This window comes from Aethalodelphis obliquidens, unplaced genomic scaffold, assembly GCF_003676395.1.
Source record: "Aethalodelphis obliquidens isolate GAN/ISIS:26980383/991018 unplaced genomic scaffold, ASM367639v1 scaffold19, whole genome shotgun sequence".
NCBI lineage: Eukaryota > Metazoa > Chordata > Mammalia > Artiodactyla > Delphinidae > Aethalodelphis > Aethalodelphis obliquidens.
The window spans coordinates 25,342,177-25,414,265 of NW_020837963.1; the positions used below are offsets into that span (position 1 = coordinate 25,342,177).

The 72,089-nt window shown below is 40.7% G+C and overlaps 1 protein-coding gene across 1 annotated transcript; it reads left to right on the plus strand.

The window, feature by feature from the left end:
- Nucleotides 1–10,309: 10,309 nt before the first annotated feature.
- CUNH18orf63 (chromosome unknown C18orf63 homolog) lies at nt 10,310–40,151 on the plus strand. Its single transcript, XM_027118865.1, has 12 exons — nt 10,310–10,443; nt 12,890–12,968; nt 14,968–15,024; nt 16,798–16,909; nt 17,814–17,855; nt 19,313–19,389; nt 26,834–26,943; nt 29,573–29,669; nt 29,781–29,866; nt 31,052–31,235; nt 38,906–39,904; nt 40,095–40,151. Exons 1-12 carry the CDS (start codon nt 10,310–10,312, stop codon nt 40,149–40,151), a joined length of 2,034 nt encoding a protein of 677 aa, XP_026974666.1.
- Nucleotides 40,152–72,089: the final 31,938 nt, after the last annotated feature.

Consider the following 72,089-nt stretch of genomic DNA (forward strand, 5'->3'; position numbering starts at 1 on the left):
CAAATTAGCTACATGGATAATTTGTATTAAATCCATGTCTTTTAAATATGTTAGCATAGGTTAACTTTTCCCTTCTAAAAATATCTGTATCTCTAGTATGTATACCCTATTTAGTTGATTTTCAAACAATTCCCCATCTATTAGCAATAAGATCCAAAATTTTCTAAATTTTTAAAATTTTCATTCATCTTAAATAAAGCATTTATGTCTTGAAGTTTTTTTAATCCATGCATATTTATAACACACCAGAATGTCAGTTGATAATCTCTAATCAGTTGAATAGCAAAGGCAGAAATGAGCAGAAAATAATAGATACCTGATCACAAAGTCAATACAAAGGTCTTAAGTTCATTGCTGAGGTAAGGCAACTTAGTAACTTCAGACAAAGACAAGTTAATTATATGTAGGACATCTTATTGTAAATATGGTCTTAGGCACATTTTCCTTGTATGTCCATCTTTAAGTAGGAGCAGGTAAATAAAAAGATTAGATGTTTGATTGTACATGGTTGCAATATTAAACTTCTTTTTAAAAATCTTTTTGTTTCCAGCACAAGTAAACAGAACAAGAGTAAAATGGTATAGATAAGGAAAGTTCCAGATATCCTATTTAACTCTGTAAAGCCTTCAGGGTTCTAGACAGTTCTATGAAATACAGCTGATAGTGTTATCATCATCAGGTCACCCAAGTCAGAAGCTTGGGAATCATGCAGGTCAGTCTCTCCTCTTTATCCCTACTACCACTGCCCCAGATTTGCCTTTCATGATTACCTGCCTATCTGCTTACAATAACTTCCTAACAGGCTTTTTGCCTCTAGTCTTGAACTCCTCAGACCCATCTTCCATGAGTAATGGATCCATAATTAAAATCTGATCATATCATTATTTGCCTAAGACATTCCAATGTTTCCCAATAACTAAAGTTCAAATTCCTTACCAGAACATCCAAGGTCATTCAAAATCTGTCTCTGTCTCTAGCTTCATCCTTTGTCATTTCCCCCTCAAGCGTTATAGCCTAGCAACAGTGAGCTATTTTTAGATCTCCAACACACTGCATTCTTTCCTCACTTCCATACCCTTGCTCAAGCCCTGTCCTTTGCCTCTTACCTTAAGTTTACCTCTTACTCTCCTTACCTCCTTTCTCCTACTTCCTTTATCCTGGCCAAGGACTCAGGATCCTTTTTGACTCAGCTTAGGAGTCAACTGTGGAGGAAGCATGAGCTGACCACACCCTTCCCCTCCAAGTAGCACCCTCTCTGCTCCTTTATTCCCCAATCATGGCTATCATGCACTCACTACATCATCGGTCAACATGTCTGTCTTTCTCACTGGACCAAGAGTTCCTAAAGGACAGGAATGGTTAGTCACATCTGTATCTTCAGAACCTAGCACAGTGCCTGGCACTCAGCACGTGCTCCATAAATGTTTTTGAATGAATAAGGGTATAAATGTGATATAGGAGATGGCATGTGAGTACTTGGAAAAATCATAATTACACTATAATCATACTGAGAAATGTGGATTCATTTATCTGACACTAGCAAGAGTATTAGCCAAGTTTTTAACTTTTCCCAGGACACCTACTGAAATGGGGGTGGGGTGGGTAATCATCAGTTAGATCCATTATACCTGTAACTTGCCCTTGCTGACCAAGCTTGCTTTAACTGTCTTTACAAAAACTTGCATGTACTCCAAGTGTCACACAGCCCAAATAATAAGAGATGTTTGCCCAAGTTGTTTATTGGGAACTTGGAGTCAGCTGTGTCCAGTTCAAGCTCCAGACAGTTAAGACTGGTTAAGATGGCGAAAATGTCTCACGTCAGGCCAAAAACTCCACCCTCAGAACATGCTAATGCCACCATTTTCTGAGCACGTGTCCCAAGAAGCCTGTAGCTTAGCTGCACAACGATGATTACCTCACCTTTTTCTTGTCTCTAATTACCTTTCCTCACACTCCCCGTGCTCCTGACACCCCAGCTTTATTCCATAAATATCCCAAGTCCCTTGCCTTTGGGGAAGTGGATTTGAGATTAGTTCTCCCATCTCCTCACTTGGTGGCCTTGAGAATAAACCCTTTGTCTGCTGCAAACCTCAGGGTCTCAGCGTTTGGCTTGCATGTCAAACAAACCTGGCTTGGTAACACTACAAAAAGTAAAACTGTTTTATTTCTTCCCCAGTTTAGGAAAGTGGGGAAAAGAAGCTAAATGCAGCAACAGCAGCATGAAAATAGTTTAAAATGAATGAGCGTGTGGACCTAACACCAGTCCAAGGTGCTCAATGCAGCCACGTAAGTGTACAAGTAACATGAATGATGGAGAGGGCAGTGGAGTTCTCGAAAGCTGGGAGTCCCATATCAGAAACACAGCTACCTACCTAAAGAAAAATACCATCTAGGACCTCTAAGGCTGACGCTAGAAGGAAATAAAAGTTTCTTCTTTCTAGGTATGCAACTGCATCCCTCCATATCCTTCCTTCCCTGATTCCCTCACTGATTACTGATACCACTCTCCACCGCCTACCACTACGCTACTCTCCTTGACACTCTAGCACAAGTGTGGATAAAGAGCCCTTTCTTTGCCTTCTTACAGCAGAGCCAGAATATTCAAATGAACTTTGCTAAAGGATAACCTAAAAGAATTTTCCACTATGAGAGCCTGACATAGTTCATTCACCTTTAATAAATGAAGCAGTGATGCCAATTCAAAAAGTCTGTCTGATTGTCAAATCGCAGGTGACTGTGAGGCGCACACCCAGTGAGGACCCTTTGTAGGGGCCCTTCCTTCTAAGTTCCAGTCTCCCTCTGTATGTTTGAGGGCAGATGATTATACTCTACCCATAAATACAATCTCAGACATCCCAGTTCTTCGAATTCCAGTCCAAGGTGCATGCTGAACCCAGCCGTAACGCCCAATCTAGGTCTTGTCATCTTAGTTCCAGTTTCCAGTCTAAAGATCTGACTCTTCCCCAGGTGTTTCTTCTGAGAAATGACCTTCATTTTCATGTGGTACTTGGCTACCCACAAAGTATGGTCTAATCTTTGCATGTCCTAACGGTTTAAACATGATTTAACACAATGCAAGAATCTTAATCTTTATAAAAGATACATACAGGTAACTAGTGGGTGGAATCCTTAAGAGCATTCCTTCCCATTTTGAATGCCTGTGAGTGAGATAAAGGGAAACTTAAGTAACTCATATACTTGGAAAATTGAATAAGCTTGCCCACAAGCTTGTCATCAAAATGTATCCTGTGAGGAAAATTTTTCCCTGGATGAAAATTCTTGCTGGCCCTATAACATTCTGTGGTTTTTTGTTAATTAAAAATTATGATGTAATGTTTTATACATATAAATGGATGTGCATATATATTTTGAAGCATAGTACCATAAATGAACACCAATGAACCCTTCACTTGACTTGGGAACAGTGGGCTCCTCCCATATCCCATTCTTCTGCCTCCCCAAAATCATCATTATCCTGAATTGTGTTCATGATGTCCTTGCCTATTAAAAAAATTAGTTTTGCATATATGGATATATCAACAAACAATTTATTCAGCTTTCCTGGAGAACTATTGAGCTTTATAAAAATAGGATTATACTGTATGTAGTCTTCTGGAACTTTCTTCTCCATTCAAAATTATGTTTCAAAAATTCATCCATATTGAATAGAAGGAAATACAAAACAAAAGAACAAGAATGGTCTTAGCAGCATTCTTCATAATAATTCTAAACTGGAAGCACTCAAATTGTCCTTCAACCTCAGGAAGGATAAATATATACACACAATGGAACTCTATCCAGCAATGAAAATGAATAAAATACTGCTGCCCTCAACAATATGGATGAATCTTATGAATATAAGAGTTTGTGTTGTATGATTCCATTAACTTTTCAAAGCAAGCAAAATTAATGTATGGTATTAGCAGTTGGGACAGTAGTTACCCTAGAGGAAGTGGGTAAGTGGCTGGGAGAGGACATGAGGAGTACTTCCTGGATACAGGTAATGTTCTATCTTTAGATCTGGGTGGTAGGTATATAAAGGTGGTCATTTTCGAAAAAAATTCGAAAAACTGTTTAAGTGTCTACAGTAAATCCCCTACATACAAACCTTCAAGTTGCGAACTTTCAAAGATGCGAACGTGCATTCACGTGTCCAGTCACGTAAGTTAGTTCACGTGTCTGGCGTACATTGTTACGTGTGTGCATCCTCTACAAGTGGTTGTGCTTTTGTGTACTTTACTGTACGGTACTGCTGCTGTGCAACACAAGGAGCTTACTAATGACAACCCGATGGAATTGGAAGCTCAGAGAAAGGACGAAGAGAGACAAGAGGAAGAAGTAACTGAAGAACCGAAGAGATTCACCACGCAGGAAAAGGCAAGGGGATTTTCTTTATTTGAGGAGGCAATGTTAGCTTTTGAGGCACAGGACCCAAACATAGAATGGTAAACGGAGGTTGCAACAGCCATTCAGAATGCAATCCAGTATTACTGTCACCTATGACGAGAAAAAAAGAGCTACTACGCAGACATCACTGGATCATTTTCCAAGAGGGTAGACAGAATTAAATCCAGCAAGGAACCAGAACCTGTGCCATCAACGTCAGGCGTGAGTGAAATGGCAGCTCGCCCTCCGTCTCCTACTGCTGACGATCCTTCAGCTCTACCATCTCCCACCTCCCCTCCTTCCTCCAGTCAGTAACTTGTCTGTTCACTCGATGCCAGCCCCTGTATGCCAGCTGCTGTACTATACTACTGTACATTTCAAGGTACTGTACTGTAAGATTTTAAATGTTTTCTTTATTTTTTGTTTTATGTATTATTTGTGTGAAGAGTATTATAAACCTATTACAGTACAGTACTATATGGCCGACTGTGTTAGTCGGGTACCTAGGCTAACTTTGTTGGACTTACAAACAAATTGGACTTACAAACGTGCTCGTGGAACAGAACTTGTTCCTATGTAGAGGATCTGCTGTACTTATGATATGTTCACGTTTTAATTTTGAAAGTTTTATCCATATTATTGCATATAAACGTAGTTCATTTTTTTCTTTGCTGTATAATATCCAGTTTTGTAAATATAATTCAATTTATCTATCTGTTCCCCTGTCCCTGAACATTTGGGATTTTGTTTTTGCATTTACTTATTTTATTCAACAAACAATGCTGCTACAAACATATTTCTTGGTGCACATATGTAAGAGTCTCTTAAGGGGAAGTGTATATAAGTAATTTCTAAGTCTAGGGGTATGTTAATATTCAACTTCAGAAGATTACATCACATTGTTTTCAAATTTACATTCCTACATTCCAACAGTGTATGGAGATCTTATTCTGCATCCTTACTAACCCTTAAAATTTTGCCAATACTATGGTATTTCGTTGTGGTCTTATTTAGATTTAATAATTAATGAGGTTGAATATCTTTTCATAGGCTTATAAGCCATCCTTTTTCTTCCTTCTGCAAAATACCTGTTCTTGACCTTAGTGCTTTTTTCTATGACTGACTGTCTTACTCTAATTGATTTGTGAGAGTTCTTTATATAATCTGGAAACTAATCACTTGTGGGTTACTTTTATGAAAATATCTTCTCCCAACTTGTGGCCTGTCTCTTCACTTTATTTTACTTTTGAAAAACAAAAGTTTTTAAAAGCTTTTTATTATAGAAATGTTCAAACACACCACAAAAGTGGAGAAGATAGTAAAATACATAAAAGCACAGATAATAATAGGAACCTTCACTCATTTTCAACAATTATCAAAACATGGCCAATTCTGTTACCTCTTTGTCACCACCCTCATCTCCCACGGGATCATTCTAAAGCAAATCCCAGATATGTCATTTCATCCATAAATACTTCTATACGTCTGTGAAATAAGGATCTTATAAGTATTACCTTTAGATGTTATTTTGCCATCTAGAAAATAATTCCTTAGTACAATTAAATATACAGAGTATGCAAATTTATGACTTTCATAAATAGTTTTTATAGTTTATTTAAATCAAGATCCAAATAAAAGCCATACATTTTCACAATACACACGGCTTATCAAGCCTAACTGACCCGCTTTAACCTCCGGCCTCGCGTCCCTACCTCTCCTTCCAGCTCCACTGCAGCCAGCTGGTCACCCTCCCGCCTGAGGCAGGCGTTCTGCTTGTACTCGGGATTCCCTCCCTTACAACGTCCTCCCCCGACCTGTGTGTGGCCGCCCACTCCCATCTCCTTTCTGTCCTACATGTCACCTTCTCCATGAGGCCTTGCGACCTCCGAAAGGGCCTCTCCCGGCACTCCGTCTCCCTGTCCCAGCGCACCTATCAGCATCTTCCAGACCGACATTTTACGCATTTATCGTATTAATCTATCCCCCAACCCTCAAGTAAAATGTAAGCTCCAGGAAGGCAGGGAACGCTCTTAGTTCAATGCTCCATCAGTGACTCCTACAAAAGCTCCGGGCACACAGCAGGCGCTTAATAAATACCTAGGAACTAGCCCTTGCGCCCGGCTTCCGCTCCACGCCACGCCACGCTGCAGGGCCCCCCACTCAGGAAGTTCCACCGCCGGACATTCAGCGGATCCAAGGGCCGCCCTGCGCATGAGGCCGAACAGCCCGTCAGTGCGGCGAGCGCGGGGCTCGGCACCTGTGGCTCCCCAGCGGCCATACCGCGCAGATGCATCCTACCTCTCTCTGCAAGACAGCAAGGGCCTCGAGACGGGCCACAGCAGCGCCAACGCTGGCTCTTCTCTCGGGGAACCACGAGCGTCGGCAGAACAGCGCAGGCAGTCAAAAGCTTTGGCGGGAAAAAGTACGGCGCGCGGGGCATTCTGGGAACGCTCAGGGTTACGCTTGGGGTCGCGGGGGGCGCAGGGCATTCTGGGAGCGGTACCTCAGAGACGCTGGGAGGACGCTGAGGATCGCAGGCCCGCGACCCGGGAGACTGAGGTGAGGAGGCCGTTACCCGGGAGACCAACTTCTTGTCTGAGCCAGAGACTGAGAGGGCGAGCGGGGGAGGTCGCTGCAGGCCGGGCCGCTTCACCGCGAAGCTCGTGCGTTCGCGTCAGGGGGCGACGGCTCTGAGGGCGTTGCTTTGACAGGACGCGCGTGCTGAAGAGCTAGTTCTAGCTTGTGAAAAGTGAAAAGGAAAGGAACAAAGAGTCGTTCTTTCACGAAGGCCCACAGGTTCCAACAGTAGGGCACCTTATTTAATCGGTAACTTATAGAACCGCCTTTTAAATAGGGTGCTTAAGCTAAATAAAGACCTTGGAGATGTTTCCACCAGTTCCATGCTGTGTGTTAAGAAGATGGGGCCCGGCGGGGCGGGGCTGGGGGAGCTGGCCTGTTGACCTTGGGAGCCATCCGTGGGCCCGCAGGAATCCGACCTGCAGGCAGGCTTTTTCCCACCGAGGGCCCCAACAGAGGGCGAAACTGCAGCTCCAGAGGGGCCGAAAGTTGCTTAGACCTCGCCGCCCGGGCGTGCACAGCGAGTCTGGTTCTCCTGGGGTTTTTGAGTCATCACATGGAGAATCTTGTAGGTACCTGTTCCTTACTGGTAGCACTTCACCAGGGCAGAAATGTGGTCAGAATTTTATTTTGGAGTCAGCAAGTTTTCCATTTGTCAGCTTGGACGTGAAAGATGCTAGTCTCCGATCAGTATGTTAATTATCAGTTTATCCATATATGTTATATATAGTATATCCGAGTTTCGAGCCTTAACATTACAGTTCGTATACAATCTAGGGAAAAAACCCAAGCTTTTAATTTGTAAGTTTTGCCAATTATGAACTGAAAAAAAATTGTTTTAATGTAGTTCTAAATAGTAAAGTTAAATAAATTCTCCCCTATTCCTGAACAGGTCGGTGTTGTTTACATACAGTTTTCCGAGCACTCTTGGAAGATTGACAAGAGAAGGGGAGGACCACTCGCAGGAATTTCTTGGTGACTTTGCTGGAAGATATTTAAAGGAAAAGTGAGGCAGAAAGTACTTTTAGTGGGAAATGTGTTTTAGAAATGGAAGTAACAAATCTCTAACTTTCGCCCATGTCTTTGACCTATTTCCATTCAAATATGCACAGTTGTACCTCTGGGCCCAAGCCATAATCAGTTCTTTGTTTTATATTTTACTTTATATGTTACTGATGCCCTTTAGCAAAACGCTTCAGAGGAAGTGAATTTTAGCAGAATTGTGAAGTAGATTGTGTTGGCCTTGGAACTTTGTACTTCATTTTTATTTTATTTATTTATATTTTTGGCTGCACTGGGTCTTCGTTACTGCGCGCGGGCTTTCTCTAGTTGCGGCGAGCAGGGGCTACTCTTCGTTGTGGTGCGTGGGCTTCTCATTGCGGTGGCTTCTCTTGTTGCGGAGCACGGGCTCTAGGCATACGGGCTCAGTAGTTGTGGCTCGTGGGCTCCAGAGCGCAGGCTCAGTAGTTGTGACGCACGGGCTTAGTTGCTCCACGGCCTGTGGGATCTTCCCGGACCAGGGCTCGAACACGTGGCAGGCGGATTCTTAACCACTGTGCCACCAGGGAAGCCCTGTACTTCATATTTTTAAAAAAAATTTCACAACAGTAAGCATTTACATAGGAGAGTAAAAAAGCAGAGAGAAGGAAGGACTGTTTCTATTTTTAATATCAGAAATCATCTTGATTAGGTATTTAACACCTTGTGTGACTTGGTTTGTGTGAATCATTTCCAAGAGTACTTCCACTTTTAGAAGAATCTAAGTGATCTTTAATGATGAAAATTTCAAGCACTGTGGTACTTGAGTGAGAAAGATATGTGGGGAGCAGAAGGGCATTGCCACTGTTCCTCGAATGGCACCACAGAGACATTTGGCTACTGAGATCAGACCTAAGGCTGGTCACACTCCAGGTTCCAAGACTGATATGTTACTAGTTTTCTTCTTAAAGAGAGAAAATATGTAGGTGTTTAAAGGTTTGAAGTACTAGAATACCAGTTACCTTCCCTGGATGTATTTGTGTGCCCTAGAGAAATTGAGCTTAAATTATATGCTTTATTTTTACATTGCAGTTTTCTTTTCTGTCATACATAAGATAGACTCCAAAGGTATGCTCTGTGAATTATCAACTGTAAAATGTGTCCCACATAGAAGTTTGAAAGCCAGATAATTAGTGGAAAAGGAAACTAGATAAAAGTTTAGAGATCTCAGTAAGCATTTTCTTTCGTGTAAAATAATGAAAATATATTCTTCAACTTTGAAGTGCTTTATAGAGGTAACCTAAAACAGCAGAAGATTTGCTATACATTTTTATTTTTTAAAAATTATTCTTGTCGGGCTTCCCTGGTGGCGCAGTGGTTGAGAGTCCGCCTGCCGATGCAGGGGACACGGGTTCGTGCCCCAGTCCGGGAAGATCCCACGTGCCGCGGAGCGACTGGGCCCGTGAGCCATGGCCGCTGAGCCTGCGCGTCCGGAGCCTGTGCTCCGCAATGGGAGAGGCCACAACAGGGAGAGGCCCGCGTACCACCAAAAACAAACAAACAAACAAACAATATAGTAGAAACATATCTAGTACCCAGAACAGAGTAGGCATTTAATACACATTGCTGGGGGGTTTTACATTATTTGTATTCAAATTATTCTATTTGTTGTGTAGAACTGCAGGTTTAAAATTCTAGCTTATATTTTTGGGGTGACAAAAGTGTTCTAAAATGTATCGTGATGGTTGCAACTCTGTGCATATAATAAAAACCATTTAATTGTACACTTTATTTATTTATTTATTTATTTTGCGGTACGCGGGCCTCTCACTGTTGTGGCCTCTCCCGTTGCGGAGCACAGGCTGCGGACGCGCAGGCTCAGCAGCCATGGCTCACGGGCCCAGCCGCTCCACGGCACGTGGGATCTTCCCGGACCGGGGCACGAACCCATGTCCCGGACCGGGGCACGAACCCATGTCCCCTGCATCGGCATGTGGGATCTTCCCGGACCGGGGCACGAACCCGTGTCCCCTGCATCGGCAGGCGGACTCTCAACCACTGCGCCACCAGGGAAGCCCTAATTGTACACTTTAAATAGGTGACTTGTATGTTTATATGAATTACATCCTTATAAAACTTGTCCCCCCCCCAAATTCTAGATTATCGTTAGAAAACCTCAAAGGTAAAATGTGAATGATATTTAACTGCTGATGTTTGCTAACTTGTTTTTATCATCTTATACTAACACAATATCAAATATTCTGTAATGAATTGGTATTGAAACCCTATTGGTAAAATAGTTTGCTACCCTTTTATTGTTGTTTATTTTTAAAGGCCTGATTACTGAGACATTCAGTCAACAAGAAGTATGAATGACTCTAGGCAGCAGTCACTGTTCTTCATCACACTTCCAGATTTACACAAACTCTGTGCTGTCAGGATAATATTGAGTAATGGAGTGGCAGATAATGAGATGAGGAGTACACAGCTGAAGATATGCAGGTAAAAAAACACATCTTATAAATAAGACTTTATAAACTTTTTGAGACCTTTAAGAGCTGTTTTAGTAGTATCTCCTTTAAAGCAAAATACTCATTTACTCAATCTGTTTATATAATTTTGAAATAAAGGAATTCAGTTTTGTTCTAATCAGGTATATTGAATTACATTTAGGGGAGGACTTGAAATACTTGAGATAGACTATCTCACTGTTGAGTTTTTATATTTGTGGCTTCTTGTCTGATATTTTAATTTAAATATTTTATAGACATTGATGAATTAAATCAGGGTCCCAAAACATAGAGATAGTAATAAATATATATGAAGTACCTACTGTTTTTGAAGCACTTTAGGAGATACTGTAAACATTTTAGGTTAATATAATTTTTAAATTTTCAGGTTGATATAAGAGTATTTCTGAAGAGTATTTCTCCAAGAACTATCTTGAAATATGACCCAAAATAGTCTTCGAAAAACAGCTTAGTTGAAGCCTAAAGTATAACACTGTGATTACTGAGGTCCCACCATGTATCAGTCCCTTAAATTCTTTGAGACATTCAAAAAAGAACTCTTAGAATACGTAACAATATTATATCTGTAACTGAATTTCTTGGAGAGGAACAAACACGTATAAGATTGCTAGGGGCCAGAAATAAGACACTCTTGGGGTGTCCTCCATTTTGCTCTTATTTATAAAACTTTTCTCCTGCCCACTGTATATTTTCCCACTCAGGTGCAGCCAGGAGTCTGTACCCTTCCTGCTAAAGTACAATTTGATACTCATTGAGCATTCACTTGTGACCCCTTTGGGAAACAAATAAGTAGAAAACCTTAAGAGAGATTTTTTTGCTGTTCACCCTCATATGGGTCATGCCCAAAGAGAGGGGTGTTTTGACTCATCATTCCAGTCACTGACAAAGAGGCTGGAACAGAGACAGCAGAGACGTGGTTGTGTCAGACAAAGGCAGGCCTTGCAAAAGCACGTACCTGCTGCACCACAGTTCCAACAAAGATGAGGCCACCAGAAACAGATTGACCCATCTCACCTTTTGATGTAATCCCATACACGCACACTCCTGGTTTTTAAAATTTGTTTCCTTGATGATTAATAATTTTGAAAATTTTTACATTTCTACCTCTATTCCCTTTTATGTTTTTCCCATTTTTTCCAACAAAATTATTGATGGTAATTTGAATTGTAATGATTGTTGTTGTAAGTTCATTTGGCTTTTGAATACTGAACTAAAACTGCTACCCCACTTCATTCTGGCTTGGAAAAAAATTCCTTTTTGAAGAAAAAGCATCTAGTCAATAGTTCTCACACTAAAGTAGTTGATAACTTCACTGATGGGTGAATCCTTAGACTCTTTCCTCAAGTGCTTCTGACCACTACTTTTAAAAAAAAAAAGGAAAATGGAAGAAACAGGAATTTAAAAAGCTGGATTCTTCACAGTGGTTAGACTTTTTCAGGTCTATACTTAAGATAAAATTGGAGTTTGTTTTTTTTTTTTGCTGTACGCGGGCCTCTCACCGTCGTGGTCTCTACCCTTGCGGAGCACAGGCTCCGGACGCGCAGGCCCAGCGGCCATGGCTCACGGGCCCAGCCGCTCTGCGGCATGTGGGATCTTCCCGGAGCGGGGCACGAACCCGTGTCCCCTGCATCGGCAGGCGGACTCCCAACCACTGCGCCACCAGGGAAGCCCAAAATTGGAGTTTTAAAAGAGAAATTTTGGGGACTTCCTTGGTGGTCCAGTGGGTAAGACTCTGCACTCCCAATGCAGGGGGCCTGGGTTCGATCCCGGGTGGGGGAACTAGATCCTGCATGCATGCCACACCTAAGAGTTTGCATGCTGCAACTAAGAGTCCGCATGCTGCAACGAAGATCACACGTGCTGCAACTACGACCTGGCACAGCCAAAATAAATAAATAAAATTAAAGAGAAATTTTGGTTCACAGATGAAAGGAGTTAGGAAACAGATGCATGGACAAGTTTTCATATTAATATATCTAAAACTTTATAATTCTTGTAATTCAAATCTTGCCTGATTGCTTACAGTGTTCAAGGTAACATGCTAAGTGTGGGGAGAGATATAGAAATCTATAATACAATCCTTGGCTAGAAGAAACTTAAACTTTTGATTGGAACTAGGCAATTTTTTTTTTTTTTTTTGTGGTACGTGGGCCTCTCACTGTTGTGGCCTCTCTCATTGCGGAGCATAGGCTCCGGATGCACAGGCTCAGCAGCCGTGGCTCACGGGCCTAGCTGCTCCGCGGTATGTGGGATTTTCCCGGACCAGGGCACGAACCCGTGTCCCCTGCGTCAGCAGGCGGACTCTCAACCACTGCGCCACCAGGGAAGCCCGAACTAAGCAATTTTTAAATGTTCTGGTAAAGTAAAAACAGAGAGTGGGCAGTCCACTTTAAAATTAATACATTTCATCTCCACAGGCAATTGCTGTTTTTGCACCAAGATATCCTGACATCACCTGTACCTGAAATATTTACCCAAATTTGGGTGGTGATGGCGGTTAGTATTTTAACATTTTATAAAGTATTGTTACTAATTATTGGGAGCAATAGTGATAAACATTAATTCAGGTATTAATTATAGCTCAAATTGAACATGGTTTATGAAGACAAATTACGTTGTGTTGTAGGTTGATCAAACCATTAACAGACTTTAACTTTGATATACCTGATGTTTAAGATCCATTTTTGTGGATCTAAATTCATATTTAGTTTTCCCTGTCATTAATGTTAAGATAAAGATTATCAATGAATAAAATACGTTACAGCATAATTTCAAGATAGCACAGACTTAATCCTTTTCTTATATTTTATTCTTTAGAATTACATTTAATATAAAAGAAGCACAGACTTAATCCTTTTCTTACATTTTATTCTTTAGAATTACATTTAATATAAAAGAAGAAGTTTCTTGTTCCAGCAGATCTCCAATTGTTTTTAAAGAACTTAGGTCAATAGGTTTTTTTTTTTCTTTTGAATTTTATTTTATTTATTTTTTTATACAGCAGGTTCTTATTAGTTATCCATTTTATACATAGTAGTGTATATATGTCAATCCCAATCTCCCAATTCATCATCCCACCACATGCTGAATAGTTTTTTTTAATTTGGAAATTTCATTAAAATTTTTTCTTAGTAAAATTAGAACAAGAACTATATTTCCAGTGCTGTATATAACTGGGAATGGTAAATGAAGTACCAAGAATCTTTATAAAAATTATATTATCCTGAGATTTTTGTCAAAAATCTTTCTGAAAATCCTCTTATTCTGAGATTTTAATTCCCCAGAATCTAGTGAAATCAATATTTAATAACAATGCTGATAGACCATTCAAAATCTTCTTCAGGTCTTTTATTTCTCTTCTAGGTTTTATGGTTGTATGTCCGTCTTTTATCTTTTCATCCTTAATATAGCTTTTAAGAAAGACAAGCTGTTGGTGAACCAGTAGACAGTAAAGTCTCTTATTTGTGTTCTTTTCTACCTGAAAAAATTATGAAACAAGGAGGACATTGTTTTAGAGTTCTAGTAAATTCTAGTATCCTAATCTTAGCAAGAATAGTAAGAGGAAAATTGCCATCTAGAAATATGTTTTACTTTCTTACAAAGATATTACACGCTGTAAAAATTTTTACAAAAATATTTAAAATAGAAAATGGAATTATTACACATACTATTTTGAAACTTACCTTTTATTTCCCCATTAGCAGCCTGGGTATTGTTCTGTGTCAGTACATATATTTTACTCATTTTTAAGGATTTCATTGTATGGGTGTATAATAATTTAATTATTACCTTCTAATGCTCATCTGAGTTTCTAGTCTTGTGCTATTATAAACAATGCTTCAGAAAGTGGAAATTATATCATTTTTATTTATTTGGTAGTTTCTGTGGGTTAAATTCTTAAATGTTGGATTTCAGTACGTTTTAAACTATAATCTACATGCTGCTAAATTGTGCTCTGAAAAGCTTGTACTAGATTACATTTAATAAATAGTGTATGAGAGAACCTATATTTCGACATCCTCACAAGCACTAAATATTAGCAGTCTTTGCGTATCTGCCAATTTGTTAGGTTAAAAATATCGATAATATCTTCTTTTAATTTCTGTTTCATTGGTTAGTTGGAACACCTTGGCCTTTTGAACTTTCTCTTGATCTTCCATTTGTGTCCGTTTTCCTTATTCATGTTTAATAAATTATTGTTTATTAGGAAAGGTATTTAATGTTTATTATATGAACTTCATTGGCCTTTTCACTTATATGGTTTCTGGATTCGGGTCACTCCCAGAAAGGCTTTCCTCACTTTGGAATGTACCCACGGATTCTATTTCAGGAAGAGAATGATTATTACCCGCTTCTTTGTCCTGGGCATAGAAACTGTTGAGATGATGGTCCTCTGCTTTGCTCTGCTGTATAATGTTTAAATTCTTTATGTAGTGCATTATTTAATAATATATTTATGTTAAGTCCTTCTTATCAATGTGGATTTTTTTAATAGATACCATTTTATAAAGCTGGAAAACTTAATGCCTATATTGAAAAATATGGAGCTAAGGTAAGTTTTAAAAAGTATAATAATTCCAGACATTGTTTATATTGATTTTGTATTCAACTTCTTTTGTGAGTAAACAAAAATTGGAGTATCTTTCTCATAAGTTATTGCTATGCATGTGAAAGAACCCAACATTTTTTTTCCCAGAACAATTATTTTGTGCACATTTAGTAGAGAAAGACGGGAAGAGTCTTAATTTTGTTGGGTACTTTCTTGCAGGCATTTTATGTGGCATAATTTCACTTATCATCTGTATCTTCCAAGAATAAAATATCCCCATTTTTACAGGTGAAGAAAATGAAACCCAGAGAGGTGAAAATATTGTCCACAATCATATAGCTAATAAGTAGGGGAACAAAACAGTATAGATTGTATTTCCTGTGGTGGTGAGTGTCTGGATCTTAGCAAGAAAAAAAAATGAATACGTGGAGTTGAGCACCTGTCATGTCTCAGTTGCTTAGGCCGTGGAGACTTTGCTGGAGCTCCCTTCATGTCTCTGCATTGATCTCTGAGGCACTGTATTCTTGGTTATTCTAGCAGCCCATCCAGGCATCACTGCTGGCCTCTGTTCCTAGACCTAGTGGGGTTAGGGTTAATGAGGTTTTCGGTCATCTCCAAGATGAGATGCTTTCTTTAAGTTCTAGGATGATAAGATCTCAACAATACCCGGAGATTGTTTGCAGTTCCCTGAGAAATGTTTGAATAACCTGAAAGCTGGTTTTAGCCATCATTTACAATCTGTGGGAAGGCAGTATTCTTTCCCACCCTTGTGGAGACTTCATGATTATGCTCAGTTTTTCTTTATATAGATATTTTCTACATGATAATAATCACAGCAGGTATCTATAATATACTGAGCACTTTACTTGTTTCTGGAGATAAAGCTGTGAACCAGATAAACTTCCAGCCTTCAGGAATCTTAAAGTAGGAAATAATTCCCTCCTTTTTACTTATTGGGTGACAATTACTTTGGCTCGCTCACTTTTCTACATGCTAGCGAAGGCAATGGCAGTGTTTTCTTCTGGGCTACATTTGTAAGGACGTTTGTATAGCAAACAGCCCTGAGAAGTTTCCTCATATGCATGTGCTATTCCATATGTAACTGAATACTCAAGGAGGGACTCCGCTGATCTCAGAGTTTCTCTCTATGCAGCTCTCTTCTCTCAATACTTAACCCCCAAACTCTACCTTCTTTGGCCTCCCTGGACTCTCAGTTCTGTCTGCTCAACCCACAGAGCCCACTGCCTCTTCCAGGATTCCTCCTCCCTGCACTGCAGCCTGGAAACCCTCTTTAATCAATATGCTGGGGGTACTCATGAATTTCCCATCTGATCATTAAAAATTCTGTACAAGTAGAGATACTCTGCTGGTTGCATGTGTGCCCATGTAAATATTTAATTGTTTTGTGATATTGAACTAGAGTGAACCATAATGAGAAATATTACAGTGTAGTTCTGGACTTGTTTCCTTTGTGTACAGCAAAATACAAAGTAAAGTTTAAGGTCCTAGCACCGGAGCTCCAAAAATTTAGGCTTATTGAGCCAGGATAAGCAGGTAGAATTTGCCCATTATAGTCGTAGTTTCAAAGTGAATATATTTTAACACTTCTTTAACTTTAGAACCAGATAGGATTAGCTGTAGTGATGACTATAACTTATATCCAGGATATCCCAGTTTGTTAGGTGGTGATCTAAACACACAGACATTTTTCTCTGAGTTTATAGGGACATAACAATTGCTGTGAACTTGCCCATATTTTGTGCTTTAATATTTTAGGTGGAGGCTCCACAACGAGTAATTCCTGTAATTCTTCAAAACTGCCTTTCATATTCACTCACAGCTAGACTTGCTCCAGCCTGGAATAAAGCTGGCCATCTCTTGGTGCAAGGTGACTTTATCTCTTTCAGTCATTGGGGCTTTCTGAACTAGCTTACTGCTATTATGTACATGTGTTTTTAATTTTAAGATATATTATTTTTAGGGAATGGTTTTTAAAGCATAGCCCCAAACAAGGATTCTCAAGCAAGCCCACATCAACATAAGTGTCATCTCCTTACTTTGGGATTATATCTAGAGGGCTCCTAGTGTTTCTTTGAAAAAAAATGTTTTTATTATAGAATACTTGATGTTTAAAGAGGAATAAATATAAGTTATGTAGCATTATAATAAAATGAACACAAATTACCAGCATTGTTGGAACCAAAAGTCTGTTTGAATTTTTTGTTGAGATCTGTTTTCTAAATATTTTATACCAGGAATAAATATTTGAGGGAAGAACTGGGTATTTCTGTCCTTTTAATTGAAGAGATACTTTTTGAATGATTATATTTTTTCTCTGAATTGTCATTAGATATTCATATAAAACTTCATTTTATCTATTTATTCATTTATTTATTTTGGCTGTGTTGGGTCTTCATTGCTCCATGGGCTTTCTCTAGTTGTGGCGAGCGGGGGCTACTCTTCGTTGCAGAGCACGGGCTCTAGGCACACGGGCTTCAGTAGTTGTGGCACGCAGGCTCAGTAGTTGTGGCTCATGGGCTCTAGAGCGCAGGCTCCGTAGTTGTGGCGCATGGACTTAGCTGCTCCACAGCATGTGGGATCTTCCCAGACCAGGGATCGAACCTGTGTCCCCTGCATTGGCAGGTGGATTCTTAACCACTGCACCACCAGGGAAGTCCCTAAAATTGTATTTTAAAGCATTTTTCATAGCTTTGATAATTTTACATAAAAAGGTTATATTAAGCATGATTTATAAGTTTTAATAATATGGCATATCCTATGAATTTTTTAAGGAAGAGAATTTCTTTCTCAGATGGGAAAGCAAAGTGCTGTTGGTAAGTAAAAATACATAAGTTAATAGTTAAAACATTAATATAATAACAGTTTAAAGAATGGTACAGATGGTTAGGTTGTTCAAATCTTGATGATTAGGTTATATCAGAATTTAATCATATATTGTTATAATCACAGTTTTACTCAGGAAGTCACCTCTGGTTCAAAATATACGTTCTACTTACATAAGAAAAAAAATTCACTTCTCTTAATTGGAATAAAATCTATATTTTTAATTTCTCTACTTAAAGAAAACTGTGACCAAAAAGGAGTTTAATTCTGCAGGCATTTATAAAGTATAGTTTCCAGAGCCATATCATAAGATTTCTTTAGTACTGTTGTAAGTAAAAACTTTCTTTGGAGTACATGATTCTTTTTCTTCTTAAAAAAAAATGATTGTCTAAAGAGACACAGATGATCTAAAACACACAGTTTACAATATGGTTTAATCTAATTCTTTCATTGATGTGCATGGTTGTATTGCAGGTAGACATGTTCCTAAATAGTAGTCCAGAGATAGCAGATGGGGGAAATCCTGAGCCAAGTAGACATTATTGTCAGTCATGGTAGCTTTTACCACCATTTGGCCATAGCCTTAAATCTCAGACTAGCACATGTAATCCACAGAGTATTTGCTCTGAGTTGACTTCCAAGCTGAAGCCTATTTGCCCTCATTGCTCTGGTTTTATGTTTAAGTTGGACAGTGGCAGTCACTGTGTATTAGCTCTGGATGAACAGGTTCATTACCTAAATTTAGTTCCATCCCCAAACACTGTCAGGAGACTACAGCTGTCGGAGGTTAAAGATAACAGCTTAGGAGAGCAAAATTCCTCGCTCACGTGTTAGAATTTTTTCTTCTAGTTTTAGTGAATGTAATATTCTATGGCAAAACTGACAAATTGTAGATGTGTAACACTACCAGTACACCAGAAACCCCCTCGTGCTTTATTCCAGGTACCACTATCTGACTTGTATAAGTAATTTTAATCACAAGAAAGCAAGATAGAAGCCTTGGGGCTCTGAAATATCTGGAATATATCTGCCAGTATATTTGAGGACATTTGTTAGTAAGACTAGTGAAGTCAAAAGCATGGCCTGGTACCTCTTCTAATTTAAGAAGAGCCTTCATCTTTCACATATAATAGATGTCAGACTTCTAAAAAGTATTTGTTGAGTTTTCCTCTCAATTGTGGGATGTCTCATTTTTCTTATTGTAACCCTACCCTACACATGCATACCCACATATGCTTTTGTCTTCTTTTAGATGTCTCATCTATAGACCATCAAATATTATATGGTGATTATTTGAATTTTACCATGTGTGAAAAAATCCGTTCTTAACTGAGTTTCCAACTTGAATAAATTGAGTTAAATTAATTTCTTTTGTTACTAAAATACTTAATTTGATAGGATGGAGTAATAATTCCAGAAAGTTCATGGTTAATAATTTTATTTTCAGTATTAGACATCAATGTAACAGAAACTCAAGTTTGTCTAAGCATAGAAGCTTACACAATCAGACTGCCACCACCTCAGGTACCACATATTTTGATTTCTATAATTAACCTTACTATACTTACTGTATAATTAATATATTTATTATTATTACTGATATGCTAGGAGGTTTTAATTTTTAACAAGAAGAGTGATAAAGTTATTATTATTAAAATCCATATTATTAAATGCTTGCTATATTGATATTGTCCTAAATCTGTTTACCAAAGAAAACACGATTCTGTCAGTTTAACACAGATCTAATTATATTACTCCCTTGCTCAAAAATCTTTTTAGGTAGCATTCAAGACTCCACAACCCTGCCCTGCCTCAGCACCCACTTCGTGCCTCTTCTTTCATCTCCAAATATTAAAAATGCTATTTCAGCTCATACTAAATGTAATAACCCCCCATTGGCATTATTAGAGCTTTTTCTTTCTCATCTATTTTTTACACATAACAGTTTTTTCCTTCTTAGTGGAAGGATGTATCTTTTATTTTGCTGATTCTCATAGCACCCAGCATAGAATCTTACACATTAATGGTAACTCAGTAAATGTTATTTTCCTTCTTCTATGACAGTGGTTCTCAACAGAGAAGGATGGAGGGCAAAATTAGTGATTTTGTTCCCCGTGAGACATTTGTAATGTCTGGAGAAAACTTGGCTCTCACAAAGTGGGAGGGGTGTGTTGCTACTGGCATTTAGTGGATAGAGGCCAGGATCCTGCTAAATATTCTATAGTACACAGGACAGCAGCCCCACTCCCATCCCCACAAAGAGTTTTCCAGCCCAAACTGTCAGTAGTGTCCAGATTGAGAAACCCCACTCATAGCACAGATGACTCTTCCTTTGCTTAGAGTGCCCCTCTGAGTGGCTATACATTATGCTTATTCTTTAAGAGCCAGCTCAAATGCTACTTTATTCATTTCTCTATAATTTTTTGATTACCTGTTATGTTGAGGCAATAGACAAGTCAAAAACGAATAGGATCTACTTTCTGGCCTTCAAGAGTTATGTAAGCCAGTAGGAAAGCTGACCTGAATATAAATAATTGGAATCGTTACTGAGTCAAAGCTCGTACTGCCTGCTGCACAACAGTCCAGTAAATTGAAAGATGAGGCGTTTGGGCAAGGAGTAGTCACTTGCCAGCAGACCGAGACTGTGGTGGACTAGTATCCAAGAGACCCATTTTACCTGAGTTAGAGTTCAGGCTTCTTTTATACTAAAAAGGGAGGAGTGTGGCTAGTTGTTGCAAACTTCTCCGTGCCGAATTCTTTGTTCTTGCAGCTGTCCACGTAGGTCAGGTCACTATGTTCCTGTAAACCTCCAACAAGACAAGTGTTATTCTCTGTTCCACAACTTTTTATCTCTATATGAACGAAAAGTGTTATACCTTTAAAGGTCAAACCTGGGAGGCAGAGCCTTGAGAATGGGCCATCGTGTATATTTCAAGTTTGTTCTTCTCTGTTACAGATTGGGCGGCATAACATGAGTATCTGGTACTGATGAGGAACCTTCCCAAGGCTCCAAACCCACTGTGGTCTCTCACCCTCTTTTAAACCTTCACACTACTCTTCACCATGCTCACATACTTATTTGTATTTTTATTTAGTTAGTTACTTTAATATTATTTATTTATTTGGCTGTGCCAGGTCTTAGTTGTGCCACGTGGGATCTTTGTTGGGGCATGTGGAATGTTTAGTTGCGGCATGCAAACTCTTAGTTGCGGCATGTAGGATCTTGTTTCCTGACCAGGGATCGAACCCGGACCCCCTGCATTGGGAGCACGGAGTCTTAGCCACTGGACCACCAGGGAGGTCCCCCTATTTGTATTTTTAGAGTTATACTCATTTCTGTATCTCCAACTTGCCTTATAATTAGCTTCTTAGGGACCAATGTTGTGTTTTACTGCCCTTTGAATTTCCTACAGATGATACTTCTGTTTTATATATCTGAGATTTGAACCAATTAGAGAATGACAAAGAAGAGTATGACATATAGAGATCAGAACACCACCTTTATTACTAGGATGAGAATATAATTTATCATCCAAAATGAACACTTTTGAGAGTGAAAGGGGCACTAGCTAACCTAATGGGATACTGGCCCAATGTGTATGAACTGGGATATGTTAAAAATTAAAATGAGATCAATCAAAATTGTATTTATTAATTTATTGTGCATAAAGCTATAGTTTGTGAACTGGGAGTCTTCAAACCAACAGTGGAATGAAGCTCAGAGGTGTGTTGTTATAGGACGGCTTATATAGCAAAAATGTGGAAGCTGTTTAATCTTTATAATGATTGGTTATAGCAGTGGGGTTTCCAAATGACAGGGGATTGGTTAAAAGTTATTGTAGCATACCACTTTGGAAAACAGTGTGGTTCATTTATGATTTTTGGAGGCATTTACAAGAAATAATCTAAGTTAAATTTTGCTTGGGTTGCAGAATAAGCTAAATTAGGTTTTGCCTTTGTAGCTTAACTGGTATTGTCTGCCTAAGGAATTTTCAAGTTTGGTCTCCATTTTAATTATTTTAACAGATATACGGTCACACTGTTTATTACTGAAAAAGAAAAACAGCTACTGGGGAATGTGACCTGTCTGAACCCTAGAATTAGGTAGATTGACCCACGAACTTATGGCAGTAACAGAAACCCACAGATTCACTTGGGAGATCAGGCACCATTCCCAGTATGACTGAGAGAATACAGAACACTCTTTGCCAGCAGGCCAGCTCCCAAGAGGACGAGGTAGGAGTTGTCCCAATTTTACCAACCAGATAAGCCATCCCATCTGCCCTGGGAGGGGTGAGTGAAGGAGGAGAGTGACATCATGAATATGTGTTAGTACATCGTTCTCGACATGGAAGCAAACACCAGAAATGGGGGCGATACGCTCCTCTCTTCTGTTCAACATTTACACTCAACAGATGCTTGTTCAGTTTATTTAAATTGATTCCCTAAATTATAATTCTTCATCAGTTCCTCTAAATCTCACTTTACTTATACTTTTGATATGTCATTTTTCACCTCCAGACTGCTATAAAAATTAGTTTCATACATGTCTATGTTCCTACTAAGTTGTAATTTCTTTGAGAGTCTGGGTCCTGCCTTATTTACCTTTGTTCCCAATATACTAAAAGATAATTGGATTGAATTTTCATTTTATCAAAATCTAGTATTGGTTATAGGTCTGGAGTGGGGAATAAAGGTGAGGAGGAGGATATTTACCATCTCTCTCCTTTCCAGTTCATCTTCTACACTTTCATTCTCCTTATTAAAAATCTACCATGGCTTCTATTATCAATAAGATAAAATCTCAACTCTTTAGTATAATATACCAGTTGACCCAAATTCATCTCCCCCATCATTGCTCTCCAAGTAGCCAAACTACTAATTGTTTCTCAAAGATAACATGGTCTTTCATACTTGCATGTGTTTGCTCATACTGTTCTCCAAGCTTGTCGTGTCCATTCTCTGGCTTATCTTCTCACTCGTCTTTCAAGGCTTATTTCAGATATCACCCCTCTGTGAAGACTTACACAACTCCCAAGACTCATCTCTCTCTGTGCTCCCCTGGCCATGTGTATCGCATATTCTTGTCCACGTAACTATCTCATTAAACTTAGAAGTCTTAGAAGGAAGGGCCTGTGTCTTGATTGATTTTTCTATCATCAGAGCCTACCATACTACCTGTCACTCCAGTAAATATTTGTGGAATGAGTGGAAGGTTGAGTGGAGTAGAAGACTAATTTATATGTTGAACTAAGTGACATTTGTTTCTGTATCCTATTTAACTCCTGTGGGCTACAAATTAGTAGTTTTCTAAATTCTGATCTTTGATCCTATCTAGGCAAATTTTAAGACAGTTTATCATAATTCATTATGAGAAATGGGATTTTAGCCTTTATCTTTAGAGTTTAAATGGATTCAAGAAGTATTTGAAACAATAATTTACTCATTTATCAAATTTTAGACTATTTTAAACTTTAAAATAATGCATTCCTGACAGTTAAGTGTTTAAAAAGAAGTTTATATGCATAAACTGCCGTTTTACTGGTTGATGCTTTACGATTATAATTGAATCCACAGTTACATGAGGAACATATTCCAGAATAGCATTATGTAATCTTAATGCCTTGATCATTTAATTATACGGAAAATTTGGGAAATGGGCACCTGGAAACAAATTTGTATTTACTCCATAGACAACTATTTATTGGTTGTCATTATGTATATGTGCATGGTGCTGATGGAAGACATCTTTTCCTTCCAGAAGTTTTTATCTTGGTCAGAAGAAAAGGCATGCGCACACAACTTACCAGGAGAAAGGAACATTTCCTCAGCACCGGTTAAATTCACACACTGAAAAAATTCAGTGTAGGCTTAGAACTACATTAAAGTCCCCAGTTCTGCACTTAGTAGCAGTGCCTTTCTGGGCATGTTACTTAATTGCCCTGGATCTCTTGTAAATTGAAGGTAATGATATTTACCTCATACAATGTTAGGAGGTTAATGGGATAAAGTACATTAAGTGTACATAGTAGAGGTTCATAAAGGATGGCTATTGTTATTACTTTATAAGTAAATCGAGACACAGAGTTTAAGTAATTTGCTGTAGGTCATAAAGGTGAATAGATTCAGGATTTAGATTTTGTCCTTCCACTCTCTTCTTTCTACTACACTACATCATACTTCCTTCACCTAGGCTTGGGTTCCTTGGCTCAAATTTTTATGTCCCAAAGAGCCTTACAGAAGTACATACCTAATAAGTATTGAGTAAAAAACACAACAATTGAATAGCAATTTTTTTGGCAATAGAGTATCAAAATAATTGTTATAGGAACTATGTTTCTTTAGGAGTTCGGAGAAAAAGGAGATGTCTGAGGGAATTCATATTTGAAACCTTTGGAACTTTGACAAAATTTTCCTCTCTTCTTGAATCAGCTCCTTTTTTGATTTCTCTGAAACTGTTTTGGTTTTTTTTCCCCAGAATCTCCTCCATCCATTCATGGCTCATCTTTCTCTTATCACAGTGTAAATGTTGCTTATCACACTGTAAATGGAATCCTTGGGTTCCATTTTCAGCCTTCTTTTCTTCTCCTTCACAGGCTCACCCATTCCAGTGTTGAACCTATACAATGATACCTCCCAGACATCCTTGTATAATTTCAGCTTGTCTGTCCTTTCTCTGATACTTTCACATGAATGTACTAATGGTACTCAGACCCAGTTGTGTCTAAAACTGAATTATTTACTTGTCACCCTCCCCAGCCCCAACTCTGCTCCTCCTTTGAATTTACTCTTTTGGTCACTGGCATCAACAGCCAGTAAGTTACCCAGCCAGAGGCTTCAGGGTCATCTTTGGTTCTTGCTTGCTATATCCAGTCGCTCTTCAATAGTCTACCTTTGTCTTTGAAATCTCTTCCTCTCTGTCTTCATTTCCAGTGCTCTAATTTAGACTCCTTTCCTTTCCTTGAACTATTAAAATGGTCTCCATTTTGGCCTTCCTGTTTCCAGCATTTTTCCTTCTTGTTCTCTAATTTTTCCTCACAGTGTCAGCAGAGTTCTCTTTCTAAAACAGATGTCCCCAACCTAAATATCTCTAGTATCTCAATGTTGCCTAGGAAAGATAAAGTCCAAATTCTTTAGGTTGGCATTATAAGGAGGAAGTGATATTTATTGAGTACCTTCTTATGTGGGTTTGCTCACATAAGGACACAAATATTTGTTAAGTAAATAAATGCAAAGAGTTAATAAATGATAGGTAAATCAGAGTCTGTTGGGGTGTATAGTGAAGAGGTGAGTGGTTTGCTGGTCTTCAGAAAACTCTTAAGTTGAGAAAGCCCAATATAAACATAGTGCTAGTATCATGGAGATCCCTGCAGCAATTGCCTTGAGTCCCTGAATAGTGTAGAAAATACTCAGAAGGATATAAACACAAGCTGTGTAAGTAGATGTATGTTAGAACTCATAAACTGCAAACATTTGGAACTGATACCCACCTTCTCTGAATTCAATTTCAGGTTCTCTTTTCCCTTAAATAATTTATTCATCCACCTGCAGCCAGTCTTTTCTAACAGTCATAGCCATTCCTGCACTGACCATCTTTTTCTTAACACACAGCTCAGGCAAATAATCTCAAGCACAGAGTATCACAGCACAAGATTTATTTCCAGTGTACAGCACAATAGGTATCTTTTCATTCTTGGTGTCCTTTCAACATGACCAGCACTTATCATCTTCCTCTTCCTACATCCATGGTTTTTTGCTCTGCCCTGCTCCCCATTTCCGTTAATATAATAAATGCAGTGGAAATTCAGAGAAGGATAAGTCAGTGAATGTGGAGGAGAAGGGTCTAGATTTAGGCCTGTAAGGTTTGTATTGGTAGAACTCAGATAAATCAGAGTGGGGGCAATGCTTTAAGCCAGTGCATTGTTAAAATGCTTATGACTTGTCCAGGCAATAAAAAATTGGCCAGGTTAGCTGGAGTTCATTGAAAAGCAGTAGGCAATAAAGTTAGAATGTTGTTTCCCAAAAGATGGATGATAAGGGCAAATGATTGTGAACCGTTCTCTCTAATCTTAATACAGTGTCCTCTCACCCATTAATACTTTATTTTCCACCTCACTTGAGGTCTCTCTAATCTCTGGCTCACTGTAATAAAATGCCCCACACTTCCCAGGGTGAGAAAACTTTAAGTGGCAAGTTGTTGGCTGCCTACAGGCTTAAATACCCTACAGACAGGGCACCTGAGGACTGCAGAAAAAAGCATTCCAAGACATGGAAAAGGGATACAAAAGGAGAGTGAGAGTATTGGCTCTGTCCTCTCGTCTCCAAAAGACCAGATAGAGCTATAACTCCCTAACACATCCTCCACTTAAAAAATTTTTTTTTTTTTTTTTTTGTGGTACATGGGCCTCTCACTGTTGTGGCCTCTCCCGTTGTGGAGCACAGGCTCCGGATGCGCAGGCTCAGCGGCCATGGCTCACGGGCCCAGCCGCTCCGCGGCATGTGGGATCTTCCCGGACCAGGGCACGAACCTGAATCCCCTGCATCGGCAGGTGGACTCTCAACCACTGCGCCACCAGGGAAGCCCCTAAAAAAATTTTTTTTACTTTAGTTAAGATGCTATTCTGACAAAATGTAAGTACCTTCCTTTGGACAGAGATTCAACTTCTTATAAATTAACATAATTAAAGAAACTGAAAACCAGTTCAAATAAGTACAAAATAGGAGTTTGGGTCTGGAAGATAAGAGGGAAAGCATGAAATATTTGATATACTGTATAGAGGAGAAACAGGATGAGCTGACACACTGATTACATTATGTAAAGTGGTTATGTATGATTCAGTGTAATAGCCTTTGAAACTATATAATGCATAACTGACTGTGTGTAATAAATCTGTGTTGTTTAATGTTTCTTTTTGTTTGCCAAATTCTTTTGAGAACTTATGCATTAAAATCTTATTTCTATTCAAAGCTAAGAGAATTTGATATTTCTCAAAGTATTATAAAGGATTTTGAAACTAACAAGAATGCTGTTATTACGGGACATTCGATTTTGAGCAACTGGTGCTATGTTTTGCCAAGGTGAGATTTAAATTTGTAATATCTAGGGTGGGTTCAAGATAGCAGTTGTCTCTTATTTTGCTTCAACATTGATATGTGCAAAAGTATAAACCATTTTTGTGAATTTTTGAAACTGAATTATCACTTTAAAAAGGTATTGAAACAATATTGTCATACAGAAGCCATCAAATTACTAAAATAATTTTGTTATACATTTACATTTTTTTTTTGCTGAACATATATCCAACAAAGCAGCTTTACTGAGAATACATAATATATTGAATATATAAAGTACTCTTACAATTCAACAATATACAATTCAATTAAAAAATAATTAAAGATTTAAACAAGTAATTCACCAAAAAGATATATGGGTGGCAAGTAAGCACATTGAAAGATGCTCAACATCATTAGCAGTCATTAGGAAAATGCAAATCAAAACCACAATAAGATACTGTTACATACCTACTAGTATAGCCAAAACTAAAAAGACTGATATAATACTGATGAGAATGTGGAGGAACTGGAAAACTTATACATGATTGGGAAGAATGTAAAATGGTATAGCCACTTTGGAAGACAGTTTGGCAGTGTCTTTAAAAGTTAAACATATACTTACCATGCAGTTCAGCCATTCTACTCCTAGGGGTTTACCCAAGAGAAAAGAAAGCATATGTCCATACAAAGATTGACATGTATACACTGATGTGTATAAAATTGATGACTAATAAGAACCTGCTGTATAAAAAAAAAATTAAAATTTATCTAAAAAAAAAAAGACACAAATGTTCATAGCAGCTTTATTTGTAATAGCCAAAAACTGGAAACAACCAAATGCCCATTAAAAAGTGAATAGGTAAACAAACTGTGGTATATCCACACAATGGAATATTATTTGGCAATAAAAAGGAATGAAATATTGATACCACAACATGACTAAAGAATCCCGACCAAAAAATAGTACATATTGTATTATTCCATTTATATAAAAATCTAGAAAATGCAAACTAAGGAAGAATTGGAGGGATTACAAGGAGAGTTTGGAGAGCGCTGAGTATGTCTGCTATTTTGATTGTGGTGATGGTTTCATGGTACATACATAGGTCAAAATGTACCAAGTCGTACAGTTTAAATATATGTAGTTTATTGAGAGTCAATCATACCTCAATAAAACTGTAACCAAAAAACTACCTTATTTCAACTCATTTTTTGTTTTTTTTGAGATTATGAAATGTTCTAAATTTACTGTGGTGGGAGTTCCCTTGTGGCCTAGTGGTTAGGATTCCAGTCTTTGACTGCTTCAGCCCAGATTCAATCCCTGTTCGGGGAACTGAGATTCTGCAAGCCACGTGGCATGGCCAAAAAATTTTTAAATAAACAAAAATAAAATTGACTGTGGTGATGGTTGCACATATCTGCAAATATACTAAAAACCACTGAATTGTATACTTTAAATGGGTTAATTAATTGTATGGTATGTGAGTTACATCTCAATTAAACTGCTTAAAAAGGTCTATTGGGAATTCCCTGGTGGTCCAGTGGTTAGGACTCTGTGCTTCCACTGCAGGGGGCACGGGTTCGATCCCTGGTTGGGGAACTAAGATGCCACATGCCACTGGATGTGGCCAAAAAAATTAAAATATCTATCTACTTTTTTTTTTTTAATTTACGTAAGAGTTTAACAAATTTTTTTTACCTGGAGGAGATACTATAGGCAAGTAGTACATGATTAAAAGTGGGAATGTATATATTAAAAGTGGGAATATATATATAGAATCTGACAATAACAAGTAGAAACAAGAACTCAAACAGCTCCCCATTCTGGGTCAGCAAACAGCTTGAAAAACCTCAAACTGCCATGAAGGGAGAGCATCATTTTACTGTGTATACATAGTACCTGGGACTATACTGATAAGCCAAAAATGCTACTCTATTTGGTAAACTGTGCTAAACAGACCACATAAACACAGTACACTTTAGAGAGAGAATCTTAAAGTGCACGACTCTAAAGGCCTCTGATATACATTTACATTTTTATTAGACCTAGTTTTAAAACAGTAAAATTTCTAGGTATCTCATTACAAAATTACAACTATTATAATAATATCAATAGAATATTATGAACTTGTACATATAATTAATGATTCATTATCATTTGATATGAGCTGTTTTAAGTTTGTACTGTCTTCAGGGGAAAAAATGACTTATTATTAACATAAATATGACTATTGGCATGAAATTTTAACCTGCTTAGGCAAAAGAACTTTCAAGCAGCATATACACAATGCCTTGGTCATTGAAGCCAAGAAAAGGTAGGTAGGGAACAAGATTTGACTCTGATTCATTCAGCTCTTAACAGACTTCTCCCTAAAGTCTAACAATTACCAGGCATACCTTTATGTGGCAACACTGTATTCATTAGTTTGTGTTTATAACTGGCTTATTGTTTGCATCAGTTCAACTTAGTTTTTTCTAACAATTCTAGTTGTTAAGAATTTAGTACAATGTTAATTTAGAACTGGGAGCAAATGAGTAGCTTATTTACTTATGTGTTGATAGTTGCTAAAATTTTTGAATGCTTTCCAAATCACATAGTTAAACTGTATGTAAGCATTGGCTCATAATACTTCACCACCTCTATCTTTTATAGCATGAAAATGGGACAAATAATAAGTATTCTTCACACCATACCCCCTGACTGTCCTTTTCACTCATATGAAGATTTCCAGATGCACTGGGATGACCTGGTAAGGAATAGAAACATATATTACATTAGTAGCTATTTGATTTTACTTCTTGTAATTTAACCTTAAGTTTAGATTTCTCCGGAGAATTTCAACTTTGTTCTTAATTTTTAGTATAGCTATAAGCTTCCAGAAAATTATGGAACTACTAAAATATACTGCAGCATCTACTTCAAAATGATAGGAGGAAGGATCTTCACATATCCTTTACAGATGCTCTCTGCCCGCCTTACGATCCAGGCTTACTCCTGCCCTGATGTCATCATTTTCAACCTTCTCTAAGTTCAAATGAAGCTACTTTCCCTCTACTTCTTTTTATCTGAATAAGTGTTTTTTGTTTTCCTTAGAATTTTGCTATTTTTATTTGAGGATGAGCTTAATAAAAATATTTTTTCCCCTTAAACACTACTGCAACAATTTAGACAGCAGAAGAAACTTTAGACTAGATAGGAAAAATGTTTACATGATTCCTAGTAGAAAGTAAGAAAATAATTGCAGGCTTCTTAGCCAAGGGCTCCCTCCTGTGGCATGCTGGATATTACTGAAAGGGTAGAATTAAAAGAATTAGTCATTTAATGAAATTTTTTTTTCAGAGCATTTGATTTTACGGTCAAAGTTTAGAGGATTTGAGTTGCATTTAATGCACCCCATTGATTCAAGAAAATATTTTTCTTAATGTTATTTTTAAAAATCAACATACAAAAAGCACACAAGTGCTCAGGTGAAACTCTTCCATCTTAATTAGTACTTATTTCACCATTTCTGTCTCTTTATACTCTGACCAGCTGGAGTTTCCAAATGGAAGAGGGAGGAGCCTAATGTTCTCTTTCTGTATTCTGCATTTCCTAACCCAAATCTTAATATAAAACTGAGGTTGACAGGTATCAATTTTTCCCCTTCATTAGATGCTAAGACATTATTCCAAGTCTTCAGAATATTTTTCATCAGAAAAAGTAAATGCTTTTCTCAAAGAACTGCTTTTAGAGCTTGAGTACACTCTATACATGTTGTTTCTCTGTACTGAATTTTTACTGCTCTTGGAGATGCAACCTGTTTATTGTTTACTATAAACACTTATTTTTATAATCTATAAAGGTCATAGTATCATTTTATAAGTCATTTTTTTTTATAAATCTTAGTTTGCCAGTCTGTGTAGAAAGCCATATAGTAAGGGTACTGTGAGTTGTCTTTATTGTGAGTGTTAAAATTTAAGCAGTTAAGATTCCTGTGAGTAAACGTTCTCTATAGCTTTGGATAATATGGAATAAGCAATACATAAAATATTTAGGATTTAGTTGTGTGCCTTTTAAGACCGTTTTACTTCCATTAAAAAATGCTGTCTTCTATCTACAGAAAATTTCCCACTGTTCTTTAACAATGTTCAGATACCCTCTCAGTTGCATCAGAAGTCAGCCCATACAGTTCTTTCCAAGGGTAGATATGGAAAGTGTGTTGAAAAGTTTTCTTTCAGATTTAAAATCTAAGCTGCCCCATATATGTGGATTTCCCATAAAGATGACAACTAAACCGTTGTACTACACACAAGAACTAACTAAACTGTATCTGCAGGTAAGAGATATCATATTCTACCAAGTTCTCTAAGACATGCTATGCACTTTTTGCCTTCAGTGATGGACTACCTATCCACTGTGCTATAAGTCTTTTCTCTCAGTTCAGTGTTTCCCTAATACTATTTGTCATTGTTGTACTTAACCATTTGTTATTGTCATTATTATTATTATTATTGTATTTAACTTGGTATTATGGTAGTAGTTGTTTACTGTGCTATTTCTTCTAATTTAACATGACTTCCTAGAGGGCAAAGAGCATATTCATCTTATTCCAAGTTCCTGATACTTAATAGGTGTTCATTAAATGTTTTTTCAAAGAATAAATGATCGTATAGGATAGTTTGGAAACATTTGCCTCATACAAATCCAAGTTTTCTTTGAAATTCTGCCACTTCAGTCATTTGAGTCTGATTGATTGAAAAAGCCTTTGAATAATTCCATTTATAGAAATTGAATTATGGTAGCATTTTCATTGTAAGATGATATGCTAAGTGAAATCTTATTTATGAAAAAAAGAATAAGTAGCAATTAAGCAATATTGATGAAGAAAATATGATGGCCTATCTTCACACTCAATAGAATAAGATATCTTTGTCAAAAGGAAACAAAATTAAAAGGGAAGTTTTTGAAGAACAAATGGAAATTCAATTTAAATTTTTCAACAATGATCTTTCTTTTAAATGACAAATATGTGTGTTTTCATCAAAAGGAAAGTCGGAGGTTTGAATAATTTGAACAGTTCGGAATGTAATATGAATTATTTGAATATTTCTGTGTCTTCTGAGTCTCCTTTCTTGACTTATAATACTAGCGTCTTGTTTTATTGTAGCTTCCACTGCTCCAGTGATTTAGGCTTTCATGTGGTGTTGACTTGCTACGGCTCAAACACTATGCCTCATGGCGTTTTTTTCAGCTTTTGCTGCCACACTGCTTGCTTCATTCTCTTTATAATCCTCGAGTAAAATTCACCAGAGCCAGTATTTGATAGATCCCTCTTATCTTTTCTAGCCAGGTCACACCATCTGTCACTAGCCAGCCTGTGGATCTGGTATCCTTGGGTTAGGGGCTAACACCTCATATAAATGCTATAAAAACATAACAGCCAAGATATCAAGTGCTATAAGGCAAGGCCATTTCCTTAGAAGGGAGTGTGCGTGGACAAATACCAATTGACAGCTTTATGATCTTTATGAATCTTAAAATTTTGCCCTGACATAACATTTAAAAAGTTTAGTTGTTGGCCAAGTCCAAATCTGAGGAATTTAGAAGATATGTCATTACATCATGCATTTTTATTGAATATATTTATTGAATACCTTATATTTCCAGCCTACATCTCTTTTGAAAATGGTGAGTCCAGACAATATATTTGTGAAAATTTGCTTCTTAAATGTAAAATAACACTTACTTGGAAATTCTGGTCTTTATATTGCTTCTGACAATTGGTACATTGACAATAAGAATTTCTCCTCAGTTTTATGGAGTGCCTTCTCTGTGCCTTCTCACTTAATCATCAAAATAGACTCTTGGGGTAAAAAATTGTTTTCTCAGTTTTGCAGAAGAAGAAACTTGAAGCTCACAGCATTCAAGTAATTTAACCAAAGCCACACAGTTAAATACATTGCAAAATTAAAACTGAAACCCAAAGAATAGATTCTTAGTTCTAGAATTGGAAAACGTTTAGATTTGTGGTTAAGAGCCAGACTCTAGAGACAGGCTGCCTAGGTTTGAACTCCTTACTACTTGTATAATCTTGGGCAAGTTATTTAATCTCCCTGTGCCTCAGTTTCTCCAGTTGTAAAATGGGGCATAGTAGCAGTGGTAGTAATAGCACCTGTCACAAATTGGGCTCTCTAGGAGGCCTACTCTGAAATGGAGTCCAGTACGTGTGATGCTTATCGAGAAGTGCCCTTGGAATCAACACCTACAGACAGCAGGGAAGGAAGAAGAATGGGTAAAGGGAGAAGTCAAAAGCAAAGCAGGTGCCAGATAGCCATGGCCAACCTTCTGAGGAGCACAGGGGCTAAAACGGTCCATCACAGTGGTTCTGCATTGGCCAAAATAGCCAGGCCTTTATACCTCTTCCATCTGTCGTTGGATTTGGGCCACCTGGAGACAGGCAGGTTCTAGGGTGAGGTGGGTCTCCATAACTGAGGCAGTCTCTGCAGGGGCTGACTGCCAAAGGTGGTTTGCTGACAGTACCCTGGCAGCGGGGGAGCAGCCCTTTCTTGAAGGGGATCTGGGCAGCACATCACCGTTTCCTTCCCAGTACTTCATAGGGTTTTTTGTGTTTTGTTTTTGGATTAGATAATCCTATTTGGAACAGTTCCTTGTACTTGAGCTCTCAGTACATGTTAGTTCCCATTATTGTTACAACCTTGTTAGCTCTAAGTACTAAAAAGAATAAATTAAAAAAATGAAAAACAAATTGATCAAACTACTTGATAAAACTCAACTGACTTAAAAAGTAAATTAGTAGGAGTGCTTAGCCAAACTAGCTTTTTTTTTTTAACTTACCGGAATTCTCCAAGATACATAAAAGAAATTACTATAGTATAACGAACTCTTGTATGCCTATCATCTGGCTCCTCCTTGATGGATTTTTGGGGTGGGGGTAAACTGTAGTATTTTAAAACAAATCCAAGATATGCTGTTATTTTAATCTGTAAAGACTTTAGTATGTGTCTTTTTCTGATAAGAGCTTTTTAAAAATATTATGTAATAATAATTGATTAATATCACCTAATACCAGTTCATACTGCAATTCCCTATTTATTTCAAAGATTTATTTTAGAGGTTTCGCTTAAGTCAGAATCCAAGCAAGGTCCACATAATTTGGTTGTTCTATCTCTTAGATCTCTTTTATTGAATAACATTCCAAACTCCCCTCCTTTTTATTTATGCCAGTTATTTGCTGGGAAAACTGGATCATTTACCTGGAAAATGTCCCATATTTTGCATTTGAATGATGGCTTCCTTGTTGTGTCATGTCTTTAAATTTAACACATTCTTCCAAGCGCCATATTTCCTCCAAACCTGTACTTAAATCCTAAGCTTAACTGAATCCTGGTTGGACTTTAATCAAGAAACACTCAGGTGGTACAAGACACAGAACCAAATTTTAATAGAAGAAAACACGTTTGATCCATCATTTTGATCAGTCCTCAAGCTTCATTTAACAATTTCCTTAATTCTAGGCCTCCATTAGATGTCCATTCATATCTAAATATAAGTTAAAGCTTTTGGTTTCCCTATAATTTTCTGTTAATGTACAAAGTTATATAAATTGTATGTAAAGTTCTAGAAATTAAAAGTCAACTAAGCCACACTGACACCTGGCAGAATAATGGTAATAATGTGGTAAAGCATACGTTTTTTTGTTAGGTTATGACCTCACAAAGCTTTGGTTTGTTGACAATTTAAGTATTTTAAGTTCTGTGAATTACTTATGATTTCATCTGCTGTTTACATTGGCCCTTTTTGTAGTCTTTTTAAAATTTTGAATGTAAACCTAGAAGAGGTTTCCCCCTTTGGGCTGTTTACTATATTTTAGAAATTGAAAGAATGAGTAAATAATACATTGACAGGCTAGGGAGCAAAACAAGCTCCTGGAAATTATTTCCACCAGATATATATTCCTGAGAGACAGATGAGGATGAAACTGGGTGTGAATATAAACGTTTCAGATACATATTCTAGATAAGTTTTATATCAAAATACAGATAATCTATTCTTATATGAATCTGCCTAGAATGAGTTTTTCTTTTGGTATCTCAAGTAGTAGGTATATTGTTTAACAGTTACTACGGTTTATGAAAAACAAGGGTCTAAAAACGTTCTTTGATTTTCTACAATTGATTTCAACTTAGTTCTTGACCTGTTTTTCATCAAATGGAAAAAATTCAGTCTAGCCATTTTAAGATGATTCAGCCGCTTATGACAAAACATCTTTTTGAGGTAGAATTTCATTCAAATTTAAGAATTATTCTCCCCGTGATAGCATCTACGTACAGGGGAAAGCCTACATAGGGTGAGGGCATTTGGTGTGTTTGCCTCAAATGGTCCACATCAGGAGAATGAATGCCCTAAGCTCTGTTCCAGACACCTGCAAAGCTGGTGAGTGGACACTTGGGCTTCTGCTAACTCTGCAACTGAAAAACCAAAGGCATTCATAAGTAAACTTTTCAGCAGAAACTACAGAAGTATGGCTTTACCTCACTTCTTTCTTCCAAATATTTTATGAGTGCATCTGACTGGTTGATCCTAAATCACATCCTGAACCCTAGCTGCAAAGGAGAAAATGTTCATTTTAGATTTCCAGGCTCTAGAAGGAATGCTAGAAGGAGGGTGGAATGGGTATTGAACACCAGTCCACCGTATCCGTCACGTCCATCACACAGTCACAGCTGAGTAGTGGAGGGGAGAGAGCAGGCATTAACTTCTTGACTTGCATTAGTCTGATGTTGCTGGTCTCACATGGTATCTTGACAAAGATGGTGTACAAGGTGTTCTTCTAGCTCCCTTGTACAGATGGTCTTCAGAAGAACAGCTGTATCCCCTCTTGAATTTCTCTAGCGCTACATGTCAAACCCTGTTATGGGTAGAATTGTGCACCCCTCCCCCCCACAAAAAAATTGACATGTTGAAGTCCTAACCAGCAGTACCTCAGGACGTGACCTTGTTTGAAATAGGGCTGTTACAGAAATGATGAGATACTGGCATATGTGGGCCCCTAATCCAGTGTGACTGGTGTTCTTATATAAAAGGGAAATTTGGACACAGACTCATTTGCAGGGAGAATGCCATGTGAATATGAAATGGCCATCTCCAAATCGATGGAAGAGGCCTAGATCACATCCTTTTCTCATGGCCCAAATTCTGCCAGCACCTTTATTTTGGACTTCTCACCTCCAGAACTTTGAGGCAATACATTTCTGTTGTTTAAGCCACCCAGTTTGTGGTGGCTTTGTTATAGCAGCCCTATCAAACAATACAAACCCCTTCTTGATGCGTGCTTTTTCACTCAGCCTAGCAATCTCCTGGCATTATAAACCATTCCTCAGTTAGCTTCTGCATCACTTCACTCAGGGTCATGAAAGCTGGCTAGTTCCTCTTCTGTGCCCCTGCAAATTATGAGGAAGTAAAGAGGGGCATCTTCTTGCCTCACTGACATGAATAGGACTCCAGCTTGAGAAATCTACAGACAAAAGTGAACCCAGTCACCTACTTTGAGCATCACCCAAACCTTACCCAGGACTTTATTGGGGACTTCCCACTTCTCCCACGAATAGCCGTGGTGGGAGAAGGAGCGTTATTCTCTGTGGTGACTTTGTATTATGTCAACCTGAGTACGCTGTAGGTATGTGTCCTTGAATTCCTTCCTACATCGTTCTGGCTTAGGGTGGCACGTGATTGGGAAGGTGGAGGCGAAGCAAGAGCTACATTCACACAGAGAAAGTCTGTGTGAGGCCAGTGTTGCAACTCAGTCTCATGGTGATAAGCTATGGCAGCTTGTTGATGTGGAGCAGAAGTTGGGCCATAGCTCCATCTACCCTGACCACATCTCCTCCTTCAGCTCTCTAAATCCTGCGTCGGGTTTGTATGCATCTCCATTGCCAAGTGCACCAGCCCTTTTGTAGGTCACCTGTACTATGATGTCAGAGGCTTGAAGTTGGTAAGAGACCAACTGCTCTCTGACATTCTACTCCATTTTTCAAGGTGGCTACAAGGTCACCCAGCCACATGCCCTTCTGACCAGTGACAACTCTTCTATTGTAGTATGGGGTCTATGTCCCCTCCTTTTGGATCTGGGCAGGCCTGTGATAGAAGTGATGCTACATGACTTCCAAGACTAGGTCATTAAAAGAAAAACAGTTTCTTCCTGTCTCTTGGGACAGTTGCTATGCCACATGTGAGGGATCCCAGTCTACATGAAGAGGCTACCTGTAGGTATTCCAAATGACAACCAGTGTCGATCATCACACATGTGAGGAAGTGATTCCAGCCCCAGAGTCATCTAACCACAACTGCCTGAGAGCCTCTTAGCTAAACCATGTCAAATCCCAGAATCAAAAAATAAATTTTTTTTAAAAAATCCCAGAATCATTAAAGATAAAACATAATTATTTTTGTTTAAAGCCACTAAGTTTTGGTATGATTTGCCTAATAAGTAAGTGGATCACTCACTCACTTTTCCTCTGCCTGTTCACAACTCTTATCTCCTAAAATTCTGTCCTACTGTCCTCCCAACTATATTCAACAACTGAATCTCCAGTAAGGGAGAGAAAAACCAATTGTTCTGGTTTGAATATTGTTCCAGATTGTTTTTTTTAATTTTATTTCAAGGTGTGAATCTGTGTGTTTTTTATGTCAGAGGGTGAGAAAAGAACTCTGTGTTCAGTGTTTCCGATTATTGTCACATGTCTCTCTTTTACAGACACTAAGACTTAATAGGTATGTATTTTAAAAGACCATAAGCACTTCCCAGCAACAGATGAATAGATAAACAAAATGTGGTATATACATACAATGGAATATTATTCAGCCATAAAAATGAATGAAATTCTGACATGTGCTACAACATGGATGAACTTTGAAAAGCTGAATGAAATAAGCCAGACACAAAGAGACAAATATTGTGATTCCACTTACATGGAATACTTAGAGTGGGCAAATTCATAGTGACAGAAAGGAGAATGGTGGTAACCAGAGCTGTGAGGAGAAGGAAACAAGTTATTGCTTAAAGACTATGAAGTTCCTGTTTGGGATAAAGATAAAGTTTTGGAAATAGTGATGATTACACAACAGAAGTACAGTGGGGAATGTACTTAATGCCACTGAATTGTATGCTTAACAATGGATAAAATGGTATATTTCATGCTTTATATTTTTCTACAACAATTTTTTAAGAAGACTATGAACACTTGTTTCTTTTTGATGTATCTGACAAGTCAGTTTGACAAGTACTTGCTGAATTGCTTCCAGATACCAGGCACTCTAGTAGGCAATAAGATTGCAAAATGATTAAGACACAGTCACTGCCCTATACTCAAAATCCTACTTGTTCTGAAAGGCGTAGTGTAGATGCAACCACCTCCTCCATTAATTTAATTTCTGAGTAAATGTTTTGTTAGTAACTGTGTGAAAGATTTAAGCATGTGAAGGATGTAAGAATAAGTAACTCATAGTTCCTACCCTCAAAGAATCTAGTATCTACTTAGGGAGACTGAACATGCACACTAAAAGATAAGAGCATTACCTTGTCCTATTTTTTTGGTGACAAATAGTAACTGATAGAAGATCCTTGGGAAGTTGAGAGGGAAAAAATGGAGAGAAGAGGGAAAGACATTCTGAGAGAGACAGCAGAACGAGCACATTTGGACGACGATGGTAGCAGCTAAGGGTATAGTTTTTATAGTTGATTTATATACAATTTAGAATATAACTTCATCTTAAAATATTACCTTGAAAGGATGGTATCTAAAGAAGGATACAAATCATAAGAAATATACACATGTCCTCACTAAGGCTCATTTGTTTGTTTTTCTTTACCTGTTCTATGTATTGTAGTGTTACTTTTTATCCTTATTTTGATGATATCTTATATCATTTCTTTTCCATTAAGGACATTATTACATTTTCGAAATTTCCTAATCTTTATCCTTTCAGGAAAAGAAAGTCAAGCCGCCTAATCTAACCACTAAACAAAAGTTCAGGTCCTCTCTGGCTCAGGCCCCTGCCACAAGACCTGCCCAGGCTCAAAGTATTCCACTTCATTCAGTAGCCACAGACCACAAGATGGAGCTTTCGGTCAGCCAGCCGAAGCCCTATGTGTCCTCAACTCTGCACCTCCAGCCAGAATCTGTTCAGAGCAGAAAGAAATCCCTGCCTGACAAGGCAGCACAAGTACATCTGGAAGTACCAAAGCTCAACAGAGGAAGTACTCAAGTTCAAGACGCAGATTTTAGCTCCCAACATAATATTGCCCCTAAATTCATACCAGTTTTCAAAAATCGACAATTACAGATGAACAAAAATATCTTAGAACCTGACAACCTGAAAAGAAAACATGTTGTTACAGAATCTAAGTTGCTTTCACTTAAAACTAGTGTGATCCAGGATGATAAACTGAATTTAGATCCAGCTATTAAAAAAAGATCTAATCGCAGCATTCAGATGAAGACTTCTAGATCTCTGCAAGAAAAAAACACTGAGTCCTTTGAAAATATGACAGAAAATCCCCCTTCTAGTGGAAAATTATCGGTCATGAGTTTAAGTGAAATTAAACAACTACCTAATAGTTCAGTATTTCAGATGTCAAGTAACAAGTTAGGTGTAATAAAAAGTGCTGTTGACTTCCAAGTGAATGAAAAAGAAAATTTGACAAGCAAATACATAACACAAATTTTAGGGAAAGGCCACGAGTCACTAAAAGTGAAAAGACCACCACACATTTTTGAATCAGACACAGAAACGGAAGATTCCCAACTGCTGCAGCAACAATCAGTTGATCAAACTAAAGAAGCTGATGTAAGTGACCACCGGTTAATAGTAAGCAGAACAGCCCACAAGTCTAAAAGGAAATTATGTCAGGACTCTTCAGAAACTTCAAAGAAGCCTCACTCCAATACTATCCATTACGGACAATCCAGTTCTTCTAAGAACCAGGTAAAAAACCTAAAAACAATTTTAATCTGGGGATATTGACCATGTGATAGACCTTTAAAACCCCTAAATAAAGATTTAAATGATTTGCCCAAGATCATCTAGAAACACAGTAAGAAGCAGAGTATCTAACACAACTGCAAGTATATACAGTTAATTTATAACAAAATGTGATTCTTCAATCTGGTTACAGATACATAACTTGGACAAATCAAAACATAAGAAATCTCTCATCATTCCTAAAGCTTAGGACATGGATGTGAAAGAAGGAAATATCCACCAGGTAACTTAGGTGATATCTTCTGATTGGTTGATTGATTGATTATTATTTGGCTGCGTTGGGTCTACATTGCGCGCAGGCTTTCTCCAGTTGCGGTGAGCGGGGGCTACTCTTCGTTGTGGTGCGCGGGCTTCTCATTGCGGTGGCTTCTCTTATTGCGGAGCACGGGCTCTAGGCGAGCAGGCTTAAGTAGTTGTTGCGTGCGGGCTCAGTAGTTGTGGCTCGCGGGCTCTAGACCGCAGACTCAGTAGTTGTGGCTCGCGGGCTTAGTTGCTCCGCCGCATGTGGGATCTTCCCAGACAAGGGATCAAACCCTTGTCCCCTGCATTGGCAGGTGTATTCTTAAACAGTGTACCACCAGGGAAGTCCCTGATTTATTTTTTATTACAGTAACAAAATTGGAATTACCAAGTTTATGTACCAAAGGAGCTACTTTTAATTCCTTGAAGCCTTAAAATCAGCAAGGAAATAGTAAATGGTGGGGACAGTACAATCCTTGACTAAGGACTGTACACAGCAACTGTAATGTGTTGTAAAGGCCCCTAAAGAGGGATGAGGTAGAGAGAGGTCCCATCACTGGCTCCCACCCACTCTGTTCTGGGGTCTTTGCAGACTAAGAACAAGGCGCGGCGCAGACTAACTAAAGATACAAGATTTCATAGCCATTAGAGAACACCTACCTTTTGGACTCTTACCCAAGATGATTAACCTTAAATAATGTTTCAAAAATTAATCATTAAGTTCAAGTTAACTCCAAAAAATTTTGCAGTGCTCGCTAAAGTTAAACTTGAGATTTAGCTGATAAGGCTGAGTCCACAGCACTGAAATCACAAAACCATGCATCTGGAAATTGCATTTTATTCCATTCTGCCATCTGTTTAATCTAACAAACATATTACTAAAATACCCACAAATACTTTTTTGCATAGAACTGTTGGAATATTTTCAATTCAAATTTATTATGAACAAACTACAAAGCATTTTCTTATTTTGTTTTCCAAATGCTATTTCTTTCTATAATTAAAAGAGTTTTCAGCCTGATTTGAATTACCAAAAGATACTTAAATCTATTTTCATATATTGTATAATGTTAAGTTTCATGTAGTTTTTGATGGCTTACTATATGCAGTCAGTAGGTGGTTGAGGAAAAAACGTATGTGCTAGCTAGAATGCCTTAAAATTTTTTATTTTCATTTTTAAAAATAAATGAAATCTACTCTAGATCTCATATTGTTTTAGAAGTATAGCACTTTCCCACTTTGAATTACTTAAGACCTAAAACAGTTTTTAACAATTAAAACATCTGTCCATCAGCTAGAAAGAATAACATAATGAGAAAAATCATAGGATATCATAAAAGAAAAGAATTTCCCCAAAATATAAAATTAATATATACCCCTGTAAAATTGTTAAATAATACAAAACAGTTTCAAGAAAAAAGTAAAAAAACAAAAAACCACCTGCAATTCCTTTTTGCAGAGATAACCACTCTGAACAGTGGATGGACACACATGCACTCCTGTGAACATGGAATCAGGCTCCATACGCTGCTGTGGAAACTCTTTTATCACTCAGCAGGTTTCTTCATAGTTGGATAGTGTTCCATTGCAATGTGGATATCCTATATTTAACTATCCCTACTGATTGACATTTAAGTTGTTCGCAACCTTTCACTATAACAACGTCATGTAATTAGTCTAGTACAGATCTTTGCAAAATGCCAGTTATACAGTACTTTTGTTAGTTGGAAATATCTTTATTTTGTCTTTTTATTATTGAAATGTATTTGAATTCATTATTTTTACTGTTGAAATTTTCAAACCACACAATATGCATAGTATAAAAAACCTCTCAGTACCTATCACCCTGCTTCAACAATTATTAATATTTTGCCACTCTGTTTCATCTGTTTCTCACAGATACACTTTTTTTCCAGTATATATGTATACAGATACACTATTTTAAAGCAAATTCAATATGTCATATAGTTTTACCCATAAATACTTTAGTGTATATCTCTTACAGATAAGGTATAGCATATTTTTAAAGAAAAAAAAGAATGTGTATATATACATTAAATTTGGGGGGGTCTACCATATCTTCATTGATTCACTAACTTTCATTTTAGTGTAAATATGCAAACTAACAGGAAGCCCTCAATAAAAATAAAATCTATTTCACAGAAGAACTAGAGCCTTCAATCATATAATCAAAATATTGGAGGGAGATTATTTGTTCAGCCTTATTTATTAAGCCTATGCTATATGCCAGGTAGTATGTTATACACTGGGTTACTGAAATAAGACTGCAATCGGCCATGTGGTCTCTTTTCCAGCAAACCCATTCTGGGTGCCTGGCAAAGACATAGGAGTATAAATGTATTGAAACAAATGTCAACAATGATATTTGGTCCATATTACAAATAAATTATCTAATATATAAAAAGAGGGAAACAGAAATGGAGCTTCTCTCCTAACTAGTATTATTCTGGCTTTCAAACATTTTAGAAATTTAATTTACAAAATACGATATAATTGTTGTGGTAAGATATTTAAAGAAACCAAAATCCTCATTAATATTCCACTGAAATAATCCTTCATTAAAAAAGAGCCAGCAGAGAGTCAAGTATAAGTTGAACTTAGATTTTTTTAGTGTGACTCACTGCTTTGGCTACTTCACTAAACCACTGCAATTAAAGGCAAAAATGAATACAAACTTTACTTCAAAATTGTAAATATAATTCTTGTTCTTGAAATTGTGCCCTATTAATTTACTGTATAGCTTTACTGAAAAAGTTTCTATTTTCCAGAATTATCTCTATTTTATAATTATTTTACCATTTTCGTAGGGAAATACATCTGGTTTAAAGCCTATTTTGAGTGTGCCTTTCTCATTCTAAAACTAGTATGATAGATAACTAGTAGACTGCAGTAAAAAACAGTATGTCACTTTGTGAGGACGTGGTGAAAATATTTGTGAAGGTGCTGTTAATAAGGATATATATTTGGTCACTTGGTCAGTCGACCACAACCTGTACTCATTCTTGAAACCAGTCTTCCTCCTGCTCCGTGGAGCTTTAGGCTGCCTTCCTGCTACTGTCCACTTATCATGTCTCAGGTAATACAAACTTATTTTACTATTAGACTTAGCAAATCCAATGCTTAAGTAGTGTGTAGTATCTTCCAATTCTTTATGTAAATAATCTTGATAGCCCCTCCTCCACTCCATTAGTGTCTAAAATTTAGAATTTATAGGAAAGTACTTCTTTAGATAAATATTAACTTAAATGGCAAAGCCTGCTTATGTTAGAATCAGTCTATTTTCTGGTATAAAGTAGGTTTATTTTTCATCTTACAATATTTATCCTAATGAAAATTTACCAGAAAATATGTATACACATATAACATATAAAGACATATACATATATGTGTGTGTGTATATATGTATATATATATTTAATTTACTGTAAAGATAAATTGATTGATTGATTAATTATTTACTACTCCATATTCAGAGACGAGAGTCCAGACCAAACTGTTGTGCTCAAATTCACTGGAGAAATCAGTGAAGATTTTGGCTCATTATAAAGAAGATTTTGGTTCCTTGTTTTAATTTATATGCATTGTGGAATACCCCTTACCCTGCCCCAAATCATTCTTCACATTCCAATTGTATGTCAGTTTTAGAACCATTACAATTTTAAAACCATAAACAAATGATTTTGTTTGCCTATGTATAGATCAGCCCTGGCATTTAAAAACCGAGTATGCTGAAATTAATGCTAAAAATCACCTTCATAGAAATGTAAAAAAGCTTTTTTTATACCTTTCATATTTTAAATTTCACAGTATTTGTTGCTTACTATGTTACTATTTTAGTGATATTTTATTAGATATTACTATATTATGCATTATATTATTTATATTTTAGTTGTTGCTTACATAGCAAATAAGTAAAAAATACGGGTTAGTCAATGATTCGCTTTTATCTGACGAACCAGTTCTTGCTTTCTTTTTCAAATTGCTCATCATCTGCTGTTATGCTGGAACTGACAATATATTGGGTATTTATTGATAATTAAGAATGGTCAGTATTGATAAATGCTTAAAGATGTCATGGTCATTATCTATTGATGCTTAAAATATTTATGCTGTATCCTACATAGTGTCATAGTGTCTTATTTTTAATTAAAAAAACTATTTCAAATAGATGTATTTTTCTGTGTCAGAGTGACTATATAGGAATGGAAAGGCTTAGATAAATTACATTCTTTTACCTCTGTGGTTCCATTTCTTAACATGCATTTGCTGCTGGACCCACGTAAACTATTTTAGGTTCTCACCACTTTACAGAACCTTTATTCTCGAAGTCTTTCATTCTTTCATACAACAGACATTTATTTAGTATTTGGCATGTGCCAAGAGCTATTGTAGATGCTTGGGATATATCAGCGAACACTGGCAGGGAAAGACAGACAATAAACATAACAAATAAATAAATTATATAATGTATTAGAAAGTGACAAGTGTAGGAACAAAGAAAAATAGAGCAAAGTTAGAGACATGGTTTAGGTAGGCTTCCTTGGGCAAAGACATGCAGGAGGAGAGGGAGTTAGCCACATGGATATCTGAAGGATGAGCTCTCCAGGTCTAAGGAACAGGCTATATGTTCAGGGAGACATCAGGGAGCCCAGAGTGGCTAGAGTTAAATGGGCTGGAGAGGAGAAGCCAGGAGATATGACCTGATCAAGAACACATACTTTGACCCTGAGTGAAATGGAGTTGGGACCAGAGGGGTGACACATCTGGCGTAGATTTCAGCAGCATCATTCTGACTGCTGTGTTTAGACTAGACTGGGGTAGAGCAGAGTTCAGGAGAAGAAACAGGGAGACCCGCTGAGAGGCTGTTGCAGGAATCCAGGCAAAGATGAAAGTGGCTGGTAGCAGAGGAGGAGGTGAGAAGTGGCTGACTCTGGATATGTTGTGAAGGCTGAGGTCCACAGGATTAGGGATGTGAGAGAAAGAGGTCCTGAGGAGGGCCCCAGGGCTTTTGGCTTGATCACTTGGGAGGATGGAACTGTTATCAACTGAGATGAAAAGGAGCAGGCTTTGGAGTAAGAGGAGGACTGAGGATTGACCATTTCATAGCATGGAGGTCATTGATGACTCTGACAAGCAATTTCTGTGTCATGATGGAGGTGAAAGCCTGACTGGGTGAGTTTAAGAGAGAAGGGGGGCACAGGGGGGGATTGGAAATCACGAATGTAGACTGCTCACTTGAGAACAGTCACCGGTGGACTTTTCTAACTCATTTTCATTTACTCCTTAACAATATTATCCTGTGATTACCCCTTTCTTGAAACACTGTTCTCCCATGACGTCTGTAATCTTACATCTCTGGACACAATTTTTCTGTTTCCTTTACTCACTGGCATTAAATATCCCAAAGACCTTGAAGGATAAACAGTGGTTATGCCTGACACATTTGGGACACGGGAGGAACAGTAAGAAGGATATTCCAAAGAGAAGAACTAAAACGAACAAAGGCCGATGAGGTTACATGTGTTTAAGGAACAGTGAATACTGATTCTGGTGTGGTCAGAATGTGCTTCATGCAGGGACCAGAATGAGTGTAGACTGGGCCACGGTGATCAAGGAAAGTTTTAGGCATGTCGAAATCATCTGGAGACTATTCCAGAAACCTAATCCAAGGAGCAGAGAATAGAGAATAAGAGTACTAACAGACCTAGAAATGGCTGGTCAGGGAAACTGGCTGTGGATGGCACATGCTGGAGAGGTAGGCTCAGAGATGAAGCTGGATTTTCAAACTTGACCAGTGCGAGAAGAGCATTCCCCTTTAAAAATACAGAAATGAAGGAGTGGTAGGGAAGATGTAACAGGAAGATGACTGATTCCGTCCATCATAAACTGGGTTGGACTGAATCAGTAGACAACTAGATTAAAATTCAGGACATGGTATCGTTTGGGGAGTCGTCCACATAGAAATGTTAGTTGAAGGCATGTGTGAGCGTGTAAGCAGCAAAGAGAAGAACACAAATGACAATTTTGAGGACAGGATATCAATGCATAAGGAATGGGGGAGAGGGAGAAGGTGCAGAGAAAAGCAGTCAGGATAAGGTCAGAAAGCAGAGGTGTGGAGTTCCAGAGCCAAGGAAAAGGAGGGTGTGTGATGGCAACATTGGTGTCAGTAAAAGCCCAGGAGAAGGAGGCCTGAGAGGCAGAAGGCTTCGGTCTCAGAGGTCCCTAGTGGCTGCTGTGGTTCAAAGGTGAAGCACAGAGGATGGTCAGGTGTGCAGGAAGCAAGTGCTGGAGTTTTCTGTGAGAAGTTCGGCTGTGAAGGGAGGACGGTCATTGGAAGAGATGGCAAGATCAAAGGAACATTCGTGATCTGAAACAAAAGTGCAAACACTTCAAAATAACCAGAAAAAAAAGAAACGCTGAGAATATAACAAATTAATAGGATTTTTCAATTTTAAGCTTTTCATCTATGATTTGTAAAATTTCTGAAAACTGCTACCACTAAATTTAACAGAAACACTCATAAACAGTTGATCATCTTAGTTTATCAGCTTGTGTTTTTAAGAATGCTCATGATTGATTTTTTTTAATATTACATGTATCCTTCATATGTTTTCTGCCAGTGAAACTTTTCCTAGTTTCTACAAAAAATAAAATGCATTAATGTTTTATTGCATTCCACAGAGATCATCCTTGCTACTTTATATTATTAAATTTCTGAATTTAAATATTCAAGGAATATTTTACTGTTAACATTCAAAGATGAAAGAAATTATATATAGTATGCAAGTAGTATTTTAATATTTTGTTCCCCTAGCTTTTATCCAGAGGATCGTTAGGAATTATTTACATTTGGTAGCCTACATTCCTGTATAAAAAGCGGAAATCTGCAGTCATATTCAAGGAGAAATCTGGCAAAACATAATTGGCTCTGTGGTTTATTATATATCTACTTATCTCATCATTTTGGAATAAAATATTTAAATCTCTGAAGAACAGGAGTTAAGCTGCTTTAAAATAAAATCCTGGGTCTGCATGTAGAGGGAACATATGTCAGTATAATCATTTAGCTAAGATGAATGACATAATGGAATCTTATAAACATGCTGTTTCAACCATTATAAGGTTTTATTGCTAAGAGTAAAAATTTTATATAAATTGTCTTTTTCAAATTCATTTCTAGCTCTGCTCCTTACCAATACTGCCATACTGAAAAAAAGAAATAAATATGGGACTTTCATGAAGCAAAGACAGCCTCACTGCCCTCACTTCCCTTTGGTTCTCAGCTTGGTAAATTCTTGTTTTAGTCTGAATCAGAATTTGAAAACTAGCTTCCTTTCTGGAGTTCCTGTTTTTGATAATGGCAAGCTAGGTTATTCAAACTAACCCTCTCATGGAAAGCAACTAATAATGCTGGATGAATTTTTTAAAGTTCATGAAAACATCCAAGAACCAAAATGACATAAGGAATTACAGTCTAAACACTAAGGAAAAAACAGAAAGGTAAACAGAATTCAAAAGCACTTTTGCTTATAAGATATATGATAATCCAGAGCTGAAACTAAGCTGTTTTGATGCCGTTGAGGAGTGAGGGGAACAGAAATGTAAAAGTCCAGAGCCTGCAAAGACGCAAAGCCTAACTGGAGTGCCCACCACACCCTGCAGCACACACACTTTGCCGGGATCCCGAAGCCTGTGCCATGGCAAAGGTGAGCCGCCAGTAACTAGCTCCATTCTCTTCACCCCCAGCAGGCCACCACGGTGCACCACCTTAGTGGGAGAGGAGTAGGCAGAAAAACATCCCTGTAAAGGGGCCCCCAGTGGATTTCTGCCCAAATTTATATCACCAGGTGATCCAAGAAACCTCAAACCAAGAATTTAGTTTAAAATAATATCAGAAATATAAAATTATCAGAAATACCAAAACCTTTAGGGAGAAAACTAAACTTTATTGAATTATATTAAAGAATATCCAAGTAAATGGAGAACTATGTCACGTTCATAGATTGGAACTCAATGCTGGAAAGATTGAATGTGATTTTGTTCCAAATTTCAACATGTTTGTTTAAAACTTGATAAACTTATTGTAAAATTGATACGGGAATGCAAAGGCAAGAATAAACAAAGGCTCTTAGAGAAAAACAAGAAGAAGGGAGAGCTTGCTCTCCAGATAGCAAGATTTATACAAAATTGTAATAATTAAAATGGGGGACCTCCCTGGTGGCGCAGTGGTTAAGAATCTGCCTGCGAATGCAGGGGACACGGGTTCGAGCCCTGGTCCAGGAAGATCCCACATGCGGCGGAGCAACTGAGCCCATGCGCCCCTAGAGCCCGTGCTCCACAACAAGAGAAGCCACCGCAATGAGGAGCTCGCACACCGCAACGAAAGCAGCCCCCGCTCACTGCAACTAGAGAAAGCCCACATGCAGCAACGAAGACCCAAGACAGCAAAAAATAATTAATTTTTGAAAAAATAGCCAATATGATATTGGTATGCAGATTAACAAACCACTGGAACAGAGTCCAGAAATGGGCCGATACATATACGATTTCATACTGTCACTGTTTATAATAGCTCAGACACAATCTAAGTGGCCATTATGAATCTTCCAAACATAAAGAAGCAAGACATGAATGAGCTTCCATTCATGTGTAGTCCAAAAACAGGACAAATTCAGCCATCCTGTTTAAGGATGCATATATAAGTGTAAAAATTATAAAGGCAAGAAATTGTTTAAAAATCCAGTATAGTAGTGCCTCATGAGGGAGGGAAGGAATTATGACTGGGGCAGGTAGATGATAGGGATGGTAGGGAGGTCCTTCTGGAACAGTGGTAGTATCCATTTTACTTCCTGTCCTGCGTGCTATTTATATAAGCATTGACTTTATAATTATTCATTAAACTGTACCTGTATGTTTATGCACTTTTCAATGTGCGGGTTATATTTCATGCGGTGTGTGTGTGTTTTATTTTGAGAAAAATAATACCAAAAAAATACCCTCACACAGTGTAGAAGCCTGAAGGGTCTTACCTTTGGGGCTGTAAGGTAGTAAAATGGGGCTGTAGTTCATAACAATTGCATTCTGACAGTTCTCTGAAGGATGGTGGTCGCTCAGGGCTCTCAGAATGTAACAGTGGCTTGAAAGCAGAATGAGGGGCTTTATGGGGGGTTGTGGGGATGTGCAGTGAGGGCAAAGGGCAACAGGAATGCAGCATGAATTGTGGGGTCACAAGGTTGTTTAGTCCTATGAGGCTCACCTTTTCCTGCCTAGAACAATGTGGGGTTAGGATGTTTCTTCATGGTTTTCCATCCAGCAATTCAATTTCTAGAGGTTTATGCTGACAGAATCACTGGATAAGAAATCAACTATGTTGGTTGCTAACATTGTTTTAGATGGTAAAAAATTTGGAAACACTATAGATACCCATCAAAACAGTATTATGTCCTTATAATGGATCCCTACACACTATTAAAAACTATGCCCATGATAAGTGGAAATGCAAGTTGCAAAACTGTATGTGATATGAACTGATTTTTATTTTGTTAAGTGTGTGTAGTCATAGAAAATGGAGAAATACATGCTTAACTATTAAAAATAGTTTTCTTTGGAGAAAGGGTAAAATACGGGTGATTTTTGCTTTCTATTTTATACATGTCTGAATTGTTTGAATTTTTAAATAGGTGTTTTATAATGAAAAGTTTTTTATTTTGGAATGAAAAATATGTTTTATTGTCATTGAATGCAGTATAAGTGATGCCGCCACCTGTAAAAAGGATTTCATGGAACTAGTTTTCATTAGACCTGCTAGGATGCAGCAGTTCACTTAGCATTTTCTTCCTTTGGAGGTGCTTGATAAGTTTGTTTTTGGATGGTAACAGACTGCAGTTAGAAGACTCGTAACATACATTGAACACTCTTTGTGTATCAGGCAATATTCTAAATGCTTTACAGTAATAATTCATTTTCCTTCACAATAGTCCTTTAAGGTACACACTGCTCTTGAGTCTTACAAGCACTTGCATGCTCATTTGCCCGAGATACAAACCTTTCTTCAACTAGTCATTCTCAGTCTTTTCTCTCCTTCACTGCTCCCATGTAAACTCACCCCCTTTAGGAACATTTCTCATTTCACTCAGTGCATCTCAAGGTGGAGGGTGAGGGTTTAGAGGTGATGCATGGAACTTATAAGTTTGAAAAAGCCCTTCAAGATCTAAGGTGTGTAGGAGGGGAGCTCCTTCCCCCTTCTCCTCTCTTTCCCTTGAAAATCACTCTTCATTGGTTTGGGCCAGCACCCAGAAGTCTTCCCAGTTTACTGCTCTGAGAACTATTTGAGAAACCAGTGTAAATAGTTATCAGCAGAATATTAGTTCATTATGGAGTCATAATCCTAGGTGAGAATTAACCTGAAATGTAATCCAGGGCCTTAACAAAGGCCCTCAGTAATCTTGAGTACAGATAAACCTGTGACTTGAGTGAGCTCCAAAAGCCACCACCAGAGATGACAAAGATGAAGACAACAAGTTGAAGTCTGGTGTTTTCCTGCCCGTAGCTGCCAGGAAAACACTATCGACGGGCAGTTTGTGACAAGGGCTTAGAGGTGTGATAGGATCAACAAGCTATGAAGTCCCGCATCCTACATACACTACTCTCTTTGTGCCGTCTGTGTTCTGTAGTAATATCTTTCCTGTTAATTGGAATTGCAAATAAGATGTTAGATATGAGGATGTAGGCACGCACAAGGCAATGCCAGTAAGATGTTAATCAACGACCAAATTCAAAGAGGTTGGGAACGCGTTCAAATTCTGGGCTCAGAGAACCATAAAATGCACCAGCCTTTGGGCCTGCCTGGGACCATTTTGAACACTCGGGCTGAGCGGAGCTGGCCTGGAAAGTGCCACAGAGCCAGTGGGGCTACAGGCGTGCCTTGGAGAATGCAGTGGGTTTTGATAAACAGAAATGCAGGTGCAATAGAAGATTCTGAAACTGGGAAATCCAAACGTGTTTAGGGAATTGGTTGGATTCACACACAACTCTTCGGAGCACAACACATCTGTTGTGTGAATTGAGGTGCGTTTATACTGTACAACTCCATCTCAGGTGGCAGAGAGGCTGGATAGCACCTCAAATAAATGCACAAAACTCAATCTGTATGGACCTACTGTGGGTCCAGACAGACGAGGCCTCAGAATGCCTTTCAGTTGCTACTGGTTGTTTGTATCAGCCTGGATAAGGGTTGTTAAAGGACTGGTACCGTCTTCATAACAGTGGTTCCCCAAACCAGTGCCTTTGGTCTTCTTTTGTCAAATTGAGTTTGGGAATCCCCAACAGATAGAATCACTGACTCTGAGGTTCAGTCTGAGGATGCCAATTTGGGGTTGGAGCTTGTAGCACAGAGTTTGGGGAGCACAACTGTTTCTCAGCCAGTGACACAATCGAGATGATACAGCTGAGCTCTCTAACGAGGGGCACCTGTTTAACGTAATGGGGGTACACATGGAAGCTGCCTTCCCCAATGGCAGTAAGACTTAGACTTTCCAATTCTGTTCCCAAGCAGAGCACAGGCCTGCCATTCTGACAAACGGTGCTTACTGTGCCTTCCTGCCCTCTATTGTGACAGAGTCTGAAACCTGGGAAGAAATGACAGACCTATGATTTTCACAATTTCTTAGGATTTAATTGGTGTCAAAGTCTGTTCCTGTAGTAAAATAGGCTGTTTTCAAGAAGTATTTGCTCAGCTTCTTGTAAGGAAACTTAGTTCGTCCTCCCTTCATTTATCATCTGACACCCACCAACAAATTCTCTCCCCTTATTTTTCACCCTCCTACTCTGATCCCCCAAAGCCAGCAATTAATCTTTTTTTTTTTTTTTTTTTGCGGTACGCGGGCCTCTCACTGTTGTGGCCTCTCCTGTTGCGGAGCACAGGCTCTGGACACGCAGGCTCAGCGGCCATGGCTCACGGGCCCAGCCGCTCTGCGGCATGTGGGATCCTCCCGAACCGGGGCACGAACACGCGTCCCCTGCATCGGCAGGCGGACTCTAAACGACTGCGCCACCAGGGAAGACCAGCAATTAATCTTTGACTTCCCCTAGACAGTGAGGAGAAGGAGTGAATCCCAGTGCAGCCAGCACACCTTCTGTTAGAAAGCTGGAGATAGCCGGGCCCCAGGGCTGCAGGGAACTGCATTTCTGGGCTAAGGAGCATTGCTGCATAAAATTACCCAGAATCCAGACCAGGGCCCCAGACTGTCAGCGTGGGAGCCCGGAGCACTGAGGGGCAGAGAGCAGCGGCAAAGCCAATGTCAGAGAGGACCTCCTTCCTCCTTGTGGGAGTGGTCATCTGAGAGCACAGACAGCGTGCTTCTAATGATTGCATGTCTCAACTATCCTTTTAATTAGGTGTGAAAATTACAAATGGCAGAAGGTTTAACATTTGGGCTTTGATTATTCTGATTTGCTAAATAAAACCACCAGAGAATTATCTAAGGGAAAAAATGCCTACATTAGAACAAGTTAAGCCGCCCATTACAGTTTCTATAAATATTTGTTGAGTGAATATGTGTTTTGTGTAAAATACTATATAAGCCATATAATGCATTACAGCGAGTTTAGAAAATAAATGGAAAAAAATTACTCATAATCTAACCACCATAACACAGCTATTATGGGTTTTGTCATTTTTCTTTTACTTTTTATGTACATTTTGTTTCATTCTCATCATGCAGTTTGATTTTTTTTCCAGCTTAACTTTATACTGTGCTCAGGGTCCTATGTCCTACCTATCTATCTATCTATCTATCTGTCTATCTCCTGTAGGTTCTTTCTCTGGAGAACCCTTCTGGACACAGAGATCCTCATCTTTCTTCCTCCATGGTGCTCTCAGAACTCTAACACCAAGCCTAAGTTCTCCAGGCAAGAGACTGAAAAATACTTTTCTAGGGACTCTAACCAGCTCAAGAGGAAAATCCTAAAACACAAATACTGGTGTCACAGGTTCCCAAGTTACAAAGCTCAGCAAATCTCCCCACAGTGAGCCCTAGATCCACAAAGCCCAGCCAAATCCTCAGAGCTACTGATCAGCTTCTTAGTCCCTGATCCTTAAACCTGAGGATCACCAGACATCTGCCTCTCTGACATAAAAGATGGAGAGCAACAGACAGGAGGCAACCATGTGGAGGAAGCAGAGATTCTGGGGGAGGAAGAAAACTACTACTTCACAAATACTATTATTAGCATTCTCAGAGAGGCAAGGGAAAATATTTCACTGTAAACAAGATACTGTTTTTCAGGAAAGGAAACCTCAGAGAACAACAATAAAAGAACTCAGATATTGAAATATGATAGCAAAATGGAAAACTCAGTAGAAGAATTAGAAGGTAAAAGTGAGGAAATATCCAGAAAATAGAGCAAAAAGAAAAATATGGAAAACCAGAGAGAAAAGATAATAAAATGGAGAATAACTTCAGGAGGTCTAATATCTAAAAAAGAAATATCTATATATATTATAAGATATATATAAGAAAAGAACACATCAAAGAAGTAATTCAAGAAAATTTCCTAGAAGTAAAGGACATGAGTTTCCTGACTAGAAAAACCCACTGAGTACATAACACAGTGGATGAAATTTCCCATCATTGTGAAATTTCAGAACATTGGAGGCAAAGAAAACATCCTACAAGCGTCCAGAAAGAAAAAATAGGTGACGTACGAATGACGAGGAATGAGGAAGCTCCATAACTCAACAGCAGAAGTGAAAAGACAATGGAGTCCAATTCTCCAGCATTCTGAAAGAAAAATAAATTTCCAGCTTAGAAGTCTGTGTCCAGTCAAACTGTCAACCATGCGTCAGAGAGATCAAAGACGTTTCAGGCATGCAAGGTCTAAAATAAATTAACTCCTGTGTTCCCCTTCTTAGAAAGCTACTGGGTCTTACAAGCTGAAAATGGGAGGGGACCTCCGAGGGCTTGGGAAAACATTTATCCCAGTATTCCCAATACTATTTCCCCCACACCTGTGGGTGGGCTTATCTTGGAGGGGGCTGAAATTGGGAGAAAGTTTCCTTGTGAGTAATATAAACTTTGGTCAGAAATGTACACCTTTCAGATTGGCTCATGGCCAACAGGCCAGGACTGCTGAAAGAAGACCAGCATCTCTGAGAAAAAAATTTTTTTTTTTTTCGGTACGCGGACCTCTCACTGTTGTGGCCTCTTCCGTTGCGGAGCACAGGCTCCGGATGTACAGGCTCAGCGGCCATGGCTCACGGGCCCAGCCGCTCCGCGGCATGTGGGATCTTCCCGGAGCGGGGCACGAACCCGTGTCCCCTGCATCGGCAGGCGGACTCTCAAGCACTGCGCCACCAGGGAAGCCCTCTCTGAGAAGATATTATCATCATCTCCTTGTACAGAAAAGGAGGCAGGATAGCATTGCCAGCAAGCTGCAGAGCCAATATTTGAAACCAGGTCTGTCTGAGTCTTTCCACCGTTCTATGCTGCTTCTTTACCTTGAAATTTCTTAAAGCCCCCTGTGATGGTTAATTTTATGTGTCAACTTGACTACATCACAGGGTGCCCAGAAGTTTAGCTAAACATTATTTCCGGGGCTGCCTGTGAGCATGAGATTGGTGTTTCAGTGGGTGGACTCAATAGAACAGATTGCCCTTCCCAAAGCAGGTGGGCATCTCCCAATTTACTGAGGGCCTGAATAGAACAAAAGGCAGAGGAAGGGCAAATTCTTTCTCCCTCTGCCTGACTGGTTGAGCTGGGACATCTCGTCTCATCTTCTCCCACCCATGGGTTGGGCCTTATACCATCCATTCTCCTGGTTCTCAGGACTTTGGATTCAGCCTGGAACCACAGCACTGGCTTCTGTGGATCTACAACTGGCAGACGGTGGATCATAGGGCTACTCAGCCTCCATAATTACGTGAGCCAATTCCTCATAATAAATCTCCGTGTGTGTGTGTGTGTGTGTATAATATGATAAATATATATTATATATATATATATATATATATATGCGTATATTCTATGGGTTCTGTTTCTCTGGAGAATGCTAACTAATATAGCACCTTTCTTCAAAAGAGTTCTGAGTTCTTTCATGAATGTTCTACATTTATTTCTTTCTGCTGTATCCTGTGATAGGAATTGTGAACCTGCCCAGAGCATCCTGATTTACAGGGAGGTGAGGCAGAATACAGGTAAGCTGCTGCCCAGAGCAGTGGGATGTTTCTTCTCCCTCCCACGGGGCTGGCTTCTCTCCATCGCTGGCTCACATCAGCCTCTCCCTGCCATGCCCCGAGCAAGTGCGTTACTAATCCAGGTTGAGAGCATTGCACTTTCCTCTTTACGTGGAGCTTAAGATCAGAGGTTACTAGTCCTCCTACTTGGGAAATTCAAATACACATTCATCGCGTGTGAAATACTTTTAATTGGGTCTCACAATCACATAAAGAGCAGGAAAACGGCCAGACGGAGGAGAGGGGCCAGCAGAGCCAGGGACATAAAGGTCAGGGCTCTCCCAATCATTAATATTTCTTAAGTGTCAGCAAAGGACAGCCATTTTTGTTTTGTTTTGTTTTTCCCCTTGAACCTGGGCATGGCCATCCCAAAGGCGCCAAGCTAAAATAAGAGGAGAAAACAGGACTGGGCATATTGATGAAACACCCACATTTTATGGACTTTTTTACAAGGTACAGTTCTTACTCGATTTAATTCACCTTGAAACTTTACCATCGTGTCCTTTCAGGCCATTACTCCTCATGCATTATTGAGACCCTGAAGACAGCAGACAGCACTCGGGCTCTCCGTGCGCTGGGACTGGCTGGGAGGACTGCGCAGTGGGGCGGCGGGAACTCTGAGCAGCCCCTCGCTGCACACACAGCCTGTGCTTTCACCCGCCCCCCTCGAGCTTTGTGCCCCTCTCTGCGCATTCCCACACACTTGACCTCCCTGCGCTTCCTCCTCTCCCACCCCTGCCTCACCCTTCGGCTTGGACACGGAGACTTGTCCACCCAGGCGTCCTCCTTTCCACCATCCCTTGGTTCCAGACAGGCCGCAGCAGGTGAGGCCCTCCAGTCTTGCCAAGTGCTTCTTTCTGTGCAACTCCCAGGTTTGCCAGTGCTCTCAGGGCAAAGAATTCCATGCTGACTGTCAGCGCTCTGTCCCCTAACCTAGAAGTCAACTTGCCTTCCTCAACACAGGTGACAGACCCAGCTCAGGGAGGCCAGGGTCATGCATCCAGGATATTGATTCGGGCATCTCGTTGTGTGACAAGCTCTGGGACACAGTGAAACGAGGCTCATGAGGGTCCTCCCATCAGAGCCTAGGGCCTGACAGCCCCTGATCTGTGCACAGGTGGCATCACCCCCAGGGTAGGTGGGCACCTCGTACCTGGCGGGTCACCAGGGAGTAGAGTCATGGATGATACAGCTGAGCCCAGAAAGATCAGTCCACAGTGTCCAGAGGGGGACGCCGGAGCCTGGAGGTCAACATCGCAAGCTGGATTTGCCCAAGACCACTCAGAGGGGCACCAGGAAAGCAAGGACTAGGAAGCAGACCCCCAAGCCATGGGCCCAGGTCCTCCCACCCCACCATCCTGCTCAGGCACACAGTTAACTGCCAGGAGCACCGTGCATTTGCTTCTAGGCCAGCTGCAGCGCATCAGGCATATGGCAAGGAGAAGGAGGGGTGGATCCCAACACTGTCAGAAACAGAGGAAAAAGAAGTGCTTCAGGCCTGTAACACAAAACGTTTTCTTATCTCTTAGACTTGCAAATGTTTGCCCAGCCCCAGATCTCTGGGCACATTCTCAAGGAACACTGCTACTTACATCTATTAAAAGAGATTGCAGGGAGAGCGTGGTTGAGTACTTAGGGTTCCAGTTTATGTATTACGGTCTCATGTTTCCCAACTTGAAATACCACAGTTAATGTATCAACATTAAAAACACAGTACTCTAAAAAGAAAAAAATAAAAACAAAAAAAACGCAGCACTCAAGGTATTTACTAATGTTTAATTTAATCTTACACATCTCTAGCACCTGGAGAAAAGAGTGACTAGCAACCACTCAAGTTTTAGAGGGCCCTGCAATCGCAAAAAGCATTTTTAAATGCTTTTTAAAATATGCGGACTTCCCTGGTGGCACAGTGGTTAAGAATCCGCCTGCCAGTGCAGGGGACACGGGTTCGAGCCCTGGTCTGAGAAGATCCCACATGCCGCGGAGCAACTAAGCCCGTGCGCCACAACTACTGAGCCTGCGCTCTAGAGCCCGCGAGCCACAACTACTGAGCCCATGCACCACAACAACTGGGCCCGCATACCACAGCTACTGAAGCCCGCGTGCCTAGAGCCCGTGCTCCGCAACAAGAGAAGCCACCGCAATCAGAAGCCCGCGCACCGCAACGAAGAGTAGTCCCTGCTCGTCGCAATTAGAGAAAGCCTGCACGCAGCAACGAAGACCGAAAGCAGCCAAAAATAAGTAAATAAATGTTTAAAAAATGCATTTCTCAGCACCTCTCCCATGAGAAGGTAGCTCTTCTCCAGAAAAGTAAAACTGGGTAATTTCCACAAAGTATTGTACGGGAGAGGGAGTTTAGAACTCTCCAGATTTACAGTCCAGGTTCACCTTGTGTAAAATTTAGAGGGGCACTTCCTCAGCACAGAGCTGGGCATAAACCCAGAATCAAGGGGTCACCCTCTGCAACTCACCCCATTAGCAATAGAAGAAGGAAACCCCTCACCCTGGTAGGCTTTAGTATGCAGAATGCGCAGATCAGTTGTATTATTTTTCTCTGACATGGTAAATCCTAACTTCCTCATACTTTTTCATGTCATTCTATAACATTAAAATAGTGGGCCATAGTCTTTCAAATGACACAAATGTCCTTGCAGGAGCTGTGGCTCTCTCTCTTCGGCTGTACAATCAAAACAGCTGTGGGTCTGAGGGTACCCTGGCGGTCCCAGAAGGAGCACAGCATAAGTGTGTTTCTCAATGTCCCTTATTTTAAAAGGGGGACGTAATGTCTAACATAAAAGGAATGCATTGCTAATTGTGGAATTCCATGTATCTACAGGGCTTGGGGAGGCTGGAAGAGGGATCCTGTCCTTGAACATCTCAACTCAGACAGTGCAAGCTGGCCCTGAAGATGACAACGGCTCCTACAGGCTAGATTCCTTGACTGTACCAGAGGAGGATGGTGCTCAAACGTGTCAGTCTGGGCTAGGACCCGCATTTCTTACACGTTCCCAGGTGATGCTGCTCTGAGAACCACTGGGCTGCAAGCACCTTTCTCAGGTAATCTCATGTGCTTGTAAGAGCATCTAAACCTGCCTTCTCTCTTTACTCGCTGTGTTGACAAGCATCGGATTTGAACCATGGTGTGTGCTGCAATGCCCACCCGCAATAGAGTGATTTACAGCAAAAATGTATATTTGGTCATTCGGATGAGAAACAGTATGAGAAATATATATTTGGCCATTCATCCACAGTTCCTGGCTCATAGGCCCCAAAACCCTTGGAATTCCCTGAGCGATAAGGGCAGTGAGATGATATTCGGTCTCTCGTCCTCAGTTCCTGAAAACACTTCAGGGAAGGTGACTTCTGGATCCCACGCAAGCGTGGGGGCTGGTTGCCATGTGAACCGTGTGATTAGAGAATGGAACTTTCAGTCCCACCCCCTGATTTCCTGGGAGGGGAGGGGGCTGGAGGTCGAATCAATCACCAGTGGCCAATGATGTAACCAGTCGTGCCTGTGTAATTAACCCAAGAGGACAGGGTTCGGAGAGCACCGGGTTGGAGAACACGTGGCGATCTGGGGAGAGTGGCGCCTGGAGTGGCCATGGGAGCTCCACAACCCCTCCCAGTACCTTCCCCAATGTATCTTTTCATTGGCGGTTGATTCTTATCCTTTAATATCCTTTTGTAATAAATCGATCTAGTGAAAAAACAGGTTTCCCGAGTTCTGTGAGCCATTCTAGCAAGTTAATTGAACCTGAGGAGGGGCTCATGGGGACCTCTGATTTATGGCCAGTCGGTCAGAAGCACAGGTAACAACCTGGACTTGGGATTGGCGTCTGAAGTGGAGGGCAGCCTTATGGAACTCAGACCTTAGCCTGTGGAATTTGATTCTCTCTCCTGGTAGATGGCATCAGAATTGAGTTGAATTTGTCAGCTGGAGTCCAAGAATTGCCTGTTGGTGTGAGGGAGCCCCCACACGTGTGCTGGAATTGGGTCTGGGAACCCAAAAGGCATCCCACCCCCATATTTTCTGTATTTAAAGTGATTTAGGCCAAATAATTTAAGGGGGAAAAAGGCGTTTAAGGTGAAAAAGAGAAACTGTGAACTGCTTTGGGTTTTGTCTTTAAAGAAAATTCCTGGGCTCTGGAACTGTCACCTTTAAGCTGGAATCATGTCCATCTATTCCTGTTGAGAATCTCGAGCTCCCCAAGCAGTGTGTTCTTTTTCTGCTTCCTAATCTTAAAACTCACACTTCCTAGACAACTGCTGAGCTTATCTTGTCTTTCCAGCCACTGAATTATTTAAGGGCTGTTACTGATTTTTTTTTTTAAAGGAAGAGCAGAGAAATGTTAAAGAGCCCCGTCTAATAGAGGAACATGACAGCAGATACAGAAGTGATTTGAAGTTCTAGCACATTTCTGTGCTTTAAAAAGCCAGTTCCAGGCTGGCCCATTTGCCACACAGTGACCCCCTGACTCTACCCACAGCTGCGTTTGGGGAACAGAGTCAGAAGAAACATCATCCCTCAGTTAGTGGTCCTTCTCCTCCCTTTCCGCTGGTTAAGTTCTGGAAGTTCCTCATGCAATCAAAAAATGTGAAAATGAGGTGGAAGTTGATAATAGAGGAATGAAGATAAAAAACAAAGGAGGCAGAGGGAGGGCCATGGGCCCTCGGAAGACAGCGCAGCCATCGTTCTGCGCAGGGAAATAAATGCTCAAGAGAAGCCGTTTATCAGACTCAGTCGTGTCACGCTTACCAGGCATCCAGCCATTGGAGGTAGTGCTGCCTGCGTTGGACTTGGGGGTGAGAAGGGTGGAAACTAGAAGGACCAACACAGGCCTCACCTTCAGGGTCTCACAGTACACGGGGAGGGGCCACAATGATGGCCCCACTAACACGCACCAACCTAATTCCCAGAAATTCTGAGTATGTCACCTTATGCGGCATAAAGTACTTTGCAGATGTGATTATCATGGAATATTCGTGTGGGTCCATTGTAAGCACAAGGGCCCTTCTAAGGGAAAGAGGGAGGCAGGGGAGTCAGAGAAGGAGATGTGAGGATGGAGCAGAGGTGAGAGAGAGAGAGATTTGAAGATGGCATGTTTCTGGCTTTGAAGATGAGGAGGGAGCTGTGAGCCCAGGAATGAGGTGACCTCCAGAGGCTGGAAAGACCCAGGATCCCCAGAGCCTCTAAAAGGAACACGATCCCACCGACACCTTGATTTAGCCCATAGGACCCATTCCAGACTTCTCCAGAACCCTAAGATGATTAATATGTGTTGTTTCACAGGTAAAGTTGGTGGTAATTTGCTCCAGTGGCAATAGGAAACTGACACAGAGGGACAGGGAATTAGAAAACGTCAAGCAGCCTGAGGCCCACACTCCCAGCCCAGATTGGAGCACCAGCCTGAGTCCTGCACCCCCAGCCCTGATCAGGGCCTGGGCACGATAATTTGTTCCCACCTGGGGACTGGGGGGGTGGACACTGACCTGGGTTTCCATTTGTAGTGGAAGCACCCTGCCCAAGGGTTTTCTTCACCCACAAAACATATAGTTGGCCCCTTCACCTCCATTGTTGACCAAAAATCTTTAGAGACTTAAAAGGCCTTATGCTAATCTGGGTAGATTAGAGATTGTGGAAATTCCAGTGCAGTATTTTTCAGAACTTTCCCTACCACCCCATAGAAATGGAGTCTGAGAAACAGCTCCTCCAGGGGAGAACCCACTTAGAATTCTCCATCAGCCCAGGAAAACAGACTGCACAGCACCCGTGAGGAAGGATCTGGCTTAGGGACAGAAAGATTTATTAACAAGGGACACTCTCCAATAGTACTATGAATACTACATGTGGACAAGCCCCATATTAAGCATTCGGGATAGAAGAACTTGATTTAAAGCCATTCACTGAATGAGCCAAAAATAATTGCCCAAGAGGCTTGGGATAAAAGCCAAGAAAAGCACAGAGCAAAGCCCACAGAAATACATGAAGCCCTGACATACATTTGCTTCAAAATTTGTAGCTTACCAAACAATTGCAGTTGGTCCTCCCTTTCCTGCTCCTTATTTAGAAGGAGACCAAAAGGAGGAAATACATGGCCCCCAAGTACAGGTCAGGAGGAGTGAAGAACTCCCAGTGGCTCTGAGCATAACCTTGCTTCAGCCAGTTTCTTTATGTGGCAAAGAGATCAGACTTATTTGCTTTGGAGGCTGCAATAGGAAGTGTGGCGACAGGAAAGTGGACCAGGTGTTACTGAACTCTACCCATCATTCGTTCCCCAAGCTGCTGAACACTATGCTGGCCATGGGGACACACAGATGCAGGTGGCAGTTCTGTGCATTCCACACCCTACCATGTGATATAGCGGGTGGGAGTGGAGTGGCTGGGAAGGTGTAGGCCATGAATTATGATCTGAAATGTGGAGGAATGACATGCAGCCCCAGAGGGACATACCTGGTGAGCAATTGGTGGTCTTGTCTTACTCCGCAGACAGCCAGGCCAGAGTGTGCAGGTTGACAAAACTTTGAGGGAGAGAGTGGGAGAAAAGAATGGTTGGCTAAGCTTAAGAGGAGATATGAGGGAGATAAGAGGAGATAAGGGATGGGAGAGAAAAACTAGGAATGAAACAGCTGCTGTAGGGAAAAAGAATCTTGGAGAAAGAATTTTTTTTTAATTAAATTATTTATTTTTGGCTGCGTTGGGTCTTCGTTGCTGCGCGTGGGCTTTCTCTAGTTGCGGCGAGCGGGGGCTACTCTTCGTTGCAGTGAGTGGTCTTCTCATTGTGGTGGCTTCTCTTGTTGCAGAGAACAGGCTCTAGGCGCATGGGGTTCAGTAGTTGTGGCATGTGGGCTCAGTAGTTGTGGCTCATGGCCTCTAGAGCGCAGGCTCAGTAGTTGTGGCACACGGGGTTAGTTGCTCTGCAGCATGTGGGATCTTCCCGGGCCAGGGCTCGAACCCGTGTCCCCTGCATTGGCAGGTGGATTCCTAACCCCTGTGCCACCAAGGAAGTCCCGAGAAAGAACGTTTTAAAGAGGATTTTAGGAATTCATGTGATTTGCGATATAATATCCCCCTCCAGCATAAGTAAAATCAACATTACTCATCCATGCTGCTGGAGTTTGTGAGGGAATTTTGGGGTGCAAAATATGCAAGTGTATCACTTAACATTAAATTTAGGCTGCATAAAGCAGGAAAATCCAAGACCTTTCTAACTTGGGATCAGATGTCATCTGCAAGCTCCTGCTCAGAGCCCAGCACTATCCATGCAAAGCCCAGGCCCCTGACAAGACCACATGCAGGTGCTCAGGGCTACACTCATACCAGGGCCTGACTCATGAGGGAAGGCGCCGTCTTGGAAGTGGGCCTTCCCGCCTGTTCCTGCTGTTTTGAGTTTGGCTTTCTAAACTCTAACCCACAGAATCTGTGAGCATAAAAAAAGTTTGGTTTTTATACTACCACAGCAGTAGCAACCATGAGGGAAAATAAACATATTTATAGTATGTCTTTGAATATATGTAGATCTTTGTAGGTCTTTGCACTTATTTAAGTCTCATTTATGTCCCTTCTTAAAATTATGTCTTTTCTTCATAAAGGGTGTACACATCTTTTATTAGATTTATCACTAAAGACTTTTGTTCTTGCTTTTGCTATTATAAATAACATCTCTACCAAGTACATTTTCTAACCATTGTTTGCTTCTAGCAAAAAGACTAAATTTCATATTAATTATATTTAACTCTTAATTGATTGATATGTTTTATTCCTTAATTCATTTGAGTTTTCTAAATAATAAATTCTTTCCAGTATTTTACATATGCAATCATGCAATCTAAAAATACTGACATTTTTATTTCTTTCTTCGATTTTTATAACTTTTATTCCTTTTCCTTGTAATGTTGCATTGGCTCACTCCTGCAATTAGTACAGTGGATTTATTTCTGCCGTGTCATTTTGTTTTCTGTCTGCCTTCCTTTTTATTTGTCTCCTTACTTCACCATTTCTATTTTCTATTGGATTTATCAAATTTTCTTTAGTTCCCCTCCTTTTTTTCTCCCGATCGGGAAGTTACAGTTTGTATTTCTCATCTATTTTAACGTGCATTCTTAAAAAGCAATTTCTTTTGAACACTCTAAATGATAACCCCTGATCTATATGACCCTCTGGGCAGGCCCAACACCCTGGAATAGTCTTCCTGGCTCACTCTGAATCAAACTGCTCTGAATCAAACTGCTTTGAATCAAATCAAAGGCATCAGGAATAGCTTCAGCCTTTTCCAGTCTAGGAGATTCTGGTTTCTGGAGCTCTTTCCAATCAGTAATGCTAGGGAAGACAAGATGATGGGGAGATGTTTATATTGATTTATTATCTAATGCTGATTCCACTCAAATCATTGATCAGCAGTACCTGGCGATTGCCTCTCCGTTTCCTACTTAATGGTCACAATATTTTCAGAAAAGTGGTTAGCAGAGATTGACCTCTGACGAGTTGCCACTAGACTCCCAGTTTCAAATGGCTTCTACCTAAAAGTCCATGATACATCCCCCAATCTTTCACTAAAATACCGGGGAGTGTAATCATCAAGGTTGCCATTCTCCTTAGCTAAACTAAACAAACACAACTCACATTTTCCTCGAGTTGCATCCAGGTGGTCAGAATCCATTTCAATATTTATTATCAAGACAGGAGACTGGAATTCCAATTTAATAATAGGACGACAGCTTGACTTTTCTCCCCTCAAGGTCTGGCTGACTTGAATTTCCTAATTTAACTCCTTTAAATTTTAGTAGCTAAGCTAAATTCCTTTCTCTCCCTCTGCACAGTAGGTTTATCCATCAATTAAATCTTCTGCAATTAATTCTTCCCACTCAGACTTAAATTTAGTTAAATTTCTGTCATTTTCTGGAACAAAACCACTCCCTCAGAATGTCTTCATTCCCAAGTCCTTTCCATTTCCACATTATTTTTTGTCAGTTATTTTAGTTCCACCTTGTTTTTAAGTTTCTCAAAATTCATCATTTTTAACAAACTGGGTCTTGCATTGCCCATTGTATTTTAGGGGTTCCACTTTCTTCTCACTACCCCTTAGTAATTCTCTCAGAGAGGGTTTGGCCTGGCAAATGTCTTAGACTGAAAATGTTATTTTACCCTCATTCTTGAATGATAAGGTAGCTGAATATGGAATTCTAGGCTGACAATCATTTTCTCTGAACATTATTTACTGGCATTTATAATTACTGATTAAAAGTCTGTTTTTAGTCCAATTGTCATTCCTTTATAAGGGATGTGTGCTTTTTCTCTGAAGGTTGTTTATCTTTAATATACCGTAGTTTGTTTATGATGAGTCTAATGTGTAGTTGTTTTTATTTTTCCTGTTCAGGACATTGTGTGCTTCTTCAACTTGAAGACTTAGGTCTCTCTTAAATTCTAAAAATCCTCAGTCTTTATTTCTTCAAATAGTTTATCTTCCCTGTTCTCTGCATTTCTTTCTTCTGAAGGAAACCTTGTGGGATCCTTCCTTTCTGAGCCAGTTGATATATTCTGTAGATATGTTGAAAGTTTTCATTCTGTCTTCCATGTTGCTTCTCATATCTTCATCCTCTTTAACTCTCTGTTCTGTAAGGTGACTTCTTCAGATCTATTTTCCAATTCATTAATGATCTCTTCAGTGACATCTACCTTGTTATGTTGCCCACTATTGAGTTTCCATTATAATAACTGTATTTCTTATTCCTAGAGTTTCCACCCATTCCTTTCTAAATCTTCCTGCACTTGTTTCATTGCCTCCCCTCCCTTTTGAGATTTCAAGCATATTTATGATGACGTCTCTTCCAGATTGCTCTGTCATTGGTGCTTCCTGGGAGGTTCTTTATCCCAGTTGCTACATCTGATTACTCTCAAGTGGTAGTTTGTTTCTTCACATCATGTGTACTGTTTGGCTGTGAAATCAGCTTCAGTATGAGCTCTCTCCACATGCAGCCCTGCACCTACCCTGGGATGTGGGAACATCCCTTGGGACTCCCTGGATTTCATCGTTTCTGGACCAGATTCGCATGTTAATTTCTCAGCTGAGGGTTTCTGCACCTCATAGGTGGTGTGATTCAGACTCTACACCTGCAAGCAGCCCAGAACTCTGCTGACTCTTTTTGCACACATGACCCAGAGTGAGTGGTGTGTCTCTGAGCCATGTCCTCAGTCAGATGAACAGAAGTTTCTTACCGCTGCTCACCCCCAACCTTCAAGGTGATTAGCTCCCTACTGTAGGGTCCTTCCCTGGCTCCCCCATGAATGTCAAATCCCAGCTCTGTGCCGAGAGTGGAAGAAGGGCACCTGTGTCTCCTCTCCTTCCTTCTTGCAGGTGGAAGCAGAGGTCTGAGAGCCTCACCAAGTTTCCATCCTGGTGCTCAGCTATGGCTTTGAGTTCCCTTCTTTCTGGCACTGGGGAATTTTCAGCCTGGATCTGAGTTTCCAAATGTGTTGTTGTTTTATCAAGCACTTTTGTGTGTTTTTGGAGCGGGGCCATCATGGAGGGGGGTGGGGTCTCCCATGTCAGCTCCATCCACCATGTGTGTGTTGACCAGAAGTCTGAGATCAGGGGCCAGAGTTGGAATTTTCAGTTAATAAAATAACCAAGTCCAGCTTGATATGAAAATCCAAGGATGCTGTCCTAGTGCCAGCAGTTCACTCTTTAAGCCTGAAAACTGCTCTGCTCCCCTGGGCTGTGAGGAAGGGGCAGTCTGTGCATCTCCCTTGAGTTCCGGGGTCCAACACTCTGTGCCCAGCCTACGTACTCAGACAGCAGCAGCTGCTGTCTGCTTATGCTTCACAGATGTCTCCTCTGTTGCTCCTAACTTTCTGAAGTCCGTGTGTTTATAAACCCCACTTAAAAATGCAGAGACTATGACCCAGTGAGATTAAGTCACTTGCCCAAGGTCATTCAGCCAGAAAACAGCAAAGCTGGGAATTCTATCTGAGGCTTGTCTGAGCCCCAAGTCCATGTTTTTGACCTCTACTGCTCTCTGGAATCTTCCAAATGTTTGCTGAACAAATGAGTGTAGAAGAGGAAGGGGACCTACTCTGCACAGCCTCAGTGATAAAATGAGGTTAATGGGCAGAAGAAGCTAAATGGAAACTTACTTCGATTCACATTAGAAATTTTTATACCAGTTAACACATCCAAATGGGCCTCCTTGGATGGTAATGAGCTCCCAGTCATTAGAAGAACTCAGATATTGACTGGATAACCTGCAGAGATACTGCCAAAGGGAATTCCAGCCATCAGCTGAGCTGAGTGATTAGACTGGAAGGTTTTAGGTCCTCTGCAATCCCTGGATTCTGGGACTCTGGGACTCTAGCGAAAGCTGTTTTCACATCTATTCAGAGCCGGCCATTCACTGGACTATAATGCCTCTTTGATGTAATTGATGACCCAAATAGCTTTAAGCAGCTCTCAGCAGGTGGCCCAGCCATTGTGCAGGGTATCCAGTTCAGGGAGCTGCAGACACTGGGAGTGTTTTCTCTCTACCGTGGGCACGGCCTGGCAGCCCCCCAGTGTCAGGCTAAAGGAGATCTTTGGCTGGTAGGGCCCCAGCCTGTCCCCACGTGACGGTTCATGACCTCACCAGGGAGCAGAGGGGAGTAGAACTGAGAAGGAGAGAAAAGAGAGAAGCGGGTAGGGAGGGAGAGCCTTTTGAAAGTGTTTCCCAGCAACTGATTTTGATTACCTTCCACCTTCACCCCTGCGGAAGGAAGCTCACTTTGCTTGTGCTGACTCAGGGGCTCAGGTGACAGCATTGATGCCCAGTTAGTCCCCAGTCCAACGAGAGAGATTAGCTCCCTGCTCTGGGGTCCACAAGGCAGGACGTGCCTATCACCCAGGTTGAGGGGGTGAAGCCCCGAGCGAGCGTAACTGTCCAGCAGACTTGTTTATGAGCAGGGTTGCTAGATCCAGCCCCAGCACTTTCTCTCAGCCACACACAGAGCTCAGTGCCCTGTATCTGAGCCCCGCGGGACAGGGCCTTAGTGGGAGCAGTTATGGTTCCTCCACCGTGTCCTCTTATGCTGGCTCAGCCTCAATGTGGCTCCATGTAGCGCCTTCACTGTCGGCCTCCGGGGGCCCTAGCCTCCATCCCTCCCCTCCCCCCAGGGTCGTTGACCTTGGGAGTTCAAGAGGAGGGCCATAAATGTTGCCATGGCTCTTGTCTTAGGAAGGCTGTCCTTCCTGAAACCTGCACATGGACTGACATTCCAGAATGAACATTTTAAAGAGGATATTGCTATGGTCTGAATGTTTGTGTCCCCCCAAAATTCACAGGTTGAAACCTACCCTTTAAGGTGATGAGGAGGTGGGGGCTTTGGGAGGTGATAGGTCATGAGGGTGGAGCCCGCATGGATGAGATTAGCATCCTTATAGACTCCAGAGAGCTGCCTTGCCCCTTCCGCCTTGTGAGGACACAGTGAGAAGAGGGCTGTCTAAGAACCCGGAGGTGGGTCCTCACCAGACACCGAATCTGCCTGGCTCTTGGACTTCCTGCCTCCAGAGCTGTGAGCCGTGACTGTCTGTTGTTTATAAGCGCCCACCCCAGTCAGTGGAACCTGTTCTCTACAGCAGCCTGAACGGATGCAGACGGCTATAAAGTGCCCACGACTTTATCCTGATCAGTGCTCATCTTCAGATCCGGGCTTTACTCTAGACGACTGCCTACAGCGACTTAAATAGCGAACATCTCCTTCTGCTCATGGAGCCTAAGATCTCTGCACTAAAAGTCGGCTTTTCCGTGTCATCCTGATCCAAGTGCTGGGACAGACCAGAAAGGAAGAGCCCTAGAGAGAAGTAGACCCACACAGTTCCAGAGATGGAGATTCCCATTCTCCTGCAGCGCTCCCCGCCCCGGGGGCCTGCTGGGTTTGTCCCTTGCAAAGTACACTTTTATTCCTTTCAGGTAGACATGGTCTTGTGACCCACTCACAACCATTTAGGAGTGAATCCCTGTGTTTTTGTGGGTGAGATTCATTTGTAATCCGATAAGCTCTCCAGGCAGCAGCTAAAGGGCTGGTACTGACCGAACTCCTTAATGATGCAGGTGGGCCCCAGTCGGTTTCTCAATCGGCTCCTAATGGCCCTGTAGCATTGTTCGTCTTGACCCTGCAGCCTGGCCTCCGCTTTTCCCTGACTTCTGTCGTTTGACTTGGACGAGAGCCAGGCCGCTGGGCCTCTCTCCGATGTTGTTGGTGTCCAGCCACAGGGCCACTTTCTGGCTAAAACCTCCAGAGCACCAAGCCAGGACATGGAAGGCCCCAGATCAAGTCACTGCACACGGAGGCATGAGTGCCCTGGCTACTTTAGCCCAGGAGCCACAGCCCCTTCAAGCGACTCTGCGGGCCAGACCTGAACCAGGACAACAGGCGGGAGTGGCAGCTAGAGAAGGGGCCCCGGAGCCCCGCTCCCCAGCTTCAGAGCCAGTGTCACTGGGGGGGTGTCCCGCACCATGACTGCGTTGCTCGGTTTGGGTAACAGTCCTTGCGTTACCATGTTGTGTGAAGAGAGTCGTCCATACAGCCGAGAGACAAGTTAGAGGGGCCATTCCTAAGTAGGAAAACCGAGTACTGGGACGGGAACAGCCGTCCATGGAGTGCTCTGGTTTGGAAAACACTCACAGTCGTTTCAGCACCACCCCTGTGCCAGGCACTGTATAGCGCTGGGGAGCAGACAGCCACTCGCTCAGGCCCTGGCAGCTTGGCAGGCATTGTGCCCAGTGCCCTTCAGAGGTCACAGCTTCCGATCCCAGACCAGGAAACTGAGGCGCACATCCACGAGTGGTGACATGCACACTTCAGCACGATACCTTATTGACTTCAGACCCCTATGAAGTTTGGGGGCACTGGATTCTACCTTATAAAACAAAAACAAACCACCCAAGAAAAACAGAGCTCAAAAAGAGGCAGCGTTCATTCAAGGTGTTGGACCGCACCCTGCAGAACTGCAAGCCTTGTAGTTGCCCAGCCTTGAGACCGAAGAAAGAGCCGGGAGACAACAACAGAGACATCAATGGCTTAGTGGACAGGAGACCTAACACACCCAAAACAAAGTGTCCTGGAGCGACGCCCCACCGTGTACGGTAGACAGCAGGCAGGACATGGCAGCAATCTTCGCTACCCTGGGAGGAGGCTACAGTTTACAGGGGAATTGATGTCAGGTGGGTTCATCAGTTACCAGGGAAACCAGCAGCTGGGGCACGTCCCACACAGCCCCGCAGGTTAATGACCATCAGGGCAGATGTTTCCCTTTAATAAACTAGCTGGTTGGAGTCGTTCTGGCCTGGGGATTAGAACAGTCACTAGCTGGGGCAGGGGACAAGTGGTTCCTGTGAGTAGTGTCGGTGAGGCAGGGAGTGGTTGGGCAGGGGATGTACAGAGAGCAAGAGAACAGCCATCTCGAGTGGCCTGACCCCCGGGCCAACAGCAATCTGGGTGCGGGTCTTCAGCGCCCTAGGCAGCTCCCCGCCTCCATCAGACCAGCACGCGGCGCTAACCCAGGCCGCTCCCGCGATGGGTACGCAGGAACCAGGGCCAGTCCCCACGAATCATCCCGGCATCCTCCTTAAGGACACAGACTTGAGAGGGTTCTTTGAGAGACTCCACCCCGCTCCCCAGGGGCCCTGCTGGCGATAACCTACCCGGGTTCTCCTCTTGGCTTTGTGCTGGTCCCACAGCGCATGTGCCCTTTGGGACACTCTCGAGAGAAGAACACATTCCCACACACTCAGGGTCGGGGGCACGGGCGCTCACGTCTAAGTCAGTTCCAAGCATTAGCAGCTCAGCTCGAAGGAGCTTCTCATCTTAAATGACTTTATTTGGTGTCAAAGACAAAAACATTATCATTCAAGTATTGCTTTAAGGAAAAGAATGTCTCTTTTTAAAATACAGTTATTTAAGTTCCGTGACCTTCTATTCATAGTCTTGAGGCACTTTTTAAAAATACTCCCTTCCCTCCGACTTCATCAGAAAGACTTGTGGACAGGCTCTTGATGATTTGTAACCTGCTGGTCTCCATTTCAGTATTTGCAGCTGCGACGCTTAGCAACTCCCCCCATCGTTTGCATTAGTGAACTCTTGCTTCATAGAAGAATAAAGTTTCTCAGAGCAGTGTGGTTTTAGGTTAAAAGGACAAAAGAAAACAAGTGAAAATTGAGTAGCTCCTTTGGGAACTTGATAGCTCAGCCCAGAAACGATCTTCGGAACAGGTTGAAGCAATGATGATAATAACTACCATGTGGCCCAAGACGATCACGACCGTCCTTTCCCGCGAGCCTCACTGTCACACGCAGAGGTAAGCAGAGCAGGACCCTCAGGCACATCCCTGCAGAAGCTGGGGGGCATTTGTCCCTGGGGCTTTCCTGCCCTTCCCCTCCCACTCCCAGCCCTGAGCTTTGCTTTCTAGCCCGGGAGTCCGGAGTCCACTAAACTCCTGGGGAACCCAGCATCCTCTGCCTTTGTTTGCACAGCCCAGGCCTCCTCTCAGCTCTACAGTTCTCCTTCTCATCAAACAAAATGCTCATCACTCCGTGCAGCTGGTTTGGCTTATATTTAGGAAGTCAGTGAATTTGCTAAATGCCTGCGTTTGGTCCTTCACTCAGACCAGTGTTGGGGTGTGCTGACTAGTGACCACCCCCCCAGAGGCCCACATCCTAATTCCTGGAACCTGTGAACGCTTCCTGATGTGACAAAAGGCAGATGTGATCAAATTAAGGACCTTGCAATGGAGAGATTATCCTGGATTACCTGGTGGCCCTAAATAATCATAGATGTCCTTAAAAGAGGGAGGCAGGGGCTTCCCTGGTGGCGCAGTGGTTGAGAGCCCGCCTGCCGTTGCAGGGGACATGGGTCTGTGACCCGGTCTGGGAAGATTCCACATGCCGCGGAGCGGCTGGGCCCGTGAGCCATGGCCGCTGAGCATGTGCGTCCGGAGCCTGTGCTCCGCAACGGGAGAGGCCACAGCAGTGAGAGGCCCGCGTACCGCCAAAAAAAAAAAAAAAAGAGGGAGGCAGAAGGAGATCAGACTATGGCAGAGAGGGAGGCGAGGTGATAAGGGGAGGTATGCGGCCGCAAGCCGAGGGGAATCGGCAGCCACCAGCAGCTGGAGGAGGTGAGGAAAGGGATTCTCCCTGGGGGCTCAGGAGGAGCCAGCCCTGCCGACACCTTGACTCCAGCCCAGGGAGACTGATTTTGGACTTCTGGCCTCCAGAACTTAAGGGAATAAACTTTTGTTGTTTTAAGCCACTAGATTCGTGGAAATTTGTTACAGCAGCTGCAGGAAACAAATGCAGGTGTATGATATGATAGTTTACACTCCCGGAAATGCCGTATTTGCTTCCGTAGAAGCGAGTCCTTGCACTGGGGGATTCATCTACAGGTGGTGGAGTGTTCGGCAGAAGAAGGGCAGATTGGTGAGGCGCGTCCTTCAGCCAGCAGACCCTGCCTCAGCTCACTAGCATAAGGCTGCCCCCCGCCCCCGGCCTCCACAAAGGACTGCACCAAGATCACTTTGAACAGGCCAGCGCCAGCCAGATTTTAAAGACGTCCCACTTGATTGTTTTTCTCTACCAACATTTGGCAAACCAACCTAGCTGATCATCAGAATC

Coding starts and splice junctions, on each gene's coding strand:
- CUNH18orf63 (XM_027118865.1), top strand. CDS start 10,310: ATGAATGACTCTAGGCAGCAGTCACTGTTCTTCATCACACTTCCAGAT. Junction 12,969..14,967: donor AAATTTGGGTGGTGATGGCG/GTTAGTATTTTA, acceptor TTTTTTTAATAG/ATACCATTTTATAAAGCTGG. Junction 16,910..17,813: donor TGGCCATCTCTTGGTGCAAG/GTGACTTTATCT, acceptor GAATTTTTTAAG/GAAGAGAATTTCTTTCTCAG.